This window comes from Schistocerca gregaria, chromosome 8, assembly GCF_023897955.1.
Source record: "Schistocerca gregaria isolate iqSchGreg1 chromosome 8, iqSchGreg1.2, whole genome shotgun sequence".
NCBI lineage: Eukaryota > Metazoa > Arthropoda > Insecta > Orthoptera > Acrididae > Schistocerca > Schistocerca gregaria.
Genome location: NC_064927.1, coordinates 202222171 through 202283118, shown reverse-complemented (window position 1 = coordinate 202283118; position 60948 = coordinate 202222171). Strand labels below are relative to the sequence as shown.

Below are 60948 nucleotides of genomic sequence, written 5' to 3'. Positions count from 1 at the left end.
CCATCATCACTAACATTGGACTGTTGATGACTGGAAGCATATTGCCTGGTCATATGAGTCTCGTTTTCAAATTGTATCAAGCAGATGGATGTGTACGGATATGGAGACAACCTCCTGTATCCGTGGACGCTGCATGTCAGCAGGGGACTGTTCAAGCTGGTGGAGGTTCTGTAACGACGTGGGGTGCGATTTGGAGTGATATGACTCTTGACAGGTGACACATACATAAGCATCCTGTCTGATCACCTGCCTCCATTCATGCCCATTGGGCATTCCTACAGACTTGAGCAATTCCATCAGGACAATGCAACACCCCACACATCCAGAATTGCTGCAGTGTGGCTCCAGGGACTCTCTTCAGAGTTCAAACACTTCTGCTGGCCACCAGCCTCCTCAGACATGAACATTATTGTGCATATGGATGCCTTGCAACATGTTCAGAAGAGATCTCCACCACCTCGTACTGTTATGGATTTATGGACAGCCCTGCAAGATACATGGTGTCAATTCCTTCCAGAAACATTAGTAGAGTCCATGCCACATCATGTTGCAGTACTTCTGCATGCTCGAGCGGCCCTATGCAATATTAGGAAGGTGTAGCAGTTTCTTTGGCTCCTCAGTGTAACTTGGCAGCACTTTTTGTGTAGGTAGCTGGAAGCACTATGGTTGCTGCGAATGGAATGAAACTGTGGGGCAAATAAGCTCCACCTCCTCCATGGGGGAGGGGAAACAACAAACCGAAATCAACATTGCATTTGCAATACCTATTACAGCGCTGCACTGCTATGGAATGTTTTATTGTTTCCTAACCAAGGTTGGCAGCAGGCGAAAACAATACATAACAGCACTGAGTAATGAAAGTTCCATAGATTCCTTCTCTTCCCATTAGGTACCATGTTATGTTGTGCATATAATCAGGACTGAAACTTTTTAAATTACTTTCTCATATTTCTGATGAATTCCACATTCCCAAAGGTTATACTGAAAATGATGATTCATTTATTTCTGCCTCTCTGCTCCTCTTGTCCTTCACACATGTGCATTTGTATTTCCTGATGATTATATGAGCACAGCTTATACAAATTATAGAATAAATACTTGAAAAAAATGCAAAATGAACAGGATATACATCTTGCATAAAATTGCTTAAAATCTTTCTGAAATTAAATTTATTTATTTGGTTTTTTTTTAACCAGTGACTGGGAGATATTATCTATTAGTTTTCATAAAAATACTTTATCCCATCACTGAAACATACATACAGTCATCTTAGTGACTAATAAACATCTGGTTCATACATGACAAATGTGTTTCTAAATATTAAAAAATAGTGAGTAATATAGTTTACGGACACACTTTCAAATGCTTCATACATTTGTTCTGCTTATCTCCAATAACTCACATTTTTTTCACATTTTCTGTTGATAATTATAAAATGTACAATGTTTTAAAAGAATATGACATGGCACATGGCAATTTAACTGAATATACTGCTATAGCTACATAAAAAAAAACCAACATATTATACAAAATATTGTGCATATAGTTTGCAAATGCAGTCTGGGAGTATGAAAGTTTAACTAGTTCAAAAACAGCAGAGGCAATAGAAAATAAATAACCACATTAAAGTGACTGTTCTGCAGATGAACATATCAGACACATTAAAAGTTAAATAGTTGTATTTTTTAGGCACAATGTTTATTAAAAAAGGGATTTCTTCTTGTTTAAATACCTTCTCACATGGTAATTTATTTCTGCTTTATATCAGTACCACAATATTTACACATACTGCTTAGAGAATCAGAACAAAAAATAATAAAATCTTCAGATTTATAAAACTGATACACTCACACATTTTCTAATTTATAATATTAAAGCAATTACAACTAACTCCTATCACAAAAATGTGAAGTTATCCATGTCAAAACTATTAACAGTCATTAGTCATCAGGAACAAAATATCTAAGTACAAATGTTATGATTGTGAAAAATGAGAAGGAAAACCAGTCTCATTCCACTAACCATTTATTATGCTTCCTCACTAATATGCACTGAAACATAACGAGTAATAATAAGTTCTTTTTGTTCATAGACTAGGGGAAAAAACTGGACTTTAATGAACATGAAATATGACATTGTAATGTCACATAAATAATGCGAGGACAAAGAATCAGATCATTGGCTGGCCTTAATATCAATTAGCACAAGAGTAATGTAAACCTTTCAGCATGAAGAAACAATCAGCTTAGGACAAAGAGTACTTCATCTTATTTGAAAAAAGAATTCAGAAGAGGACATATATTTCAAACTACAAAATTCTGATTACAGTATACTGAATAGACATTTAACACACCAGGGAGGAGCTACTAATAAAGTACAGCACATTTTAGATGAGGTAACAAATCTGTATGACTGCTCTGTACAAAACAATATCCATTATGTTACGGAATGTGCCACATTATAGTTAAAAAAAAAAATTATACTGACTGACAGAAGAGCAAGCAGATATACCTCATCTAACTGCCATTATACTGTTTTGTATATAAGAGAAAAATAAAGTATTATTTCAAAGATAGAACTGTGCCAGGAACATTTACTAGAATTTTGTTTTAAATTCTAATGCATGCACAGTTAAGTTGTTCTTGTTAATAATAAATTATTTTCTTTCGCATTTTGTCTAACTGTTGTGGGTGTTCTCCTACACATATTTGCACTATAAAATGTTTGGAAACAGTGCATTTATCAGACATGTAATAATGTTAGTGATTAAACCTTATTATGCTGCATTGAGTGCAAATTATTGTAAGGATCATAGTGACACTTTTGTTCACTATACTGTGTACGTTGTATATTTCTGTTCGTTGCCTTTGCGGGAAAGAGTAGAGTAATCAGATAGACTGGTGTGTCTTATATTCAACAGAAATCACTTGCACAGTCAAGGGAAAATAATACTGATAGACAATAGAGGCATTTATCCACAATTACTATGTTTCCTGTATAAGCAATATCAGCATGGAACATAATTTACTAGCAACATTCAAACAGTACATATTCATTCCTAAAATTACAGGCCAATCTGTGACATTCCTAACTGAAGTAAGTACATTCACAGCAAAGGCGTTTCTTTCCTGTACCTACTGAAGGTACTGGCTATGGATGCAGCCACCAATCCAACAAAAAGAATGTTTCCAACAATTTGTATGCAGATGTTCCTACATCAACAATGGTTATCCTTTATATTCTTATGCAACATAATTTCATAATAATTTTGAAAAATTAAATCAATGTAATGAAACTGACTTAATAACTCTTCTCATTACTGATTAAAAAAAATGGGAAAAAACACCACACATGACATTACTAAGGCTGTTGCTGCTGCATTTGTGCTTGCATTTTGGCTAACATCTCTTGCATTCGTCGAAGTTCTGCTTCTTTCTCTTGCAGGATACGATCCTTCTCACCTGCACCAACTTTCTCCTCTGGCAACACCCTACCCAGAAAAAAGACACACATAGTAATGTAGAATTCAACAATGCGAGTCCAATAACCAACTCACTGTATAGTGGAGACATTGGGCAATACACACAAAGATAAATGCGAACTGGGCACGAGAGTAATTAAATGCAGATTCTAAATATTCTAAACAGAAAAAAACAAATGAAAAGCTCTCTAATTATAATGTTCCTTTCTTCTTTGGTAAAAGAAGATAATACAATATGCAGAGAGTATGCAGGTGTTCTGAAGAAAAAGATAAATCAATATGAAGTAGTAGCAGTACTGGTAGTTGTGTGTGTGTGTGTGTGTGTGTGTGTGTGTGTGTGTGTGTGTGTGTGTGTGTGAGAGAGAGAGAGAGAGAGAGAGGGGGGAGGGAGAGAGAGGGGGAGGAGGGAGAGAGAGGGGTGGGGGGGGGGGGGGAGTGTTTAAAGCAAAGGTGGTCAGAAATTAAAAGTTCTGAAACATCTCTGGGGTATTATGACAAGTTTCACTGCATGTGCAAAATAGTGATTTATTGGTGGTCAGTTTTGTGCAGGAAAGGATGTCTATGTGTGATACTTAGAACGAAACAACTTTGAGAGTTCCCTTGTTATGAAATATCAGCTCACTTGTATCTGCAGTCTTGTGCACATTGTCACCCACAGAGCTCATCCTGAGTGATAGCTCAGTATCATTTCAGCAAGAGATCTTTATAGGGCTGTTTTTAACACTCCCATTTGGATAAATACTGAACAATATGCCTCTTTTGGCAAAACACAGGAAAATGATGTAACTGTAAAGAGGAATGTCATCCTCATTCTCTCTCTTAACCAATATGGAGCCCAATGTTTTAATAGGTATCCATTTATGTACAAGTAAAACCATAAAAAGGGTCCCAATAAAGCTTTAAATAACACACAACACATGTGTGCAAAACTTAATGACGTACTGTCACATGGCGAGAGGTGGGAACACATAATGCACCCAATAACATTGTCAAACATAACTGTCTGGTGGTGCAGGTACTAAGGTGTGAGCAGACATAATTGGGCATGGGTGCATTAACATCCAAATCTCTGAACACAGTACACTCACTGATCAATGTTATTGTGACACTGTACTCCTTCCCCATGTGTGTCATTTCAGTAGTCCATTTTCATGGATTACATTGTTCAGTTGCATCAAACTGTGCAGGTAGGTAGAGGGGCTCTTGGAACAAGAGTATATTGAATGATTGGACTAGCCGCCTGCCCATTCCCTTGAATTAAATGCCACTGAGAAGCTGTGGAATGTGTTGGGGAGATGTACTGCAGCACACAAGTACCAACGACCATCCAGTGCTGGTGAAAGGATTGCTGCTCCAGACAACCATCATAAATTGCAGTGGCCCAGTGTAATTACTGTCTTTAAATAAGGGTGCAATTTCTGTTCATCTTATTTCGCAATTCTTTCAGTCACCTTCTGTACTACACTGTAGCAGTTTTTTCTATGTATGGTCCACGTTTCATTGAGCTGTCATACATGGCATTGACACATTATGCGAAAGTTACTTTCCTCCTTTAGTTTTGTACACAAATGTGCTATTATATTGGTACCGGAAGATTGTATTTTGTTTGTGGATAATTGAAAATGCAAGTGCTTATTCACTTTACATTTATTAGGTGTAAGCAACAAAATATTTTTGTATTTGCATTTAAATGTTGTAGCATTAACTATTGTCTTTGCATAATAACTGATTCATAAGTCTGTTTAATTTACTGCAGGAGCTTTAACTAATTTCTCTACTTTTTTGTTTATTTATTTACTTATTTTTAAGTTTGTGCAGAGACAAACTGACCACGAGTGATGGTTGTAGGAACTAATGGAGGTCCATTAGCAGAGGGGTATGATACGAGTTTTTATTTATTGTTGCACAAAAATAATGAAGAAACCAAACCCTTCTCTTGAAATGCAGAGTGGGTAATCTGAGTAAACTGTTAGGGGAATAAAAGAGAATCACTATTCTTCACACACATTTAGAAGCAGCAAAACATGAACTTTCCAGGTTGTGGATAATGGACCATTCAGTGGGTAATCTGAGTAAACTGTTAGGGAAATAAAAGAGAATCAGTATTCTTCACACACATTTAGAAGCAACAAAACATGAACTTCCCAGGTTGTGTGGATAATGGACCATTCAGAGAATGCTTTCTGAGATTATAATCTCATTAATATTTAAGCTAGATGTAAAAACAGTGCAACGAACTAATTGTTTTAGGGCTGTGTAGGATTATTTCAATTTTTAAGCAAAGTACTTTTAATTATGGTCTTCTACAGATCTCCCATTTTATACTACAGGGTGTTACTCTCGAGACTTGAAAGTGTGCTAAAGATCAGCATTAATATTTGAACTACATTGTTTCCAGTTTTATTTATAGGTTATTTCAGGAAGAATAGTAAATATTTTAGGTGGTGTTAATACAGACCAATTTGAACAAATCGTTCCATACGAAATGTGTCTAGTTTTTATTGCTTATCAAGATACAGATTTTAGACTGCAACCCATACAAATATTCACAGGTGGTGCTACATAAAGGCAAATAATTAACACAGTAATACTTGTTCTGGACTCACTGTGTCCCAGAATTTTTAAATGACTTATGTTGACCGTCCATTTATTAATAATATCGACTATAGCAATTTAGATATTTTGGTCATATTCAAGTGGTTACTGGTGCTCAGAACAATACAGTAGCCAGTGTTAATATGGCTTGTGTCAGCCTCTGTCACATGGATGATGATAATAATAATCTGATGCATAGGCTGCTGTGTTTTCCGCACCTGTGCTCTTGAAAGATTGAATTTTCAATGGTGGATGTTGTTAATAAATGTACAACCAATGCCCAACATTATCTCATTAAAAAGTAAGAATGATTAAGTTTGAACTGTTTTCCATAAATCACACCTCCAACTTCAATACACTTTCAAACTCTCGAGAGTAGTTTTTCTGAGGTCATCTTGGCATTCTTTTATGAGAAAAGCATTATTCAAATGATCAATTCCTGTACTTTGCTTACTTTTAATTTGTAGACTTCACCTTTCAAACCATGCCCCCAGGTAAAAATTTGAAGAGGTAATGTCCTGAGACCTATGCAGGAAAGAAATATAATGATTTTTGTTGATCCATCTACCTGGGGAGATACGATGCTACCTGATGACTAGAATGTGCAGGAGTCCATCATGCTGGGAGAATGTACCTATCCTTGTAGCCCAAGAAACCTCTTTGAATAATTTTGGAAGCTCATTCTCAGGGGGCTAGATAACTGGGCCCTGTAAGACAATGCAGTAACACAACAGGCCAAATCCAGTGACTGTCTATCATACCAGATTGTACATAGGCATGTGGATTTTCATTGGATCATTGATTTGGGTTATGAGTGTTATTCATACTATCAGGAGAGAAATGGTGTCAACAGTAAACAGTATTAATGGGGGTTACTTGGTAATTTTCTTTTAATTTAGACCTAAAAATCTGAAGTTTATCACTCAATGATCTTCATTTCTAGTTACATGACCAACACTTCAACAGATACGTAAATTATGCCACAAAAGCCTACTTACAAAGTTTGAAGAACCAGCTTTAACTGAGGAATCTAGAAATATACTATGGCTACCTATATATTGCTCCCATGGAGACTGCAAAAACAATTAAGAGATTAGACTAATTACAGTGAACAAAGAAGCATTTAATCAAACAATCGTCCCATACTCTATACAGGAAAGACATGTGATACAATGCATTCTTCCACACACTTCACACTGGTTAGCAGACTATAGGCAGACTATAGATGTACACATAGATTGGTTTGGAGAGCAGGCTAGCATTTAATATCAGGTTTAAGCAACACTAGTCCAGAGCAAGACCCTTCTTTGTGCTAATGTCTTCTAAATGTGGAACACACAGTCCTAGAATGACGGTAGGAGATAATTGCAAGTCTCATCTTATCAGCTTCCTCTTATGTTCTCTATGCTATTCAAGATGAGATGCTTTGCAGGCTAACAGAGGAGTCTGATTTTACAGCTCCCAGTAAACCTATCCATTACACCTTTACTGGCAATGATGATCTTGGAATCATACCTGTTGGACATCGTACCATCACAAAAGGTAACACTGGAGATTAGCTGCTACAAAAGATCCTGAATGGCAGTAAGTGCACAATCAAATCAATGAAGTATTCCAAACCCTCATGACAATCTCCATAACAACCTGAAACAAATGTATACATACTGAATAAAGGTGAAACTAACCCCCTCTAAGTTTGTATGCATACAACTTGTCATGACTTCTTTTTCTATTCAAAACGTGTATTCATCACTGAATATTATTTGTCTCCACTTCTCATTAAAGACAAAAGCATGTGGCGGTATATTTTGAAGTCCTGTCTTTTGAAGATGCTTTTCAACACGACAATGTAGCTTCCTTCAGTCATTACCAAATGCTCTTGGAACTCCAGAGAAATAAAATAAGGACACTCCTGTAAGGTTTCAGTCAACAACACATCTTCCTTCTTTGCTGAAGTGGGTTGCAAACCACCACTTGGAATCATCTCCAGTTACTCTATCCCCTCATCCAACTCAGTACTGTTTGAGATGGTGTTCAGTACAGTAGAAACACGGTCCTTGCAAGTCCTATAAAACTGTCTTCAGTACTATATCATAATTACCTGCCAAGTGTGGCAGACTTTGAATGCAGAATGGTAGTTAGGGCTATATGCATGGGACATTCCATTTCAAAAAACGCTAAAGAATTCAATATTCTGCGCTCCAGTGTCAAGAGGACCAAATTTCAGGTGTTACATTTCACCTCAGACAACGCAGTGGCCAACAGACTTTACTTAATGACTGAGAGCAGTGGTATTTTCACTGAGTTGTCAGTGCTAACAGACAAGCAACTGTGTGTAAAATAACTGGAGAAATCAATGTGGGATATATGCCAAACATAACCACCAGGAAAGAGCGGGTAAATTTGGGGCAGCAGATGACAGAAATGAGTGCCTTTGCTAATAGCATGACATCACCTGCAGTACTTGTCCTGAGCTCATGACCATTCTGACTGGAAAACCATGGCCTAGTCAGATGAGTCCTAATTCCAGTTGGTAAAAACTGATAGTAGGGTCAGAGTGTGGCACAGACCCCACGAAGCCATGGGCTCAAACAGTCAAGAAGACACTGTGCAAGCTAGTAGTAACTTCACAATGGCTATGTTTACTGGGTCCTCTGGTCCAACTGAAGCAATCACTGACTGGAAATGGTTATGTTCAGCTCCTTGGAGACTACTTGCAGCCATTTGTAAACTTCTTGTTCCCAAACAATGGTGGAATTTTTATGGATAACGATGTGCCATGTTACTGGGGCACTATTGTTCACAACTGGTCTGAAGAACATTCTGGACAATTCAAATGAATGATTTGGTGACCTGGCTCACCCGACATAAACCTCATCAAATATTCATGGAACGTAATCGAAAGATCAGTTCATGCACAAAATCCTGCGCCAACAATTTCACAATTATGGCAGTATGGCTCAATATTTATGCAGGAAACTTCATAGAGCTGTTGAGTCCATGCCGCAATAGTTGCTGCACTACACCAGGCAAAAGGAAGGAGACACAATATTAAGAGGTCTCCCATGCCTTATCACGGCAGTATATTGTTCAAATACAATATCCATATGTAATTTTATTACTCTGGTTTCAAAGTGTTAATTTTTTGTGCTTCACCAAACTGATTAATAGAAAACACATTTTTGTTTATCCAGACAATTGATGGCCTGCTAACCAGACTCAAAACCAAGAAATTTATTTTTTATCAATAAAACTTCTTGTGCCTTAGATATCACTTATTGAATACTTCCAGTTTCAACATAACAGAAAATATAAAACACTTACGTTTGCCTTTTCGGCACCGAAGCTCCTTTAGCAAGTCGCTCAGATCTGTAATTTTCGTAGTGTACTTCCTGTGTCACTTCCTGCAAGTCCTGCATGTGGGTTCTGCAAACAAATGAGATTGTAAATATTCCACAAGTAATCCCTCCATTTTTCCTTCAGATCTCTAAACTGCCAATGCCCCCAAAAGCTTTAGAAGCTCAGAACTTACATCAATTACCAGATTTTCTCAGTTGCCAATTTTTAGCACAATACAAATTGAAACCCTGCAAAACTAACTGCAGATCAGAGACAGACAGACTGAATGGTCATGGTCCTCCTCCTCCTCCTCCTCCTCCTCCTCCTTGGTTGGATATTTTATTTTTAATTTTAGCTTTGAATAAGAAAATTTCATTTTCATGAAAGATGCACACAACTAACTCCAAAAATTTGACACCTAACTGTTTACAACCAATTAAACGGCACTGGTAAAGCTAAAATTTAAATGACACTCATAAGAACAGAGTCAAAAGGTACCACAGATGCTGATGAACCGACACCAACAGAAAAACAATAAGAGAGAAATAATGGTGAAAAGGTGAAAAATAAGATTTATGATGTGGTAAATATAAAGGAGGAACAATGAAAGAAGAAGGTTCAGATTACATATCACAGCGGAGCAGCACTTGTTTATGAATGGCTAAAAGATTTTCAAGCTCTGGTCTAAAGTACCAAAAATGCTTCTTTGTCTGGTAAGTGTTATATTATCCAACAAAATTTGTCGGTTTTGTTACACTACACATGTCTACATTTTTCATTCTCTTTTCACATGATCCTCTTTGATGAAAATCTTCCTAATGCACAGGTCCCTCAATTGGTATCAGATATTTTAATCTTGTGGATTAACGAATACTTAAAATGAAGGGAAGCATGCAACTCTGACATCTGCAAGAGTTACGTCAATAATTTTGATGTGACTAGTAAGTGGTTTCTATGGTTTCTAAAGCCTTGCCTGCTTACACTACTGAAAATCACTAGATTAGCATATTCAAAAAAATATGATGGTCGCAATAAGTTTTTAAATCAGCATTACATATTTGTTCCCTCCAAACAAATCCAAACTAGTATGATACGATGAAAATTAAATGAGATTAAACTTGGGAAGGAAATTCTTTTAGGCCTCACAGTATTGCTGTTGGTGGCCATGACAAATCCTGGACTGAGCTGTCTAGCAACACTTTACCTTCCAACTGTGTTGGTTGGTTTGTTTGTTTAAAAGAGAGGGTGAGGGACCAAACTGCTAGGTCATCGGTCCCTCATTCCGATTAAAATAATTCCACAAGGGTAGGAGTAAAATAATCGAGACATGCAAAACATAGCTGGAAGAAAGGAGAAAACCACAAGAATGACAGAAGGGCAACAAACATTAAAATGGACAAAATCAGACAAGAAACACACAGAGAGATGTAAGAAACATGCACAAGAGATCAAAGCAAGAGAGCAGATTACCATGTCTGCCTGACCATGAGAATAATTAAGAGAAGCCAGCCACTCTGCAATACATTAAAACCTCCACCCTAAAAGCACTGGGGTGGAGGACACAGATGAACAAAGGACATGTGCTAAAACTTAGATCAAATGATAAAGCCCATCCTAATGCATAAAATGTAAGGCTAAACCTTCTGTTGAGGCATTGTCACCCAACACCGAAGGTAGGGTGCTGGGAAAGTTAGAAGTCCACCGCAGAGCGTCTAAACGTGGGCAGTCCAGCAAGAGGTGGACAACAGTCATTTGTGAGCCACAGCAACACCGAGGTGGGTTATCGTGACAGATGAGGTAACCATGCATTAGCCACATATGGCCAATGTGGAGCCAGCAGAGGGCAACTGATTCCCTGTGAGAGGACCGCATGGAAAACTGCCACACATTCGTAGTCTCCTTAATGACACACAGTTTGATGTACATTCTGTTATGCCATTCCATCTCCCAAAGCCAAAAAGCCCTGTGACATAAGACAGAACACCGGTCAGTTTCAGAGATGCCCATCTCCAGAATCAGTTTTCACATAGCCTATTTGGTCAGCCTGTTGGCAACTTCATTACCTGGGATTCCAATGTATCCTGGGGTCCACACAAACACCACTGAATGACGGGACCATTCCAAGGCATGATGGACTCCTGAATGGACGCTACCAAATGATGGTGAGGGTAGCATTGGTTGATAGCTTGTAGGCTGCTCAAGAAGTCAGTACACAGGATAAATGAGTCACCAGGGCACAAGCCAATGTGCTCAAGAGCACAACATATGGCCGCCAGCTCTGCAGTGAGAACATTGCAGCCATCTGTCAAAGAGTTCTGTTCAATATGTCCTCCATGAACATACGCAAAGCCTATGTGGCCATCAGCCATTGAGCTGTCCATGTAAACCACTTCATGGCTCTGGTACATGTCGAGAATTGAGAGGAAGGGATAGCAGAGAGCCGCAGGGTTAACGAAGACCTTAGGGCCATGCGAAAAGTCCAGAAGAATCTGCGGCCTAGGTGTACACCGTGGACGCATAAGTGTATGGCCCTCGAGGAGAGGTGGTAACGGGAAGGCTCCAGTTCAGACAGAAGGGACTGGACAACAGTACGCCCTGACCTGGGCTGCGGTTGGGAAAGGAGACAGTAATTCGGACACAAAAGAGAACTACTAATGTGTGCAACGTAACTCGCGAGCAGTTGTGCACGCCTAACCTTCAATGGAAGGACTCTGGCCTCCACCACGATGCTTCTCAACGGACTCATCCTAAAAGCTCCTGAATACGAAGGGAACTATGGGAGGCACTGGCTTGGACATGGAAAGTACAGAGAAAGAGGAAGTTTTGGATGAAAATCGGGAGTGGGCCCCAGAGACCCCACTCACACAATGTGACAAGGATATGATGTCGCCAGGTCATGTCATATGCTTTACGTAAGACAAAAAAGACAGCAACCAGATGTTGGTATCTGGAAAAGGCTGATTGGATGGCAGACTCAAGGGACACAAGATTATCAGTGGTAGAGCGATCCTGGCGGAAGCCGACCTGACATGGAGCCAGTAGGCCATGTGACTCCAGGATTCAACCCAACTGATGATACACCATACATTCCAGCAGATTACAACGCTACAAGGCTGATGGGCTGGTAGCTGTCCACATTAAGTGGGTTTTGACTGGGTCTGAGCACCAGAATGATGGTGCTCTTCCGCCATTGCAATGGAAAGATGCCATCGCACCAGATCCCATTGAAGACCACGAGGAGATGTCGCTTATAATCACACAAGAGATTTTTAATCATCCAGCTGTGAATCTGATCCAGCCCGGGTGCTGCGTCGGGGCAATGTTAGCACCAGGAACACCTGCTGGAGTCTGGAACCCGAAAACTCGTTCGATCTTTGCCCAGACTTGGGAAGGTGACGTATGCCACACAATAGTCGAGACATATCTCTCCCAACACTCATGTTTTCGGCTTTTGATAAGCTGGTGAATGCAGACTTGGAGCCGCTTAAAGGCTATTGGGTGCCGCTTATGTCGCTGTGGAACTTGCCGACACTTCTAATTGCCTCAGCGACCTCTGGTGGGGGGGCACCCTAAAGAACGAAGGATCGCATTTTCCACCACAGAAATGATCATTATAGGTACTTGTTCAACCACATCTATGTTACCATGTGGGGGAGATTCAACAGTGACAGCACAGGTGAAGGCTTCCCAGTCCGTCTTGTTTAAAGCCCATCTGGCAGGCATCCATGGGCCTGACACCAAAGCAGTGACAGGAAGATGGGGAAGTGGTCAATACCACACAGGTCGTCATGTGCTCTCCAGTGGATAGATGGGAGGCCAGGACTGCAAACCGAGAGATCAATGGCCAAATATGTGCCATGTGCCATGCTGAAATGTGTGGGGCCACCTGTGTTTGAGGAGCAGAGGTCAAGTTGAGGCAGTAAATTTTCAACATCTCTGCCGTGGCCAGTAAGAACTGTGCCACCCTACAAGGGTTTATGCATGTTAAAATCTGCCAAAAGGTTTAGGGAGTTGCTCAATCAGTGCAACCAATGTGTTCAGGGATACTGCACCATCTGGAGGAAGATGTAGATTGTAGACAGTTATTTCCTGCATTGTCTTTGTCCTGACAGCCACAGTTTCAAGAGGGGTTTGAATGGGCACAGGTTCACTGCATACTGAGTTCAGGACGTAGATGCAAACTCCACCTCACACTCTATTATAGTCACTACGGTTCTTGTAATATCCCTTATAGCCGCGGAGGGCAGGGGTCCACATTGTCGGGAACCAGGTTTCCTGGAGGTCAATGCAGAAAGCAGGTATAAAGCTTAACAATTGCCGTAGCTCAGCCAGGTGGTGGAAAAACAGCCGCAATTCCACTGGAGGATGACGTTATCATGTGGCTAGGAAGGAATTAAGCATGCAAAAAGGCAGCTTATGCCTCAGGTTTAGCAAGTGGTGGGTGTCTGCAGAGGGATTAGTGGAGACCTTGGGAAAGAGGGTCCCACGAGACCCCTTCTGCACGAGAGGAGGCTGTTGCTTCTCCAGCAGGGGAGATGGGACCAATGTCACTTGCGTTTGGGGGCGGTGGGAGGGGGGGGGGGGGCATTGCTCCTGAAGTAGGTGCTTTGGGAGCAACGGAGGAAGATTTGCCCCCTACCACCAAGGGGGTGGATGTATTCTGGTGGCCCAGAGGGCCCACTGTTCTTGGCACAGAGTGAGTAACCACTGGGACTTGGGACGCCGATAGTGATGTAGCTGCAGCATATATCGACAACAACCGAATAGGGTGTAATCTTTTGAAAGTATGTTTATCTTCTGTGTAAGTCAACCGGTCCAGGGTCTTGTACTCCATGATTTTCTGCTCCTTTTGGAGTACCGGGCAGTCCGGCAAGCAGGGAGAGTGGTGCTCTCCACAGATGATGCAAGTGGGAGGTGGCGCACATAGAGTATCTGGGTGCAGTAGACGTCTGCAGTCTTGACATGTGGTGCCGGAAGTGCAGTGGGAAGACGTGGCCGAACTTCCAGCACTTAAAGCACCGCATAGAGGGAGGGACGTATGGTTTAACGTCACAGTGGTGAACTATCACCTTGACCTTTTCAGGCAACAAATCACCCTCAAAGGCCAAGATGAAGGGGCACTGGTAGCAACCCTGTTGTCTTTGGGTCCCCCGTAAATGTGCCGGATGAAATGAACACCCCACCGTTCTAAATTGGCACAGTGCTCGTCGTCAGACTGCAAGAGGAGATTCCAATGATAAATTATTTCCTGGACCATGTTGAGGCTTTATGGGGAGTGATGGAAATAGGAATATCACCCAACTTGTCACAGGTGAGTAACACTCAGGATTGGGCTGGGGATACTGTCTGAAACAAGACTGCACCATTTCTTATCTTGGACAATGCTGTCACTTCTCCAAACTTATCCTCAAGGTGCTCAACAAAAAATTGAGGCTTTGTAGGTAGAAAAAGAGTCCCCATCAGTTCTTCTACAGATTAAAAACCAAGGCGAATATGGCTCTCACCATTCTGTAGTCCTACTTTCCTCCCATGGTGTAACAAGGGAGGGAAACGATTTAGGGTCATACCTGTTGGTATTGTATTCTATCTTGCCCTTCTTAGAGATTACTTGTGCCGTATAGTCACCAGCAAGAGATGCCATAGTCTGCTTCATTGTGGGTCATCTGCGCTGATGCCACCCACTCCGATCAGGGGCTCTCCCCACGGGTGCCGCCCAGCCACAGCAAAGGCCAACTGGCATGATGTCTGTTGCCAGGAGTCCCAACACCCCAGGAAGACAGGCATCTCCTTGGCATACATGGGGAGTTTACAGCTCAGGCATCAGCAGTGCGACCCCTGTGTTGTCAGCGGGCTACCACCAAATGGATACATGATGGCCCCACCACAACGGACAATACTGGATTATACTGTGGCATATACTGCGCCTTCCAGTGTAGGTATCAGTTATTTTATGTTATGATCATGTTATTTTTACTTAGTGTTATTTGTGTTACCTCAGTAAAGTTGTAACAACATTGTGGAGATGCTGAGTTGCAGGTAGGCACAACAAAAAGAATCTTACAGCTTTTGGCTGTTATAGCCTTTGTCAACAACAACAACAACAACAACAAACACACACACACAGTGAGGTTTCAGTTGCCTGAACCGCATTAGTGTGTGTGTGAGTTGTGTTTGTGTGAGTGTGTATGTCTGTCTATTGTTGACGAAGACCTTAACAGCCAAAAGCTATAATTGAGAGTCTTTTTGTTGTGCCTATCTGCGACCCAGCATCTGCCCTGTATGGTGAGCAGCAACTTTCCTTCTCACAATATTGTTACATTCCATCCTGGATTTTCCTCCGTAAAATTGTTTTTGACAGCTTTGACAACTCCAGAAATGCTATATGTTTACTATGGAAATTATATTTTGTGGAAAGTCAGTACGTTTATTTTGAGAGATAGATTATTTGGGTTTTAAGCAAAAAAAAAAAAAAATTCTATTGTTTTGTGTCATGATAATTTACTCTCTTTTTTTATAATGACAATTAAATTTTCCACTTATTCTTTGTGTTTAAAATCTGTTTTTGATTAAGTTGTCTTCTGAATATTTTGAGGAAATGGAAATTTATGATCATACAGAAAAAATATGAGCAAGCAGATTTTAAATATCAAAACTACCAGGAAAATTTTATTAATATCATAAAAAAATGTAATTTAGCACAACGAACACAAATCAATAGAATATTATTTACATAAAACCAAAAAATACCTTCTCTGATAAATGTACTCACCAAATTTCCACAAAACACTATTTCACTGTAAACATATAGCATCACTGGACCTTTTGCAGTCAAAACGCTGTCAAAATTAATTATACTAAAATTATACAAAAGTATATAAAAATAACATCATCAAACATAAAAGAAAGGTAACCGATACTTATCCTCCAAGATGCAAGATTGATCATGACATACCAGCCAAGGTGTAAGCATAATGTACCATACACGGACAAAGAATCTAACACAGACATTGTTAAAAAAAAAATAGGAACAATATTATATGCATTGTACTATCTTACAAGTACACCTGATAATATAAAACACCGAAACAAGTTCACCATCGAAATTTGTAATACCTAAAAGTAAATAAATCAATAGAGCAGCAGAAACCTGCAACAAAAATAAAATATTTTAGTTAAAGAAATACTTAAAATTTAGAATTCGTGGAGACCACATGCACTGCTAAAATTCGACCTTACTAATCATCATGTTTTTGGACTGACATAACTTACTTAAAAGACCCCATTCCCATCTTTGTAAAGACCATGTTATCTTTTCTGGAGACTATACATTTCAAAAGTTATCCCAATTAAAACTTTTATCATCATAAGTATTCCAGAGTTTTTCAATTTGACAGGGTAATCCTTTCAAAAATTCATTGTCATAGTATTGTAGCCCAAATTTTGCTCATTCAAAAAACGAGGAAGTCTTCAAATAACATGTTAAGTTTATAAAATATTCCAATTAGAGAATTTTGAGTTTCTTGGTAAGCTTTGGTAAATTTTCGTATGCGCCAATACTTCCAAACTATAAAATAACACCACTATTTGTACCATTTTAAGAACATTGAGCCAATGGTTCATTAAAATAATGTCTCTGCCTACAGCACATGTATGTCTTAAGTTACTATCTAAAATGGAAGGACATTGCATTTTACCATTTTATGATAACTATGCTACATGCATCTAAATAGGTCTCGCTGCATAAAGCCACATCTGGTTGGTGTCTGTTGTAACCAAAACCAACTGCGGGAACATCTTGTGCTGCGGATTGGAGCCGCCAGGCGGGGAAGCCGCAGGCGGTGGAGCACGACCATCAGGTAAACACAGGAAGAGTCGGACGACAGACCAACGACAACTGACAACAACCGACCACGACCGACGCAACAAGAAAGAGATCAACAACAGAGGCTTGTGGAAACCACAACAACAAACACCAACAGTAAATCCACTCAGAACCAGAGCCAGGCAAATGTCAACAACGAGCAACGACCAGAACGCAGTACCGCCAAGATAGAAACAAAATCCAGAGCGAGTACCAGTCTGACAGGACTAGGGCACAGCGGGTCCCTATATACGAAACCGGAGGGAGCGGCTATTGGCCGCTGTCTGCACATGGAGTAGCGGTGGTGCCCTTGCCGCGCGAGAGCCGCTGCGCGGAATAGCGGCCGCGGAGGCGGAGCCCTCTATGGGCTGACCACGTCCATTTGTTCTGGCGCGTGTTCGACTTCCGCGGTGGAAGGTACTATAGTATCCAACATTCACATTATCGTAAATGGAAATCGGTTGGAAGTAATGTAATAATTCAACGAAAATTATTAATTGTTCCTTTCAACAGTCTCACTGTAATTTTGTTTGTAAAAACAGGGAGAGTAATATATCACTGATTGTAATTGTGATGGACAACACTAATGCACATGTATAAACGTGAAAAATCTATTCCAACAACATTGTCTGCAAAGAGTATTACAATCACCATATAGAGTTTTAAGAAGAAGGAGGCTATCGATGAACACGATTGGTAGGTCAGTAAAATTACTATCCCACTTTTACAAATTGGGGAGGCAGGAACACATACAACATGCATTATGCGGCAGAAGAAAACAGTTGTGACAGGTAGCTGTTGCCTAGTTGTTTGGTGTGATACTTGGAAAAATAAAATTACTAGACTATATTTCACTGATGGAAGCCTCAGCTGCACACTACTAGAATTGCAGGAACATATTCCACTGCATTGTTGACAAAGTATTCAGTATCAAAATGATGGCTGTCCATCACATCTTACACATCCAACAGTGCTGTCCAGAAAAGAAAGTATCCAAACAAATGGATTTATCAAGCAGAGCTCTTTGACTGAATGATTTCTACTTAAGTACATTGTCTACTGCCATCCACCAATAACCCGAGAAAGTATTCTTAAAGTATGTGACATAATCATGGAATGTTATGATAAAATGATTTCAAAATTGTATCAAATCAGATAACTTCACTTTGAGCAGCTAATAAAATAAACAAAAAAGTAGCTCACTATTCTTAATTTACACAGGAAAACTCTTTCTGTGCTGAGAAATATCACTTAAGTTGTAAAAAGACTAGAAACTACATTTAATCACACTTAAAGGTAATTACATTATACATGTCTGGAATTGGCTGAAATCACCTGTCACTCAGTGAATACGAGGTGTGATCTAAAAGTAATTAGAATTTCTGTTTTTCTTAACGAATCTTTCCTTATTTATCAACATCAAATTTGTCCCCTTCAAAGTAATCCCACTCTTTTTCCAATCTTGAAAGCACTTCTGGAACTTACTTTGCATTACAGTGTTGAGCTTCTTCAGTTATTCTGTTTGTATCCCATCAATTGTGACAAAACTATTCCTTTTATGGTCCTCTTTAGCCTTGGGAATAGAAAGAAGTCAAAACGGGGATATGCCTGGCAAATACGGTGGTTGAGGCAACATAACAGTTTTGATTTATGCCAAAAAATTGTGACCAAGCATTGAGGTGTGAGCAGGAACATTATCATGATACAATTTCCACAAGTGGTTTTACCATATTTCTGCTCGTTTTCTTCACTCGCTCCCAGGTAGAATTCCTTATTGCTCATATGACCATAAGGCAGGAACTTGTGATGCACTACCCCGCTGTAACCAAAGGAACCAGTCAGAAGAACTTTCAACAGATCAAATTTGTCAAGTTTTTTTGTCGTCAGTCAAGTTTTCATTGGCATGACTAGGCCTTGGTTTTGATGTCATCCCAGTATACCCATGCTTCATTACCTGCTATAACTTTCTTTAGAAGTTCTGGATCATTTTTGACTTTATTCAAATATTCCTGAGCAATTATCTATGTGACATCATTTTGGTCGAAATTTTACAATTTTGGAACAAACGCTACTGCTACACGTTTCATGCCCAAAATGTCTGAAAAATTTGCACAGCATGAGAGAAAGGATACGCCAACATTGTCAGCAACCTTTCTGATGCTGATTCAGTGACTTTCCAGAACAACTCTCACTACTTCTTCCATACAGTCATCAATAATTGATGTGCTAAGGTGTTCAGAGCAGTCATCAAATTCACTGTCTTCTCGATCCTCTTTGAAACATTTACACCACTCAAACTCTTTTCTTACTCAGTGGATTCTCCAAAAGTCACAGACAATTTTTAGAACACACTGCTGGATTTAATGCAAATTCTATGATCCATCTTTTTTGAAAGCAAAAATTAGCCGTGCACTTGAAGACACATAAATCTTTTCGAATGTCAATAATGAACTAAATATTCAGAACAGCCAAAATGCAAACATACATCAGGAAAGTGTGAACCAAAAGCATAAAATACTGAAAATCTAATTTATAAACCCCATGAAATTAAAAAAAATGCCATTACTTTTTAATCACATCTTGTATTTTAAAATGACACTGATTTTTTTTTTTTAGAATATGTCATTCAAGCAATGTTCATTAGCATGACCAGTTAGGGCTTTTACAGCCAAATAATGTTTATTTGACCCATTCCTTGTCAAATAAAACTTACCATGGTTTTTGCAAATGCACGAGTTAGGTTGGACACCCTGCAAATGGCATTTATCCACTAATCTGAGAGTTATGCAAAGAATTTTGTGTTGCTACACTCTGATTAAAATTATTTTGTGACTGAAGTTTCATTGAGTTGAGTGGAAGGTGCCAGCCACCATCCAATTGTAGTTTTTGCTTGAGTGCCATATGCTCACTGTGTTGCCTGTTTTGCATATTACAAGCAGTGCCCTGTGAGGCATGGCTGGCTGCATGCCAGCAACACTGCACCTCTCCACTGCAAACTGTCAGTCACAAAGTAAATTTAATTGGAGTAAATGAACACAACTAATCTCATACATCAACTACCTCTTACAGCAGCACTGAACATTCTATTCCCAAATACACTTGAAACATTACAGTACAAACTTCTTCCTTCCCTTTTACTACCGCATTTAGCTTTTACCATACAGCTGGCTATCCATCACATTAGTATTTTTTATATATGATCTCAATCCTCATGAACAGATTTTTCCTTTTCTTTATAATTTGCTTTCCCTTTCAGTCTGTCTCCTCCAGTCTCCTTTTCCAATAAATTCCTAGATATGCAGTGTTTGTGTTTGTGTCTGTGTGTGTGTGTGTGTGTGTGTGTGTGTGTGTGTGTGTGTGTGTGTGTGTAAGAGATATCAGTTCTTAGCCTCATTACAGCAAATAGTGTGTCTGTTGTTAATACACAAACTAGCCACACAGTTCACATCTCCTTATTCTTAATAATAATACAATATTCATAACTCACACAATCAAATGAAGTGTGAGATTATAAGAGAAATTAAATAGAAAGACATACATAAGCATCGTGCGCAGCTTGATAAAGTCACAATGGTCTGGATTCTCCACTTCCACCACCCCCCAAGGATAGAGACGGCCTCGCACCTTTCGTCCTCTAACCTCCAGAAGTGTATTTGCACCACATACAGCAAAAGGAACTGCTTCTTTCAACTGCCGGACCTGATGGAAAATAATATATATTAGTTATCATTATAAAATATTTGTCAATGTTAGCACTGATAGAGGACAAGCATTCAAATAAAAAAATTCTAACTGTCAAAAGATGAGTTCTGTAGGTCAGCATACACACGTGACATTTCCATAAACATAATTTAATAGCTCTGGCACTGTTTTGGAAATTGCAGCTAGTGAATGAAAAAAAAATCAAAATTTACAGCAATATCAAAAAAAGTGAATAAGTGTTACACATGCTTGGCAAGGGCAATAGACTATCTAAGAAATGGCCCAAGACTTGTATTAACAGTAAGCATTTCCTGAGAAAGAAATGTGTAAAATCCTGGAAGATTGTTGTCAATCCATGTGGTGAGTCTCTTAAGTTAATCTACTAACTCAACTCAAATTAGGATGTTTATCAAGAGAAAGTCTGGACCAACTGCACTTTTGAAAAGACACATGTGGTTGCAGTAACCCATACCTGTACTTATGATCATTAACAATACTCCTCCAGTTATTAATTGCTATATGGTATCCACCACAATGTCTTTTCTTTACAAATTCATGTGTGACTAGAATCCTACAACAACCAGAACCAGAATTCATCAGTAAAAAGCACTATGCATTCTAGATGACATAATAAACAGGTGGTTTGTGTCAGCACCACCATCCCTCTCCCCCTCCCCTCCCTCCCCCCCCCCTCCCCACACACACATACACTGAACAGACGTGCCTCTCCTTCCCAGCACATGGGTGGAGGGTGGAGGGTGAGGGTGAGGGTGAGGGTGAGGGTGAGGGTGAGGGGGAGAGGGAGGGGGAGAGGGAGGGGGAGAGGGAGGGGGAGAGGGAGGGGGAGAGGGAGAGATGTCTGACATACAAACAAACTGATCTTGGCCTCAAACACTTAATTTGTCAGAAACTGTGACTGAAAACTTTGAACACAGAAGTCTTCAATCATCAATGTATTCTGCCATGCATTAAACCAGTTACTGTCCTTTATAGTGACAACTTTACACTAGTAGTCAGAAAACTGTGGCTCATAAATCACATATGCGTCTTTCTCCAGTCGAACGTGATTGCTACAAAATATCAAATGCTACAATGCACACTCAGTGGTAAAGCTCTTAATGAGTGCCAAATTACAGAATTTTTTTGTTGAAATGGAGAGTGAGTACACAAGAACAGAAATTGAAGCATTTCTTCTTGAGAAGGATGATCACTATACAGAACTACTGAAACCATCAGTGCATCCAAAAGTTTTATTTCGTGGTAGATATGTCTTATTTAAATTAGCAGGGAAAAGGTGATAATTGGCTGATGTTAGATGAAGTTGTTTCATTGAGAACTAATTATATCATTTTGGTCTTTATTCTGAAGAAAAATTTTGATTCACTTTCAAAAATATTGTAATACCAACATTTGCCATTCCAAAACAACACTTTTAAATATGACAATCTTTTCCCAACAGATTCCAGGAATTCAGAAATGGCAAAGTGACATCAGAAATTGCAAAAATTATTGTAATAACAAGTCAATGAATACAGAAATGGGATTTATAAATAATATTTGTTAAATAAAAAAAAATACATGCATCAACCTCTTACTGCTACTAATACTACTACTACTACTACTACTGTAACATAGTTAAATTATTCTCTCTAGCATTGACACTGCAACTCCGAAAAGCAACAGCTAGATTCAAAAAGCAGAGAATTGTGGAGCATGAAATCTGAATTCCTTCTTGTGATATAGAAATACTGAAGAGAAACAAATGTGAACTTAGTTCAGAGCACAAGTGGGCTGCTTTGAAAGACCTGTAGTAGTAGGAAATTCTGATTCTTCACACCTGGAATCGTATTCTTGATTCATATAATCAGTTGGAAAAAAGAAAATAAAGAACAACAAAACCAAACTAAACATTGAAAAAATACACTACATGCAGTTTATAACTTTTCAGAGGTTTCCCACCTGTATACGTCTAAAATATGATGACAAACAGATAAAATAAGTTGACAGTGTTAAGTGCTTGCGATTACAGCTCGATAATAAATTCAACAGGGAGGTGTGTACCACAGAAATGCTGCAGTGCCTAAAAAATCTATATTTGCAATCTGAATGTTGCCAGGCATAGGTGATAAAAACAGATAGCATACAATGCTTACTTTCATTCTAAAATGTCATATGGGGCCATTTTTTGGGGGTAATTAATCAACCAAGGTAAAGTTTTCTGGGCCCAAATATGTGTAGAAAGAATTATTATCTGCTGTGTGAAATCAAGAACATTCTGCAGAGACCTGCTTATGAAACTAAAATAACTAACTACTGCTTTCCAATATATTTATTCTTTAATGAAATTTTTATTAAAATATATCTCTTTTTCAAGTCAACAGCAGCTCAGTTCATGGAATCAATGCCAGAAATAAGAATAATTTACATCTACGTCCATGAGCTGCAAACCACTGTGAAATGAATGGCACATCACACTGTATCAGTTATTACAGTTTTTCCCGTCACATCAAAATATGGATTTTGAGAAGAATGTCTGTATGTGCTGCAATTAATCTAATCTTGAGGTGCTGGCAGAAGTGAAGCTGTGAGAGCGAGTTGTGAGTCTTTCTTGGGTAGATCAGTCAGTAGAGCAATTACCCGTGAAAGGTAAGGCTCAGTGTTACACAACAAATCATGAGCCACAACTCACAGAAATATCCAGAGGTGCCTCACACAGAGAACATCCCAGAGTTCCCCCGAGAGCTGCAACACCGAGAACAATCATTTCTTGGCTTTTACAAGATCAATGTGTAGTATCTTTTTTCTAAATTAGGGCAAGGCTCTTTATCTCAATTTTTATAATACATTGTTAAATAAGCCACAATTTTTACATTTGGACATACACCAGTACCTTTAAACCATACAAATAAAGACTGTCTCATTAGCCTTACACACCTCCCAAATCCTTATAACTGCAATGCATTGGACGAATCACACAAGGCTGTGTTATTATAGGAGGAGAAGGTATTTCTGTGGTATGATTACAAGTCTGTTCAAAATATATCAATTACTACACAGAGCCAATTAGGTGCTCAACCTGTTCTTCGCAGGCCGTCTGTTTTTGTTGGAGGACTTTTGAACCTTACGTTTACAAAGAAGAATACTGCCTATCATGGTTGGGATGAACAATAGCCACAATTGTATGTTATGGTAGTGTTAAAAACAATCTTGGCCTTGAATCTTTCAATGCCCATGACATTATTGCTTATCAGACATCAGAAGTTTTTAATAGGGACATCAAAACATCACATCTCAGTGTAAGTATGCCTTTAGTTACAAGGACTTGGAATGTACTTAAGGCTATTGATACCGAGTCTGTTTTTGTATTGTTTAAAGACTCTGTTGTACAGAGTGCCAATTACTGAATTATACGGGGGGGAAAAAAAAAGTCATAACTTCTGAATGGTTTGCGTTAGGAAGTTCAAATTACACGGTTGACTATGCATGATGGGAATTAGTATGTGCTGCGCTGTATGGTTTAGTGGCAAAGCCCACTTTCATTTGGATGCATCGATCGATAAGCAAAATTGGTGCACTTGGGGAACTGAGCATTTGCATTTCATGATCGAGAAGTTTATTCACCCTCAACAGGTGACTGTATGGTGTGCAATGTCCAGTCACAGAATAATCGGTGCGATATTCCTCAATAGCATGATGACTACCGAACGGTACATGGAAGTTTTGGAAGATGATTTCATCCCAATTACCCAAAGTGACCCTGATTTTGACAAGATGTGGTGCATTCAAGACAGAGCTCGACCTCACCAAAGCAGGAAAGGAGCACTTTGGGGACCACATTCTGGCTCACCCAGAGGCCACTGGCATGGCCCTCAATTGGCAGCCATATTCTCCATATCTGAACACATGTGATTCCTTTTTGTGGGGCTATATTAAAGACAAGGTCTACAGCAAATAACCTCAAAACCATTGCTGACCCATTCAGGATATCATCAACAGCACTGATGTTCCAAAACTTTAACGGGTCATGCACAATTGTGCTATTTGTCTGCACCATATCATCATCGATGATAGCAAGCATATCAAAAATGTCATAACTAAGATCCGAATATCTGTAGTAACATTTACACGTTGAATCAAGTATGTGCACACCATAGTCTGTAACTAATTTACTTTTTTTTCTTATAGTTCAGTAATTGTCATCCTTATGTGCAAATGAAAAGATTGTAGCTGATTTTACAATGTATTATAAGGAACTTCCAGTCGGTCAGCAATAGTGTGCGCAGTGCCTAGTAAAACCAGGGGCACCGCAGACACACAAGGGTTACTACATCCAGTATGGCTCAGAGTTGCGCAACAAATAATAAGCCAAGACTTGCAGAGACGATTTACTGCACAACGTTGAGCCATCTGCATGCAGGGCTAGTTGTCGTAACATTAACAATAAGCTTGGTCTTGAATCTTTGAATGCTCATGACATTAGTGCTTATTGGACATTTCAGGAATCAGAAGATTTTTAATACGGACATTGGAACACTGTATTTCGGTTCAAGTATGCCTTTAGTTATAAGGATATGGAATGTATCTAAGACTAATGAGACTGAGTCTATTTTTGTATGGTTTAAAAGTGCTGGTCCAGCACACAGTTTTAATCTGGTAGGATGTTTCAAATACTGCATCAAACTGACTCCCATGATTCATAGCTTTCTGTATGTCATGTGAGAAAAGAGCAAGTGGGGTTTCACATATTCAATGGTTACAAATCCATGCTGGATGGCATGGAGGATGTCATTCTCTAAAAGATATTTCCTTATGTTTGAGCTCTAAATACATTCTAATATTCTACAACAAATTAATGTTAGGGGTACTGGACGGTAGTTCTGTGGATCACTTCTGTAATCCTTCTTGTAGACAGGTGTTATCTATGCTTTCTTCCAACTACTGGACATTGTTTTTTATTCAAGGGATCTACAACAGATTATAGTTAACAGATGATGATGATTGGTTTTTGAGGCACTCAAGTGTGCGGTTATCAGCACCCGTACAAGTTTCCAATCTTTGCTCAGTCCAATCTCGCCACTTTCATGAATGATGATGAAATGATGAGGGCTGATGAGTACAAAGCAAACACCCAGTCTCCAAGTGGAGAAAACGCCAACCCGGCTAGGAATCAAACCCGGGACCCCGCGATCCAGAGGCAGAAATGCTGGCCACTAGACCATGAGCTGTGGACTATAGTTAACAGACGGGTTAGCGTAGGCACAAACTGGGTATAGAATCTGATCAGGGCTCCACTGGATCCTGGGGCTTAGGTCAATTTTAATAATTTCAGCTGTTTCTCAACACCACTGGCACTAATATCCATTTCATTCATCTTTTCAGTAACATGAGAATTAAATTGGGGCAATACCCATGGATTTTCATTGGTAAATGAACATTTGAAAACAACGAGTTAAGCATTTTGCTTCTGCTTTGTCATCCTCAATTTCAGTTTATGTCTCATCTATGAATGATTTGACTGACTTTGGTGCTACTAACAGCCTTTACCCAAACGCGTTTAACTCAGCATCTCTCTACCTATAGTACTATGTTTTGTTTTACATCCGTATTATGAATGGACTATTTTCAGGGTGTGAAGCAAAAACTATGTTCTCTGCATCACCACATGACAATGGTGGTTGATTCATGCCAGAAATGTGGTTAATGACGGTGAAAATAAAAATCGGTGTGGATGTAGAATGTAGATCATCCACACTGCAGATGCTTTCATCAGTTCTAATAACAACTCAAAAATTAAACAGAGCATTTTTTCAGACAGTTGCAAATGTCACAACATATTTTACAGTTTATTTTAAATATTATTGTACCAGAATTGTTTAAGATATGATGGTCTGATCCAAAATTATTAATGTAATTTCTGCTAAAAACAATTTGTAGGGCTACTCACTCTGAGGCAATATTTTGTCAGTTTTTATCCACATTTATTTCATGTACTGCATGTGCCACTTGCACATTTCCATGTAGATATTCTGATGAAAAAATTATAAATTAGTTGAAACAGAGGGACTAATTACCAAACACTGTTACACCTAATATTATCCATCACAAAGAAGAAGCGGTTATCTATATGCCTTTGGTCCTAGGTAGCTTTGCATCCAATAATGGCTGAGGTAAGTGCACATTTAAAATCATGACTTGTTCTCACATGAGTACTGTCTACATATTGTGGCTTCATTGATAAGATACTGGGAAAATACAATCAGCACAAAGGAGATTGTTTACAAAATATTTGCTCACACCTACTAGAACAGTGCTCAAGTGTGTGTGATCCATTCCAAATAAGACTAGCTGCAGACAATGGAAGTATATAACAGGGGGGCAGCTTCACTGGTCACATATTTGATTGATCCACAAGAGGCACTAACAGAAATGCAGAAGAACTAGAGTTTGCAGGTTTCAAGTATTAGTGTTAAGTGAGGAATCTAGGATTGTATGACAGCTACCTACGTATCACACTTGCAGTGATTGTGAAGAGAAGAAGAATCTAAATACAGCATGCACAGAGGCATCTGAGAAGTCATTTCTCCCGCACTCCATATGTGAATGGAACGGGAAGAAACTTAAAGAATAAATGGTACAATGGAAAAGCACCCTCTACCTTGAACTTCACAGAAGTTTGGAGAGTATGGATGCAGATGGAGCTGTAGTAGTAGTATGATTTGTGGGAAACCACAAAACAAGGAGCTTGCTAGGGTGAATTTGAAGCAGTCAACCATGGCTCAATATTCAGGATGGATGGTAATGGTTATTGCTCAAAACACAAAACAGGTCAATACCCTTACCAGGCAATGATCGTAGCGAGCAGCGATGGTGCAAGTTAAATGCAGAGGTAAGACTCTGTGTACTTGTTTCATTATCAGCAGGACATGCCGGCCAGGGGCAAATATTGAGGGGGCAGCATAATGCAACCTTAAAATGATCTACCATTTTCCTCCTTTACTGATATGATAACTTTTGGATAATAGGGTGCATATGGTGGTAAAGTGTGTACATACATTGATTATGTGAATCCAAAAAAAACTGCTTATGGCTTCAGTAATACCTGCTCTTTGTAATCTTCATCTTCATCACTATCACAATCAGGCAGTGGATAAATTTTGATGCCGTTGCTTTCAATTTCTTCCAGTACCTGCAAAAATGAAAGGTATTAGCACTGGACAATTTGCTACAAGATCATGCACACAAAACTTTGATAAAATACTGAGGAAAGTTTATGAATCTATTAATATACACTGATGTCACGGAAGTCATAGGATAGTGATAATCATGTGCAAATGGTGGTAGTATCATGTACACAAGGTATAGAAGAGGAGTGTATCAGTGGAGCTGATATTTGCACCTTGGTGATCCATGTGACATGGTTTCTGACATGACTACGGCCGCACGACTGGAATTAAGACTCTGAACATGGAATGGTAGATGGAGCTAGGTGCATGGAACATTCCATTTAGGAAATCGTTAGGGAAATCCATGTTCTGAGATCCACAGTGTCAAGAGTGTGCCGAGTACCGAATTCCAGGCATTGCCTCTCACCACAGACAATGCAGTGGCCAACGGTCTTCACTTAATGACCGAGATCAGCAGCATTTTCACAGAGTTGTCAGTGCTAACAGGAAAGCAACATTATGTGAAATAAGCAGAGAAATCAACATGAGATATATGACACATGTATGCATTAGGACAGTGCAGAAAAATTTGGTGTTATGGGCTAAGATAGCAGACAACCGACACTAGTGCCTTCGCCAACAGCACGCCATTACCTATAGCACCTCTCCTGGAGTTGTGAGCATATCGGTTGCACCTAGATGACTGGAAAACCATGGTCTTATCAGATGAGCCCCTATCTCAGTTGATAAGAGCTGATGGTAGGGTTCAAGTGTGACACAGATCCCATGAAGCCACGAACCCAAGTTGTCAACAAGGCACTGCGAAAGCCGGTGGTGGCTCCATAATGGAATGGGCTGTTTACATGGAATAGACTAGGTCCTCTGATCCAAATGAATTAATCACTGACTGGAAATACTTACGTTCAGCTCTTTGGAGACCATCTGCGGCCATTCATGGACTTTATGTTCCCAAACAATGAAGTAATGTCACTGAGCCACAATTTTAGGGAATAGTTTGGCCACCCAAACTAGCCAACCTGTAGCCCATCTAACATTTATGGGACATAATGAAAAGGTCAGTTTGTGAATAAATCCTGCACCAGTAATAATTTTTAATTGTGGATGGCTATGGTGGCAGTATGGCTCAATATTTCTCGAGGGGACTTCCAACGACTTGGTGATTCCATGCCATGTCGAGCTGCTGCACTACACAGGTAAAAAGGAGGTCTGACAATATTAGGAGGTATCCCATGACTTTTAATACCTCAGTGTACTCCATATAATGTAGGAAAAGATATACTGCTACTTACTGTAAAGAAGACACGTTAAGCTGCAGACAGGCACAATTAAAAGACATGTACATAAAGCTTGTGACCACAGCTTTCACCACTAAAATACACACACACACAATTCACACACATGTGCAGGCACAGAAGACACACATGACCACCAGGAAAGCTTATGGCAGCAAAGGAAAGAGAGGATAAGGGCAGAAGAACAAATTAGTGTAGTTTTAGGGTGACAGCACTGTGACATGGAGATATAATTGAAGGGATGGTTTCCACCTGTAATTTAGCGAAATAGTGCTGAATACAAGAGAGGTGTGGAACCCAAAATGGCACAGCAAATGAATTTGTTGGTTGTGAGACGTTCAGTAGTATCTGAAACTGGTGTGAGGGAATCAATTCTTCAAAAATTTTCCTGTATTACTATGAACTTTCAATTTACTATTCTCTTCTTTTGTGATTATTTTCGTAACTTTTACATACAATCTTCACATTCCACATTGAATTTAATATTCCTCAACACACAAGTACCTTTTCTTTTTTAACTATGCAAGTCTAAACATGACAGTTTGGTGCCATAAAAGGAATACTTGACACAATACAATGGCAGAGCATTAAAATGTGGCACCCACTGAGTGCCACTGCCCACCTATCAGTCTGTGCCCGTCTAGTTACTGAAATCCAGAACACTTTGCCACTTGACATACACAACATCTGCAGCAGCAACACCACAACAAACCTGCTTTGACATGCGTAAACTTTGGCCATCTAGGCATGCAGGCCACTGAATAGTCAAGTCATCACGTTGGCATCCATCACAGTGTCCGGTTTTGAGATGTCGCTACTGTGCTACAATTTCACTGGCATCCTGGCATGACCACCTGCCACTAGGTCCAACCACAGCGCTGAGACACAGGGTGTCTGTTAACATCAGATGCCACCAACCTGTACCGCATTTGGCCTGACCGTATCAGTCTGCCGTATCAGCTCCTGATGTTGTTCAGCCACCAGCCGAGATTGCTTATCACGCAAAGCCATGGTCGGTGCTAGTGTAGGTGCTGCAAGCACCTTCACAATAACGCTTCAACAACTAGGTCTATGATTCGATGGCTGCTTTGCAGTTGCCATCAGATGTGGGCTTGAGCTACTAATATAAACTGTTTGAAAGTAATAAAGGGCTTCTACTGTCATTAAGTGGCTTTTTACTCACCCTCACCCCGTCCCACCATTCTCCACCAGAGCACCCCCCACTCTTACATTTAACAGTCACTAACAATAATACTTCCGCTCAAACATTTGTTTAACCTCTTCAATTAAATTATTTATTAACAAAGTATACTGTAGATGTGCTCATTCTGAGTCTTCTTCAATGACTGACAAATTTTTATCACAAGAACACATAACATTCATTAAGAACAATGCTTCAGGACATCTTTTAAAGAAACTTTTACGTTTTGTATGTTACTTGATTATTTCAGAGGCTCCCATCTAGTTCACGTACAATGACTATCACACACACCACATCAGTTTCTGTTCATGATACTTGTGCGTTTACCATGCACAATACACAATTGCACCACACTGGTAGGTGAGTGTGGCGGGCAGGGTCTGAAAATTATGAATAGATCAGTATCAACTGATTGAGTTGATGCTGAATGTTTACACTCTTAGATTGGGTGCTCTTTTCTATAGTTAGCCTGGTGGCATTACATTCAACCAAACCACTGCAGAACAGCTATAAATACTGTGATTGCTTTCACATGTCTCTACATTTAATTGGACAAGAAATGTATGTGGCTGGACTGCAGTACGAGATACCAGGCTGGTGTACATTAGATGTCTTACACTTTGGTCATTCGCAGGGCAAACATTTTTAAACTACCTAGGAATTTCTCACTTCCCACCAGGCTTCACCTTCTATCCCAAAATTCCTATCCATAGAAACTAAAATCCTATCTATGGAATGAGTAGCTATTCATGATCTTAAAACCAATCCTGACCTCATTACTCTTCTTCCAGATAAGGACTGTACCATCATGGTCATTATGTAAGGTGACATGTGGCTGAAAGTGTCTACCAGTCATTCGACACTCGCACTTACAAACCACACTATCAAAAACATGTTGCTGAAGTCCATTACCTCCAGTGTCTCCAAAAAACTATACATCCATCTGAAAAATGTGACACAAATTGAATGGCGATACTGACAATACCCACCTATCCAAAACACTCAGCTTTTCAGGAGATACAAAAAGGATTTCAAGTCTTAAAATTATGCTGCAATTCTGGTTTTCTTCTCCTTTTTTGTTAAAATGAACGTAGAGGGAAGAGCCTCAATGCACGCTGGACGTTCACGATATGTTTTCTTGACATTATGTTAAATTGTATGTAGTGAACATATGGACTTTCTCAATATTATGTAATTCCACATAAGTTTCATTCTTTGACCATGTTTACCAACTGAATGTGACTGTGTAACAGTGCTGGATGACCTCTTCTCTTGGTAGGAATGGTAAAGTCGCCTTAGGCCATGCATTTTCTTGCCATTTATATACACACATTGATTATTCTCTCTGTTTTAAAATCAGTACTGACAACATAAAAGTTTGAGAAATCCCATATCTTTTGTGCCTTCAGGGATTTCTCTTTGATTTAGATGATACAGTGGTTGCATAACAGCACAGAAAATATTAGAACATAAGGATTTTCCCTATATCCTTATTAAAAACTCCTTTTGTCTTTTCTCAAGCTGTCTCTACAAAATCAGCTCCAGTGGCTTCCTTACAGGCAGTCCCAACGTGGCTGGTTGCGATACTCTCATTAAAGGGCAATCTATCTTCACTGACCTGCACCTACGAACAACTGTTTGCAGTTTTCCTTTCACGGAGTGTTTCTTCCTCTCTCTTCCCTATCCATCTGTGCTATATATTACTCCACCCTTTTCCACCCATACTCCCAATACTGCCCCATAGGGAAACCTACAGTTCACAAAACTTCATGCAAATTTGATGTCATTTTGACATCACATGCTGAATCGAAGACAAAAGGAGCTGTCTATCGACTTACGATCATTTCGTTCACATTTCACAACATGCGAGAATATATCACATTTAAAACAATAACATTCACCGCAAGTAGCGAGAACCGGAGGTTAAGCTCTTTCTTTACTACAGGATAGCTAACCTCAAAGTTACATTGTTTATAAATGTGTAAAGTTCTGCATTCATGTGGACTTGGTTCTGAATAAGGGAGATAAAGAGTTGACAAGAATTAACTATTAAACTTACTGAGAAAGATGTACAAACTATTTTTCCTAATACGAAGCAGCTGAAGCCATACAGCATTTAATCCAATAACATATTTATTCAACAATTTTCAATAATGTGTCTCGACAAAATAATTTTACTTTTTATAAACTACAAACACTTGTTTCTGGAGTTGATCTGTAATCAGAAATGATGGGCAGCCATTCTACCAGATGAATTGAAGCAGCAGCTTATTTATCTTATGTCCTATGTATAAATGCTGTTTCAAAACACCATCACACTAAGTTGGGTTGATTTGCGGGAGGAGACCAAAGTACAATGTCATTGGTCTCATCATATTTGGGAAGGATGGGGAAGTTGACCATGCCCTTTCAAAGGAATCATCACGGCATTTGCTTGAAGCGATTTACGGAAATCACGGAAAACCTAAATGAGGAGGGCCAGACGCGGGATCAAACCATCGTTCTCCTGAATGCAAGTCCAGTGTGCTAACCGCTGTGCCACCTCACTCAGTACTATCACACTGAGGATCTCTTCAAAACCCATCAGTATTGGTAATATTTGTTGAAATAAAATGACAAAAAATGTAATATTTGTGGTTAAAGATGTGCTTTAATTAAAGACACTTGTTTGGCAAAGAAGTGTCCTAAAAGAATTAGCTCGCAAATTATCTTTTATACTTTATAGATGGCTGGGACTTACCTTTTAATTCTTTTGCAAATCTGTCATTTTTTCTACGCTTTTTATTGTGAGTACTAGTTTGTTTTACCACATGATCAATGTGTTATGAATACTTATTCACATTTGCATGTTTCATGCTCAATTTGTAAATTATTGACAATGGCAACTCGCTTCTGAGCACTCTTACATGTACATAAAATCAAATATTACGTAACATGCTTTTATGAAATTAATAAATCCCAGAAAAAGAAATTGGATCTGGCAGGAAGTGAATCCGCTACATGTCTCCATAACAGTTCACAAATCCACGCACATAACTACTTCTCCACAATGAACTAGAGAACATTCAGCCTTTTTACAGTAATTTAAAGGTCATGGTGGCATTAACTGCTGATACATCATTACATAATGTTTAATTATAACAAAATCACACTAAGAAGAACATATGTTAATCAATATGTAGAGTCGACAAACTGCCTAGTGGCTTTTGTCTCAGGTTCTTCGGCCAACATTCATTTGATGATTTTACTGAAGTTCTGCCAGAACGAGTGGCTGACATTGTCAAAGCTTCACGCTACATTGCTGGTGGTGAATTGGAGCTGAGCTCACAGCTGCAGACTATATGTACCTGGTGTGCCAATGTCCAAGGGCTTTTCTGCGGCCATTTTCCAGTTCGGTTCTCCTCTTGCTACCTGCGACAGTCATTCACTGCAGCATGGGAAGCCAGAATCCCTTTACCTTATGCTTTCTTCTTTCTTGTTGAAGCTTTTCCCGTGTTTTTGTATTTCTATAGCCTCTCTGAACAAGCAGGCGTGACAGTGCTTCTCTACAGCCAGAACTTCCATGTTGGCGAATTTTACTACGTGATTGGTCTCACACAGTGCGTGCTCTGCCACTATTGATTTCTCCACCTGCCCCACATAATGTCAACAGAAGAACCAGAGACAGAAGCCAATAGGCAGTTTGTCAACTAGTGGTCACAAAAGCTTTAACAATTTTGTAATATGTAAGGTGCCATTATCTTGAAATGGCACATTTTAATGATACAAGTTATGATATGCATTTATGGAAACCAATATGGTGTCTCCCGTGAACCTGCACAGAACATTAATAAAAGTTGACAGCAGTTCCTGTTGTCTTTGATAACTGTGTGGGACATCAAAATGACGTCACGTTTGCATGAAATCTTGTGAATGTACATTGCCCTGTCACCTAGTTATCTTCCTGTTAACGATGAAAGTTTAAGACCTGTCCTATACACCCACCAACCTCTTACAACTGCAGTCCAGTAACAGGCATTTCCCGCCTTCTCACAATTAGCCCCAGGCGCGAAAGCAGCCATGCTATGTATGAGCTTTTCTGTAACAATCGTGCAACATTTCAATATTATTGTGACAATATGTTGTCAACTGGCATGAATGGGCACGGCCACACAATGGCCAACAACGCAGTCAGCCTCCAAGTTACTGAACTTGGCTGCACATCAGTGACTTTAACAGAATATTCAGAACCTATACCATTGGGATACACTCTCTGCCCCCCCCCCCCCCCAAAGCTTAATTTCTGAACTATGTAGATGATAACTGTGCCTCTACCATTATTCAGTTGCCAGAATACCTCTGGTCTAAACCCCTGTTAGTCTCCTTTCTCTTCTTATTCCATCATCCACCTGCTTTTTGCTCCTGTTAATTTCCACTTTCCATCCATTCCCTCTTGCCACATCTACACACTGTAGTCCTCTCTCTCTCTCTATCTCTCTCTCTCTCTCTCTCTCTCTCTCTCTCTCTCTCTCTCAGCCCCCCACCCCATTCCAAAATCATACTGTTACCAACACTAAGAGCTACACATCATCTCTCCCCTCTCTCTTGCCCTCCATTCCCACTGTGGCCACAGTTGCCATAATCCCTCCGGCATTTCCACTCCACATCCCCTCTTTCCAAGGTGAGTCCACTTGGGTGCACAGTAATTAAATTGTAAAAAATTGATGTCTTGTAACCTAGTTTCACTGAAGTTCAAAATATAGTGCATTCTTCAATGCGAAATGCTTTTAATGATTTCCACAATGAATTCTGTCTTGAAATCTGGCGGAAAACCCAAAGAGATTCTGGTTAACATAAAGCACACCAGTGCCAATATACAACCAATATCTTCACTGTGTGATAACAACAGTGAAGTAAATCATGACAGTTATTAAACACGGTTTGCCAAAAACTCTTCACAAAAGAAGATGAAGTAAATATTCCTGAATTCCAATCAAGAACAACTGGCAAGATGAGAAACACAGAAGTAGATACCCTCGGTGCAGAAAAGCAGCTTAAGTCACTGAATAGAGGCAAGGCCTCCGGTCCAGATTGTATACCAGTCAGGTTCCTCTCGAATATGTGATACAATAGCACTATATTTAACAATTATATACAACTGTCTGCTCACAGAAAGATCCATACCGAAAGGCTGGAAAATTGTTCAGGTCACACCAGTACACAAAAAGGGGAGTAGAAGTAATCCGCTGAATTACAGGCCTATACCACTAATGTCAATTTGCAGTAGGGTTTTGGAACATATGCTGTATTCAAACATTATGAAGTACCTCGAAGAAAACGATTTATTGACACATAGTTAGCATGGATTCAGAAAATGTTGTTCTTGCAAAATACAACTAGCTCTTTATACTCATAAAGTAATGCTATCAATAGGGGATGTCAAATTGATTCCATATTTTTAGATTTCCAGAAGGCTTTCGACACCGTTCCTCACAAGCGTCTTCTAACCAAACTGTGTGCCTATGGAATATCACCCCAGTTGTGTGATTGGATTCATGATTTCCTGTCAGAAAGGTCACAGTTCATAGTAAATACATGGAAAGTCATCGAGTAAAACAGAAGAAATATCCGGTATTCCCAAAGGTAGGTTATAGGCCCTCTATTGTTCCTGATCTATATTAACGACATAGGAAACATACTGAGTAGCCGTCTTAGACTGTTTGCAGATGATGCTGTCATTAACTGACCTGTAAAGTCATCAGATTACCAAAGTGAATTGCAAAATGATTTAGATGGGATGTCTGTATGGTGCAAAAAGTGGCAATTGACCCTGAATAAAGAAAAGTGGGAAGTTATTCACATGAGTACTAAAAGAAATATGCTAAATTTTGATTACACAATAAGTCACACTAATCTGAAGGCTGTAAATTAAACTAAATACCTAGGGATTACAATTGACAAATAATCTAAATTGGAACAATCACATAGATAATGCTGTGGGTAGAGAAAACCAAAGACTGTGATTCACTGGCAGAATACTTAGAAGGTGCAGCAGGTCTCCTACAGAGACTGCTTACACCACGCTTGTCTGCCCTATTCTGGAGTATTGCTGTGCAGTGTGGCATCCGCAATGGGTGGGACTGATAGATGACATCAAAAAACTACAAAGACAGGCAACTTGTTTTGTACTATTGTGAAATAGGAGGGATAGTTTCACAGACATGATACGTGAATTGGAGTGGCGATCATTAAAACAAAGGCATTTTTCATTGCGATGGGATCTTCGCATGAAATTTCAATCACCAGTTTCTTCCTCTGATTGCGAAAACATTCTGTTGGCATCCACATAAATAGCGAGAAATGATCATCACTATGAAATACGAGAAATATGAGCTCACACAGAAAAATTTAAGCGCTTGCTTTTCCCCTACACAGTTCGAGAGTGCATTGGTAGAAAGACAGCTTGAAGGTGGTTCACTGAACCCTCCACCAGGCATTTTATTGTGAATAGCAAAGTAATCAAGTAGATGTAGATGTAGTGTATTGTTATGTGAACCTAAGAACCATGCATCGATCACACAACATTGAAGCAGATTGAAAAATTCAGACATGTTCTGAAAGAAAATACTAATTCACACTTACCCTCTTTTTCAAACGTGAAACTTCCTTCTTTGTCAATACATCAGCTTTCGCAATAACAGGCACTATATTGACTTTATTGTGTAGTTGTTTCATAAATTCTATATCTAGAGGCTTCAATCTGTAACAGACGAAATCGTTGCAATAAACATAACAGTACACAACATTCTTCCAATGCAACTCTAATTACAATAAATCAAAACTGATGTTCATCATTGTGAAAATGACACACACTTTCGTAATTGCAAATAGTCACCACTGCCACACTTAAATAAGCAAGAGAATAACCTACCCAAGCATTATCTAAGTTGCTAAAGTAAGTGGACTATTGCATAAAATATGGAGACTACATTTGTGATATGTGAAGAAAATTTCCAGAATAAACCTCACAAAAGGAAACAAACTACATATGATTTTTGCAGTATAAGAATGCATATCTGTAGCCAAAAAAATATAATAAAAACACACAAGCTTACAATAAAAGTTTTATCATCACAGTTACTTTTTATTTTGCTTACCCATGGCCAAATGGAGATATGAAATAAAAACAACAATGTATCCTGTTGTCCACTATATTTCTGCGATTCAAGCCACTTTCATCTCTAAGAAATCTCTCAAACTGGTCATCAATATACTTGATTATTTCATGGAAACTGAAAAATAAAAAATAAATATATTTCCAATGGTAGAGGTAGAATATCTCTTCAGCTAATGAGGAAGCATCAAAACTAAAACCTTCTGTAATGCAGTACTATGTAATTAATGATCTGACATTTCTCTGCTACTATTAAAACAGACTACAGAAGGAAAAAAAAAGTTCAAGCAAAAATATTGTCATTAGCAAGAAAGTTGAAATTAATTTTTAATTATATGAAATGATCACTGTTTTTAAGAAATTTATTGAAGAGTGTCCTGCAAATTCCCAATTAGTACTTTTCATGTTAAACAGAACTTGTTTAGAAAAATACAACTGTAAAAAAAAGAAACAGCTGAGAAAATAAAATGCATGAAGTAATACAATATTGATACAAATGGCAAGAAGAAAGAGCTAACATAAATTTTAGTATTACCAATCTGTATTATCAATTGCATCTCCGTATCCTGGTGTATCAACAACAGTAAGCCGGAGCTTCACACCTCTCTCTTCTATTTCCACTGTTGATGCATCTAGCTTCACAGTCTGGTGCGTTTTTTCTGAAATATTGAACAGTTTTCATCAAATTGCATTTGACAAAGCTGTTTTAATATTGTATTAAGTGTAATGAGGAAGGAAAAAAGATTATGGTTTAACATCCTAATCACAAGGAGGTCATTACAGATGGTGCACAAGCTCTTACTGTAGAAGGAATTTGGCAGAATCTTTCCAAAAGAATTATTACAGCACTTGCTTTACACAGTTTCAGGAAACCAAAGAAATCCTAAATCAGGATGGCTGGATGGGGATCTGAGGACTCCTACACCCAAGATTAAGTGCAATGTCGTAAATGATGCATCACCTGGCTTGGTAAATATTTTAATGAGATTCATTGCCTTCAAAACTCGGGCAAAGATTAAAACACACACATATTAGTTAAACATTAAGGTCAGGTTTGAAACACTATTTGTTACAATAACTTTGTCTTTAATCTGCATGTGATGTCATTCACACACTGATAATGTACTCTCTAAAACTACAACAGAACAGAATACTTTCAACTTCGAAACACCTTCACATGCAGCCATTATTGTCAGATAATACTAATATACCAGGAGAAATAAAATATTACATGACTTTAGCAGGAGCCACAACTTTATGTATTGCAGTCTTTACAATCTTGTCACTATTCTAATGTAGGATGCCATGCCTAATGACTGCAACAAAGTATTGACTTACATTTCCGGTATAATACTTTAATTTGTGCTACAGGGTGATTATAATTAAAGTTAAACTTTGTAAACACTGTAGAAATAATACCAATGGTCAGAATGACGCAAAATTGTGACAGAATATTATCGGAGAAGGGGGAAAAACACATGGCAGAAGAAAAAAAGTTATGTGAAAATTGATCAATAGATGGCACTGTATGTGTTGGAATATATAAATAAAAACACCTGTCATGCACACTACCCAAGAAGTTGGTATAAACATGCTGGGTACACGGCTTTTCCTCCTTTTGCCTCTATGACATTGCCCACAACTGTCTCAATGCAGGATCACACTCTGCTTGTAAAGCTGTATTACAAGAATGAAGACTGTGCACACGCCGCTCTGCAGAAGTTCGGGGCACTGAAGGGTTTGAAAAAAGGCGTTGGTCTGATGACTGCCATGAGTCTGGAGAAAATGATTCAATGATCCGAAAAGACAGGTTCTTTTGGTGCGCAACCTGTTATAGGGAGGAAACGAATTGATTCAACGTCAGTGGAAGCAGTGGCCACAGCAATGCAAGAGGAGACGAGTGGTGGTGTGCAAACGTGTAGGGCACGGAGAATTGCCCGAACATTGGACATAACCGTGAGGACAATGCATAAAATCCTACACAGCATCCTCCTTTGCTATCCATTCAAAATTACCCATGTGCATGAGTTGCTTCCTGTTGACATGCCAGCAAAAGAGACCTTTGCTTTACAATTTCTTGCTCGCATGGAAGTGGACAGTGATTGGCCGTGGAAGATTTTGAGGATAGATGACGCCCACTTCCGTATGACAGGGTATGTCAATATACAGAACTGTTGAATATGGGCAATGGAAAATCCACATGCAAATCAACCAGTACCACTCCATCCTGGAAAGGTCACTCTGTAGTGTGGATTTATGGCGTCATTTATTGTAGAGCCATATTTATCCGAAGAGACAGGTGCTTCCGGTCCATCACTAGTAAGCGCTATGAGTGTCTTTTGCACAACCACATCACTCCAGCTCTCCAACAGCGTGTATATGTGAATGGGATCATTTTTATGCAAGATGGTGCACCTCCGCACATTGCAAATCCAGTTAAACAAGCTGCTGAAGCGCCATTTCAGAAATGCTAGAATTATCAGCTGCCATTTCCCTACAGCCTGGCCGAACCGATCACTTTATCTTAATCCCTGTAACTTCTGGCTGTGGGTCTATCTGAAAGACGTTCTATTCAGTGTTCTGATTGCAAACTTAGCTGCATTAAAGGCATGCATTGCGCAACACATTCTGAATGTGAGCTCAGAAACACTTCGGTCAGTTGTGGATCGTGTTGTTTCTCGATTTCAACTTGTTGCAGAAATGGTGGACAGCATATTGAACACGTTTGCGCCAGTCTCACAGAAATTAATAATCCGATTTGATTTTGATTGATGCTTTTTATGCAGTTTTTGGGCTCAGGACAGTTAAAAATCGACGTGATTGAAGATTTTTGTGGTTTTTTGCCTCAGGACAATTAAAAACCAATGTGGGTGATGCTTCTAATTCGGTTTTTGGCCTCAGGACAATTAAAAACCGATTTTTCCTATTCAATGCGATGTGGCCTTGCCATGGCGGATAGGCTTAATGCAACTAACAGTATCATGCCTGTATATCCACGCACACTGTCTGGTACAGTTTGTTTAACATCAAATGTACACCTTAGGCAATGTAGTATCTTTCATTTTCCATTTGTACTAGACCATTATCAAATTATAATGCTCACAGTGCCATCCATTGCTACATTTTGTAACTATTTATTTTTCTTCTGACGTGTTTTCTCCACTCTCCGTTAATATTCCGTTGCAATTTGACATTATTCTGACCAGCTGTGTTATTTCTACAGCGGTTTGAAAGTTTAACTTTAATCACAATCACCATGTATATTTCTAAGAGCATACTGTATTGAATAATCATAAGTTTTAAAATCTTGCACATGGATGGACGCAACAGCAATGTACTCATCATAAAGAAAAGATGAAAAAATAGCAAAACCAGTTGCACTAGTACAAGGTTTATTGAAAAGCACCTGACCCAGGTTCCGATGTCTTTAAAAATGTCTTCTTTCGAAGGCTCAATGATTAACACCTACCATGGTTAGCATTATATACATATTAAAATATATCTATAAAGCAAAGGTAAAAATAAATCACTGACTTAACAGAGAATTTTTATCCTTATCGGTTACATGAAGTTTTGAGGCACATATTAAATATGTAGCCATAAGGCGCAATTGTAGATTAAATTCACCTCCCCAATAATAAAACCACAAAATATTGTACAGCTTTTTATTAATTCTCCCAGTGATATACAGGGTGTTACAAAAAGGTACGGCCAAACTTTCAGGAAACATTCCTCACACACAAATAAAGAAAAGATGTTATGTGAACATGTGTCCGGAAACACTTAATTTCCTTGTTAGAGCTCACTTAATTTTCTTCCACCTATGCTCAATGGAGCACATTATCACGATTTTATACGGAATACTCTACCTGTGCTGCTAGAACACGTGCCTTTACAAGTACGACACAACATGTGGTTCATGCACGATGGAGCTCCTGCACATTTCAGTCGAAGTGTTCGTACGCTTCTCAACAACAGATTCGGTGACAGATGGATTGCCAGAGGTGGACCAATTCCATTGCCTCCACGCTTTCCTGACCTCAAGCCTCTTGACTTTCATTTATGGAGGCATTTGAAAGCTCTTGTCTACGCAACCCCAGTACCAAATGTAGAGACTCTTCGTGTTTGTATTGTGGACGGCTGTGATACAATACGCCATTCTCCAGGGTTGCATCAGCGCATCAGGGATTTCACGCGATGGAGGGTGGATGAATGTATCCTCGCTAACGGAGGATATTTTGAACATTTCCTGTTCAAAGTGTTTGAAGTCACACTGGTACGTTCTGTTGCTGCGTGTTTCCATTCAATGATTGATGTGATTTGAAGAGAAGTAATAAAATGAGCTCTAACATGGAAAGTAAGCATATCCGGACACATGTCCAAATAACATATTTTCTTTCTTTGTGTCTGAGGAATGTTTCCTGAAAGTTTGGCTGAACCTTTTTGTAACACCCTGTATACAGACTGTACCTACCATTCCCAGCATGTTACTCTCATTTATCCCTTCCCCCAACCCCCACCCTTCTGTGGTTTTGTATTTATATACAGGATGTCTCAGAAATGTTTTGACAGGCTTCTAGGGGGTGTAGAGGGTTTCTTGAAGAACAAGTCAAGGATATGTGTAGAAACATCATCCAACAATGCTACAGAACGCTGAAGTTACAGGTGTTGGCACATGCTATTAGGCCATCCCTTCAGCAGAAAATATGACTTTGTACACTGACAGATCATAGGCTGAACATTTCACAGTGTTGTTAATTTTTCAGTGATCATGAATGCGATGCTTTGTTAGCTCGGTGGATGCCCGTTTCAGACACAGGTTTCCATCCACATTTTGTTTTTCTCCTCGAACCCTCTAAAAGCTCCAATGTCTCTTTTTATACAGGATAAAAATGAACTGCAGATGTAAACTCGTGTTTCCATCATCACCCACCAAGACAACAGAACACTGTAGTCGTAAGAGACAAGGCGTATCTATGCAGCAGCTAGCTCCATCTTCTCCGCTGTAGATCATGGCAATCAGCTGCACATCACCAAATAAGAAATAACATTGCAAAACATTCTGTTTACGGCTTGTCAACATACAATATCATGTTTGCTTCCATGGGAGTGGTCTAATGGCAGGCACCGGTGTCTATAACTTCAACGTTATGCACCATTGTTGGATGTTGCTTCAAGAGACAGGTTCATACCCCCGATTTGTTCCTCATGAGATCCTCCACAATCCCTTGGAGTTCATAACAACTTTTCTGGGTAACACTGTATTTCACAACGCCAACTGAGAAGTTCTCCTTCACTACTGTGTAGGCAGTTTTAGATCGTATCCTACTTTGTTTATGTTTTAGTTATGTATGTATCATTTCTGTAATGTACCTGACATGTCTGATACTGTTGAACCAAATAGTCTAAGGATGAACAAATAAATAAACTAGGTAAATTACTGTAGTGGACATTGCCAAAAATACAGTTCACATGAACTTAGCAATACTAGATGTCAGCTTCGTTGCTGACGTAATAACACTGTGGCATGTGATGATGTACATGCACAAACAGAAAGAGAAGACTGTCAATACTTCTTTTGCGTTATGTTAGTTTTTGGAATGTAGGATGTGGTGATAGTTTGATCTGCAACACATCCCAAAGTGTAGGTTTTGCTGAAAGGTAACGGTTTGGTTGAGAGTTGGTGAAGCGGTTTTGAACACTTCAGTTAATAGGGAAGTACTTTTTAACTACCATGAATGCTCACCAAACTATGAGTATTGGCTGTATGTTTCATGTGTTGTACTCATGAACACTGCACATTAGGTACATATAAGGCACCGTTATTCTCAAGACACTGACCTCACATTTGGAAGCATAGAGTTTGCTCTGTTTAGCCATTTTTATTTGTTTTCCCAAATCATTTCAGGCAAATGCTATGATGGTTCCTCCAGAAAGGCCATGGCCAACCACCTAACCTATTCTCATAAAAATCTACTAAGCATATTTTATGCTATTTATTTTCACTTTGTAATGAGAACAAATCTTACATCACCGTAAGATGATTCCTATGTGAATAAATAAATAAATAACATGCATTTACCTCTCAACAAAATACTAACGCAGATGCCAAAGACACGACATTTATGATACTAAGTTTTTTCAAATAATCACTACATGATTCACACAGATATAGTTAATTACCTCTTTCTGCACTGAAAAGGAACAAAAGCACTTCCTGAGAAATGTTTCTACAATGCAAGAAAATACATTAACTTCCAGAAACATCAAGCCTTCATTTATTATTCTGTATATTTTTAACCCATTAACAGGTTACCAACTTTACTGTGTATGTCTTTGCACATGAACATTTCTGCTGTTGGTTTCCTGTTTCCTCTGTTTCAGATGCAGTGCAGTAAATGACCTCAGTGAAGGAAATCTGTTGCAAGAATAATAGTGGAGGAAGTAGAACTGGCAAGTGTTCCTGTGTACTTTTCAGAAGTGTAATACAACAAGGTTTCTTGTTCTAATATTGTTATTGTTTATCTATTTATTTACACGTCTAGTTCTGGAGGAGCAAACTGAGTAGCAAATCTTGAAAGACATGGAACAGGTCTGTACATGAAATTACAGCACAGAAGTAATAACAGATGAAATAAAATGTTGATCAATCCAAAAAATGTCAAACCATAAGCTTAAGTAAACGCAATCTACAATATAACACAGCAATCGGCTTGATTTTTCTTCTTCAGTTTCAACTTGAGAGGATTACTGCTGCAATTTTTTAATTCTTGTGGCAGCTTATTGCAAATGGATGCAGTCTTATACTGCACACCTTTCTGCACAAGAGTTAAGGAAGTGCAATCCAAATGCACATTGGATTTCTGCCTAGTATTACCCGAGTGGAAGTTGCTAATTCTTGGGAATAAACTGATACTGTCAAAAAAAAAAATGACAGTAAAGAATATATATGTGTGATCTGAGGTTTTCCAGGCATACAGAAATCTTGAAAATTTCTCAGGTATTCAGCTGGGTAGCGTCATCTAAAAGGCACGATATTTCAACAAGCTGACTTCTTGCCATCTTCAGGTGTTCTTGGAGTCTGATTGATCTCTGATGGATGCCGACTTTAATCTCCACCCCTCTCCCACAGCCTCCGTCTGGGTGCTTCCAAACAGTCCGCGGCCAATGGTGGGGGAAGGGCAGGGCTGGGTGGAGGGGGAAGCGCGGCGCCCCGCGATAGATCATGGGCCGCAGTCCTTCCGCGGCCATGGCCGCTTGCGGAACTCTGCTGTCATGGTGACAATGCTTCTTCTTCTTCTTCAGGTGTCCTGACAGGAGTGGATTTCCATGTAGACTGTTGTTGTGTTTTAATCATTCTCAAAGCTGGATTCCAGGCCTTGCTTAACTGGAAACCACTGCCTTTATTTATAAAGTTTGTCATCCAGCCACATCTCCACTGACTCTTTGAGGATACAGTCTCAGAAGGTGTTCGATTGCTGTATCACCTTTGTGCTATCGTAGTTCATGTCATTTCCATGTGAGATGCAGTGCTTTACCATGGCGGTCTTGTTCAGCTGTGCGCTGTCTGTGTGGCACTTATGTTTAAGAATATGTATACTGAGAGGCCAATGTCAGAATATCCAGACTAGTGAACAGGGGTTGACAAGAGGTTTGGGAACTTAGACCACTTACTGCCCGTTTCTGAGCCAAAAATATCCTATGAGAATGAGAAGAGTTACCCCAAAATATAATACCATATGACATAAGCGAATGAATATATGCAAAGTAGACTAATTTTCGTGTTGTAAGATCATTTACTTCAGATACCATTTGAATAGTAAAAATGGCAGCATTTAGTCTTTTCAGGTCTAATACTGTCTACATTATCCCTTTTTATAAAGTGGGTTTACTAGTGGGTACTTAAATCGCCCAGGAAACTGAACATTTTTAAAGGAAAAGTTACAAATATGGCTAAGTACAGCACTAACATGTGCAGCACAGTACTTTAATATTCTGCTAGGCAGTCCATCGTGTCCATGAGAGTCCTTAGTCTTCAGTGATTTAATTATTGACTCAGTCCCCCCCTTGTCTGTATCACATACGAGCATTTCCGACATCAATCTCGAAAAGCCATTTTTCAACAGAGTTATGTGATTCACTGTAGAAACAAAATTTTTATTTAATTCACCAGTAATGTTCAGAAAATGATTCTTACATACTGTACATATATTTGACTTATCAGAAACAGAAATATTTTTACTACAAACTGACTTTATATCAACAACCTTGTGCTGCTGACCAGACACTCCCTTCACTATTGACCATATGGTTTTAAATTTATCCTGTGAATTAGCTATTCTATTTGTGTACAACATACTCTTTGTCTTCCTAATAACATTTTTAAGCACCTTACAACACTGTTTGCAATGGGCTACAGTAGCTTGATTGTGACTATTTCTAACATTTTGATATAATTCCCGTTTTGTTCTACATGATATCCTTATCCCAGTAGTCAGCAACCCAGGCTGCATTTTACTGTTAGTACCCCCATTTAGCACATTCTAATGGAAAACAACTCTCAAAGAGAACGAGAAATGTGTTAAGGAAAGCATTATATTTGTCATCTATGTTATCAGCACTATAAACATCCTGCCACTCTCATTCCTTGACAAGGTTTAAAAAACTCTCTATTGCTGTTGGATTAACTTTCCTACATAGTTTGTAATTATGCGGGACATTTGTTTGAGTACAAAAGCTTTTTAGTATTAAAATTTGTGCATCAAGGTCTGAAAGGTCATTCACACTTTTACTAACAGAATACCCAGCTAGTAATGAAGAAAGAATAAAAATATTGTCTATGGCTGTGCTACTGTTCCCCTGCCTCTTGGTTGAAAAAAATACAGTCTGTATCAGGTCATATGAGCTTAGGAGATCAACCAACATCCTTTTTCTTGCATACATACAAAATTAATATTGAAGTCACCACATGTAAATAATTTTTGGTACTTCCTGTAAAGTGAAACAAACCCTCTATAGCTTGAGCAGAAATGCTCTTAAGTCAAAGCTAAAGGACCTATAAACTACAACAATTAGAAGTTTAGTTTCACTAAATTCAACTGCCCCTGCGCAACATTCAAATACCTGCTCAGTGCAGTGCCGTGCTACATCTACGAACTCAAATGGAATACTGTTTTTTTATGTACATGGTTTTTCCCTACCCACTCCACAAAGAAATACTTGAAATACAACCAACTAATCTGTATCCTGGTAAAGGAAGCATCTGAATTGTCAAATTATTTAAGTGGTGCTCCAATACAACAATAATGTCAGACTCAATATCTATAAGCAGCTCACTAACTTTATCTCTAACACCTCTTATATTTTTTGATGAAATATGTTAATTCCTTCTCTATTATATACTTCTTGTGCTTGATGTAAGCTAATTGTCAAGTAAATACATGTGATTCCACATCTTCATTGTATGCCGCAAGCCACCCAATGATATGTGGCGGAAGGTAAAACTGGTATCACTAACTGATCCCCCTAACCTCCTACATCACGATGGCACAGGGAACAGTGACTGTCAGTAAGCCTCTGTATTGGTTCTAATTTCTCGAATTTTCTTACTGGGGTCATTACACAAAAAGTATCTAGGGAGAATATGGTAATATGTCGTCCAATTCTTCCCGGGCAGTGCACTCTTGAAATTTTAATAGCAAACCTCTCCATGATGCATAACGCCTCTCACGTAATGTCTGCCAAAGGAATTTGTTGATTACCTCAGAAACGCTCATGCACTAAGTGACCCCATGATGAAACACATTGCTCTTCTTCATTGCTCTCTCTCTCTCTCTCTCTCTCTCTCTCTCTCTCTCTCTCATCAGTCCTCCCTGGTAAGGATCCCATACTGATCAATAGTACTTAAGAACTAGTTGAATAATCACCTTGTAACCCTCTTCCTCTGTGGATGAGTTTCATTTCCTTAAGATTCTTTCTATGAATCTCAGTCGGGCACCTGCTTTTTTTACTATTTGCTTTAGATGGTCATTACACTTAAGGTCACTCTAGATAGTTATTCCAAGATAGTAGTGGCTTCTTTTCCTATGTAGGCACAATATTCCATTTATTTATGTTCAGGGTCAAATGCCAGAGCCTGCATCATTCATCAATTGTCTGCAGGTCATTTTGCAAATTGATACTGTCTTCTGGTGTTGCTACTTTGTTACAGACAACTGCAAAGTCTATAAACAGTCCTAAAGAGCATCTGACACTTTCTGCTATATCATTTATATATAAAAATGGTGGTTTATATGTAAAAGTGGTGGTTTATGTGTAAAAATGGTGGTCCTATCACACTTCCTTGCCAGTACTCTGGTCCTATTTATGTTTTCTCACCAAACTGTATACCAAGCGAGATGGCACAGTGTTAATCTACTGGACCAAAGTTTGGGAGTTTGGGGCTCGAGCTCTTATCTGACCGTCCTTACCTAAGTTTTCCATAGTTCCCCAAATTGCTAAGATGAATACTGGGATGATTCCAGAGCAAAGGCCATGGCCAATTTCCTACTCCGTCCCTGCCTTATCCAATGCAAGGTAGCATATGTTTTATATATTTACCTGAATATATTACATCTGTAATGTATCTTGTATGTCCTATACTGCTGTGCAGGGTGGTCAAAGGAGGAATATGTAAATAAGAAGGAACGTATACACTAACAGGTTTTACTAGCACAACTTCTCATCTTAATATAGTAGTGTATCACATATGCCAGTCCAGTACACAATCTTTCTGTGTGAATATGTTAACTGAGATGATGATCTGTGAATGAATGGTTTTAAGGTGATATATACTGATAAAATTGTACTGAGATTCCAGCTTTGTTAAGTTGTTTAAGATCTATGAGCTTTCAGTTGAGTAATCCTCAGCCATTCTCAAGTGGTGACTGTCTTCTGCTTGCTGCCTGCTGCTGTCCGTACACAGCTGCACTGCCTCCTTTGATGCCATTGGTGCTCACTCAGGCACCATATGTTGCACCATTTCTGTTGCACTCCTACTTTAACCTTCCAACGGCAGAGTTCCAAGCTATGCTTAACTGCAGGCCACTGTCTTTATGACACTATTCAGAAACTATTAGTCTGCAAAGTAACAGACGTCTCATTGAGTGCAATGCAATGTTTGTTTTCTAGAGCATGCTCTACTATCGATTTCTCAGGGTACCAAAGGCAAAAAAAGTCTCTCGTAATCAACGAAGTGCTGTTCAATAGTAAACACAGCCTGTCTGACCTACAAATGTCCAAATGCACACACAGTATTTTACATACTCCTGACATTCTGAGGCCTACATTCTCATTTACAGGCCTTGCTAGTTGTCAAATTGTTGCTGGAGTCTTGAACATCGAGTCCATACATGACCCAGCTAATCTTTCCTGTTACTGAGCCACAAAGGGGGGGGGGGGGGGGGGGGAAGGGGGGCGGGCTGCTTCGTGCCTCCTCGGGTGCATTGTGCTTATGTGTCTTCAGGAATCGCTTTCGAAACCAGTAGTTGCTGTAGCTGTTTACTTTGAATACTTACAGTATGTGGCTCCGTTCCTTTGACATGTTTTCAGCATCTGAGACTGCTTCCATTTGATGTATCCTGGTGCTCAGAACAGAACATTTCTGTGATGGATGGTCATGGCTGTTAGCATGCTGATATCATTCCATGTGGGTGGGTCTTTGATAAACACTGTGGCTGAGATTTCCATTTGCTTTTTTGGTGGGCAACGATGTCAAGGAATGGTAAGGCACCATCAGAAGTGGTCCAAAAACTCTCCTGAATTTTCAAGTCCATGAGACCAGAAAACAAATGGTCTAAAGTCTAGACCAGGGCCAGCAGTAGCCATGATGGTGCTTACCTACATAAGTTGACAATGTGTCAGTTTTCCATATTGAATGGGTCAATTCTTTGACAAACAATGAGAGGTGAGAACAGAGGCGACGTATTTCTAGTGCCAAAATTGAAACCATTGGCTTGTTTGCTGTATCAGTAAGTTTCAAGAGAAATATTTTGTGATTATGGCAGCAAATGCTATGAAGTGGACTGATTTAAGTGATTTAGTTCGGCACGGTGATGTCGTCCACTGGTGCATCTCTCATGGATTAATTGCAGAGACATGAAGTACCAAATGTGGTGGTGAGATGACTCTTAAAGGGTCAAGGGTTTGTAGGGATGGAATAACTGTCGCTTTGAGTAAGTGGACCAACATTTTAACTCAGTCATGGAGAAAGGTAGGTGGATTAATGTTTATCAATAGCAGAGTCACATGTTTGGTACATTAATAAACAATGATCCACTTATTCAGTGTGCTCATGCAGATCGACTGTGTAGCAACACACAGCACAGAAATATTTCACTGTTTCCAGAATGAGATTTTCACTGTGCAGTGGAGTGTGTGCTGATATGAAACTTCCTGGCAGATTAAAACTGTGTGCCAGACTGAGACTCGAACTCAGGTTCAGATTTTCTCCACCATACAAAAATATAGGGTGCTGTTGTCAGAGTGTGCTTACATAAATCCTCAACCATCTTGTCAAGTAACTGAGAGAGCAGATCTATACAATCTTAGATGGGAACCTGCATGAATAATGATGCCACATCAAAGCTACCATCATATCTCCATGTCCAAGACACAAGCTTTTAATTCAACTGATGAAATCTGTCGTATTCTTGATGTGGTGCACACAGAGACAAATTTCTGGCGTAAGGAGGCTGGCCCCATGTTTCATGACTTTGTAAGTTGGTGGTACAATGGTGCTTACGATGGGAATAGGGTTGTGTTCACCTTGTGAACTTTTGGGAGGCTATACAGTGTATAAGGTCAGGATGCCCAAAAGAGAACATTTTTAATGGCATTCTCTTCCAGTGAATGCTGGTCAGGAAACTCAAACAACTTACTCAGTGTTCTAGATGGTGGGTCGATCAATAATTTTGTTATGTCTCGTCCTCCGTCACCATTCCAATCTTCACATAGTAGTCAGATCATTCCATGATGTCGGTGCATTGCCCTTGTCATCTAGTAGGACTATGATGAGAGAATCATGGAATCTGCGAAGACCATTGCGCTCAGCTCTAGTCACATTCAAGGCTGGCAGCTTGGATTTTGAGAGAAAGCAGCTTGTTTCTTGATAAATTTTCTCTCAGTTTCACAGGGTATGTTCCACACCGTGTCAGCGAAAGGGCTACTCCATAGTTAGGGTGCAAAATTAGCGAGTCCCTTCTTAAGAGCTGACATGGCACCCATGTTGATATTTCTCACCGCTATGTTGATAATGATACGCTCTGTTGTTTTACATGCTGTCGTTGCAAAAGCTGGCCCAATTTCCCTTTCTGACTCTGTGGTTTTACACTGTAATAACTGTTGTACTACTGTGACTGCATCAATCTATTCCCAATCCAAAGCTGAGAGTGACTCCATCAGCCACAGGTGGGAGGCCATTAGTTTCCACCATGGCGATGAAATGTGGTGCAGCATTAAATATTTAGGAAAGCTGCATGTTAAGAAGGCAAATTTATTAATCTCCTTAGCCCCCATTTTACACTGTATGAAGAGATGATGATTCCACCTTTTGCTGTCACGAGCCACCAACAATGCTGGTGACAGGAGAATTTTTTGTGGTGGCAGCTTTGCCCTGCTGTGAGAGAGGATTCATCACACCAGAAAATAGATGGAAACAAAGAGCCGCAGGCTGATGGCTGTCCACCCGCAGCGGACAGAGTCGCTTTGTATTCAGACTGTAGTGATGCAGGCACAGTGCCACAAAAAGAGGTCATTACAGAGCAAAACCGTGGAGAGACAGAAAGGGAAATTCAGCCAATTTTTGCAGTGACAGCATGGGGCAGAATGTAGAACAGGACGCATCATTATCAAAGAGACGACGAGAAACACTGAAACAGATGTCATGTCAGCTCTTAGAAATTGACTCAGTTTTGCACCATAACTATGGAGTATCCCTTTTGTTGACACAATAAGTTGTGTGGAACATGAAGTTTGTTGAGAAACATGCCGTTTTCTCTCAAAATCCCAGCTGCCAACTTAAAATGTGACAAGAGCTGGGCTTAATGGGCTTCGCAAACTTTGCAATGATCCTCTCGTCATAGTCCTGCCAGCTGACATGGGGAATGTAGTCATCATTATGGAACAAGCCAACTATGATGCAAAGATTCAGTTGGTGCTGGAGGAAGAGACATATAAAAATTATTGAGAGACCCAACATCCAGAATGTTGAGAAAGATGTTGGAACTTCTCAAGCAGTTTTCACTGGAAGAGACTCTCACTAAAAAATTTCTCTCTTGGGAACCACAATCACCTACATTTTGTGGTCTTCCAAAAGTTCACAAAAAAAGAACACCCCTACAGCCCATCGAAAGAAAAATTGGGCAACTGACTTACAGACTTGCGAAACATGTGGCCAACCTCCTTATTCTGAACATTGGTCACTATGTGCACCACATAATGAATACAACCAACCAACTTCATCATCCGCCGAATTAAATGCTTGCATCTTGGAGAAGGAGATATGATCATCAGCTTTGATGTAGTGCTATTATTTATGTGAATTCCCAGCAAATATTCTATAGATCTGCTCTCCCAGTTGTTTGATGACACCTCTGTGGATATATTTAAGCAAGTTCTGACAATGTCATCATATTTTTTTGTGGGATGGAGAATTTCTTAATCAGATGGGAAGTCCATTAGTTATTGATAAAGGGGTTGACCAAAGCATCCGATCCCACCCATCGGCGTTGACCCGTGAGGTAAGGTGGCTGTTGTGTGTGACGTCATGACAGCGTGGAGTTTGGTTGTGAGTACGGCATGTTTGTAGGTCGTGTTGCTGTTTGTGGTGCCCTCTGGTGGCGTGTTTAGGGGTTTCGTGTTGTGTGGTGTATTGGGTTCAGTTTGGTGTTACTGCTTCTTCTGGCTGGTTCTCGTTTTGGCTGTGTATGGAGCGGAATTGGTTTCAGTGAGTTAACGATTTAGTGATTTTGTGTGAAAGTTATTGTAGTGCTGTTCACTGTAGGTTGTGTGTTAATTTGAGCAAATTAATTTGTTGCTGCTCTTGTTACGTATGGATATGTCGGATAAAATTAATAGTGTGCGCTTGCATGCTATGAAGGGTGCGACTCCATTGGAGTTGATAAAGTTTCTGAAGCTGTTTGGGTTGACTGCGGAGGTGGTGAGGTGCGCTGATTTTGGGACATAAAATGACATTGCCAAAAGTTCCACCATCTTGGACCAGTGCCAGTTATATGTGGCAGTGCCGTAGGGATAACCTATGGCACTCCATATGTTGCGGTTCCTGGTTCGGGAAGTCTAGGTTGGGCATGCGCGAGATTGTGTTGTCGACATATTACTTTTGTTATAAATCCTCTCACAGTTTTTGCGCGCATGAGACTGGCGTGAGTGAGAGGAATGTGCTTGACTGGTTTTTGTTTTGTCGTGAAGTATGTTCTGAGTTGATTAGGTACAGGGGTAAGTTGGGTGGGCCTGGGGTTGTGGTGGAGGTGGATGAGTCACAGTTTGGGGAAAGGAAGTATGGGAGGGGTAAGTCTGTGGTTGGTCTCTGGGCGTGGGAGGCTGTTGTACCAGGGGGTTGTTGTTCGGAATGTGTTTTTAGGGTTATGAAGGGGCTGACTAAAAGGGAATTAGTGAGGCTAATTGAGAAGTTTATAGAACCAAGTTCTACTGTAGTTTCTGATGCTTTTTCTTCATATAGGTGGTTGGGTGTGAGGGGGGTACAATCACTTACTTGTGAACCATAGTTTAGAATTTAAAAATTATGAGATGAGGGCTTGTATGAATACTATAGAGGAGATGTGGGCGGCCATTAAGTCAGTTCTTGAGAGGGGAAAGAGGTGCTCTTATAACCCTCAGCCTCATTTAAATGAGTGCTGTTCATGGAAGAGCATCCCTGACCTTTTATTTATTTATTTTTTTTTTTTTTTTACAGGTGGTTAGTTAGGGTGGTTTAGGTGGGTGGGTGGCTTCGGCTCAGGGAGGAGCGTTATTTGTTGGTAGTGTTTGCGAGGGGGAGTGTGTTGGTTTGTGATTTGGTTGTGGAGGATCTATTTTGCTGCAATTTTTGTTGAACTGTAGTGTGGGATTTTTTATTTTGCATTTGTTTTTTGTTTATGGGTATTTTATTTTGGGGTGAGGGGGGAGGCTGGGTTGGGGTGTGGGTGGGTTGGGTCTTTCTTTTGGTTGTGTATTTTTTCACTGGTGTGTGTGTGTGTGTTTTATTTTTCTTGTTTTTAGTGTATTTGTTGTGTGGTGTTGTGGCTGGTGGGACGATTCTGAGTTGTGTGGTTTGTTGTATTGGTGATTTGGCATTGTATATTGGTTTGTAGGTATGTAGTTGATGGGAAGTTTTAGTTTCCAAGTTGTGGTCGTATCTGTGGGGTTTTTGGTATTGGGAGTTGCTGTTACCTATGTGGAAGACGGGAACTCTTTGATCCCAATGGGTGATTGTGGCTGTGGGTGTTCTGGTATCGGTAGTAGTTGTTGAGCTATACAGGTCAAGAGAAGTGTTCGATTCCAACGTGTGGTTGTGGCTGTCGTAGTTCTTGTATCAGGAGTTGCCGTTGAGCTATACAGATCAAGGAAAGTGCTCGATTGCAATGTGTGGTTGTGGGTGTTCTGGTATCGGGAGTAGCTGTTGAGCTATACAGGTCAAGGGAAGTGTCCGATTCCAGAGGATATTGTGTTTATGGGGAGTTTTGTGTTGCCATTTTTTTTCCTCATGTTGTGTAGTTTGGTATGATGGTGTGTGTCTACATTTGTTTATATTTACTTTGTCCCGAAGCAAAAAACCCCAAATTTCCAACGCTTGTCCTATTAGTTTCATTAGGGTTTTTGTGGAACGTGTGTGTGTTGGTTTTTCAATGTATTTTCATGTTTGTTGTCATGTTTATGTAATGACGTCATAGGCGCCATATTGGAGTCGTAGAGTATGGTTGTTTCCACCATATTTGTGATATCATGGGTCAAAGCAGACAAGTGGAATCGGACACTTCTGTATTTCCTGTTAAAGCCACCCTATTTTGAGGACATTGCCCTACACAAGGCTCCTACAAAGCCTAGTCAATTTTATTGTTATGCTGATGACACATTCACTGTCTGATCTTATGGACTTGAAAAGTTGGGAGAATTCTTGGATCATACCAGCAATATCAATGACAACTTCAAGGTCACAATGGAGAGAGAGAGAGAGAGAGAGAGAGAGAGAGAGAGAGAGAGAGAGAGAGAGAGAGAGAGGAGAGAGAGATGGTCCTTACTGATCCTTGACATCCTTGTCTGCTGTAAAACAAATGGGTATCTCAACCACAGTGTTTACCAAAATCCCATCCACATCTACACTGGCAGCTACCACCATCCACTGCAGAAATGTTCTGTTCTGAGGACCCAGGCGCATTGAGTGAAGCTGTCTCATATGCTGCAACCTGCCAAAGTAACTTAGCCGTGTATGGGGAGAATTCAAGGAAAACAGCATGAACAACAGCCATATTTTGCAACTCATCGTTATGAAGATACATAAGTAGAATGCCCCCACATTTTTGCTGTTCTGTGGCTCAGTAACAGTAGAGATTAACCAGTTCATAAAGAGGCACAATATTGACTCAGACTTCAGGGCTCCAGCATCTATTCGACAACTTTTGAGGCCTATGAATGGCCATGTAGGCCTCAGAATGCCAGGAGTATATAAAATACTGTGTGGATGTGGACATCTTAAGTTGGACAGACTGTATGCACTATAGAACATCACTGTTTAGAGAATGAGAGATGTTCTCACTCTCAGTAGCCAGAGAAATTAGCAACAGCAGAGCACGCTCCAGTAAACAGACACAATATTGCAGTCGATGTGACACATGTAATTTCTAAATTACCTATTCTAAAACATCATAAAAGAAGCAATCAAAATAAAAATGAGTGACAAAACATTTGATAAAGACTGTGGCCTACAGCTAAGCACTACTTGAGACCCGGAAATCAGAAGGTGGAAGTGTGCACGCAACAAAGACATTGCCGTACATGACAGGAAAAAGTCTTTTAGCACACACTACGGCACTTGCATCCAGTCTTTTAACACCAAAACTGGCAGAAACAGCTACAAAATTTGACCTTGAAACTTCGAACTATCACTACTGAAATAAGCAGACCAGTATTTGCACCTCTAATATCTTTATGACAGTTATCACCATGAATGGATTGATGATATACCAACATACCTATATAGTTCAATATCTTACGAAAGCTGTAACTACAGTCTTAATACATTCCTAAATATTGAACCCTCTGCTTATATAGTTTCATATTTTTGGTTCAATACTCGATTGACATTGGTGGATACATCATCCTTTTGATTTGTTTTGCTGCATCATTTTAGTTCAAAACAAAATCCTCTAATACATCACAGCTAAGCCTGGAGCAATTCACTAAAGACCAAAGCAATTTAGGGGATCCAATCGGCACTCATGTTCATTATCTAACATTTGTGATGATACTGGTAGATTAAAATACACGACAGCCCACTGCACACCCCCATCAGGGAATTACCACAACTTTATTTTATTTCAGTGGTGCACACTATTTTTCTTTTTGTAGGGCACTGTCAGATAGCAACTAACCACACCAAAGAAACCACTGAATCACCATTTTCTTCTATGGACTTATAAAATTGTAGTACTTCATGGCAGATTTCTTGAATGAATAGAGATACTGTCTGTTACAATTGCTTTTATAAATCCCCCTAAGCAAAGTGTTTCATGCTCTCAAATGTGGTCTCAACCTGATGACAGTGCAGTCATTTGATGTTGCCCCCACTGCAATGAAGACAGTGTTAATCAGTTAAAAAAAGAACAATTCGGTTTTTCCGGTTGCTACGGTTAATAATCCTCCCATACTTCAAAACTTCTGGTGGAAGATATATGTTCTTCGTGGTATTGAAAACGCAAATAAGATGTTATCAAGTTAAGATGTATGTATTACACTTACATTAAAGGAGTCATCTATCTCCCTTATTCAATGCTTATGATGGAAAATTACTCACCAACAGCATCTGGTACAATTCGTTCTGGATACAAATCTGTCAAAAACAGACTGTTAACGAGAGTTGACTTGCCCAAACCAGATTCACCTACCACCATCAACGTAAATTCAAATCCTTTCTTCACTGACTTACGATGAACTTGATTTGGCAAATTTGCGAATCCTACATATCCCGGCGTTTCGATACTTGCGAACTATAAAACGGAAATACAATCATTAGTGTACAGAAATCCACTGAAAAATGAATTTATCACCATGCAAGCACTATAACTGATTGACTTACTGTTTTCACTGATTCGTTCGACATAATATACTACTTTGTATCAACCAACACTACTATCACAACACGTACACACACTCACTCTTGTTACAACCTAAACAAATACAGGGCGTTGACAGTCTTTGGTTTAGCGCGCTCTATCATTGCCAACATGTCATATCCTATGCGCAGAGTATTTCCTGGTGGAAACATTTCAGAGTACTGCGTAAACATTGTGGATCGACCAGTGTTCTCTGGGATCTATCGATATGGTCCTAGAAAACTTTTTGTTACTTGATAGTGCATGAAATGTCATGCAAGTGGTATACACATCTGAGGACATTCGCCCAAATCCTGATAATATGTAAGTAGATCGAAGATAAAACTATTCTCTTTCGCAACAACAATTTTGCAATTATGGCTGCTAAATAGTTATAACATGAACACTACACTTTCAGGGCCAGTACATCAATGAGGTGGAGCTGTAAGAAAGATACAGTGTAGCAAAAATTTTAGTATACGTTTTTATAATAAGAAACATCCATTAACATCGAAACATAAAAACTTTGACATTAACTCATCAAAGATATTGGTGGTTGAACTACGTGGATTAAATTACGTGTAGAAATATAGCAACCAGACACTTTTTATACATCTTTATTTATGGCTGTTGTAATAACAAGAAAAATGTTTCTGGATTTGCAGTAAACTGCTGTCCCATGATATTCCAAAATATCCTTGATTTTTATATAAAACCCTCTTTGTGATTCGTTTAGTTACTGAATAATCCATACCCTGTAAATAAATAGTTTGCAAGTGGAACTCTGTTGGTGAAACTTAATACGTCTCCTATAGGTTATGGGCCAAGCCATAAGAAATTGGAAAATACATGATTAAAGAAGACTGAAAAATTCAAAGTCATACAGTAGCGGCAAACTTTCCATAATAACATGATATGGCGATTATAAAGTGATTATTAATAAACTTGAAGGACATAATAATTGTGTAGAATGATACATCCCTACAGTGCTTTTTTCATAAGAACTTGAAGATATTATGTGCGAACGTGTGGCAGTGCCACAGGCAAAACCGCGTGAACAAAAGGCATCGTACGCAGAATCAGGCTAAAGCAGCAAGTCTGATAGCAAATTTGTGAACTGGTGACGTGCACTAAGTTAAGGAAATGTGAAATAATTACGTGCGTGATTTTCGACTCAAGTGCGATGAAAACAAATGATTTTAGCGCACATCTAGCTAAACTGCGTAAGCTATTTGTAGTTCCATTCGATAAGTTAAAGAAACGTGGAAAGAATATGTAGACTAGATTCTAGAACAATGTTAAATGGTCAGATTTTATCCACATTAGAAAAGGAATATTATAATTTTGAAGATCATTGTGACGAAAGACCATTGGAAAATGGGCTAGAATTTACACATGGCATACTTACTGAATGCCTTGGATCAAGGTTGTCAAGTAGCTGCAATTTTTCTCGATTTCCGAAAAACATTTGACATGGTACCACAACTACACTTATTATAAAAAGTACAATCATGTGGGGTATCAAGCGAAACTTGTGACTGTGTTTAGGATTTTTGTGTAGGGCATATGCTACAAGTTACATTGGATGGAGAGTAATCGACAGTTGTAGAAGCGACTTTGGGTGTACTCCAGTGACGTGTCTTGGGACACTTGCTGTTCATGTTGTAGACAATATTAAGGTTCCAGAATGAGATTTTCACTCTGCAGCGGAGTTTGCGCTGATATGAAACTCCCTGGCAGATTAAAACTGTTTGTCCGACCAAGACTCGAGCTATGGGACCTTTGCCTTTCGCGGGCAAGTGCTCTACCATCTGAGCTACCGAAGCATGACTCACGACTGGTACTCACAGCTTTACTTCTGCCAGTTTTAATCTGCCAGGAAGTTTAATATTAAGATTAACTTCAGATTTTTCCCAGATGGTGCAGTTACTACAATGAAGTACAGTGTGAATGAAGCTGCTGCCATACCTTCATAAGATCTCAAAATGATGCTGAAATTGTCAACCTGCTGTAAATATTCAATAATGTCAAATTCTGCACTTCACAAAAAGAATAAATGTAGTATCCTATGACTATAATATCAGTGATTCACAATGGAATCAGTGAACATATACAAACACCTGAGTGTAATGCTTAATAAGGAGATGAAATAGAACAATTACTTAGGCACAGTCATGTGGAGAGCAGGTAGCAAACTTAAGTTTATTGGTGGAATACTAGGGAAATATAATCAATCTACAAGGGAAATTTCTTACAAACCACTCATATGACCCATCTTAAAAAATTGCTCAAGTGTATGGGACCGATATCAAATAGAACTAACAGGGTTATTGAACATATACAGAGAAGGGCAGTATGCATGGTCACAGGTTTCTCTTATTTGTGGGAAGGAATGTTGAAAGAACTGAACTGGCTTATTCTTGACGATAAATGGAAATCATCCCAAAAAGTATACTTACAAAGTTTCAAGAATCAGATATACCGAATATCTGTAGGAATATACTACAACCACCTACATTTGACTGCAGGAATATAATATAAGACCCTACATATTTCTCACATAGGAATCATGAGGACAAGATTAGATTAATTACAGCACATACAGAGCTGTTTAACACTAGAATAATATCCTCATATCTCGAGATACACAATAATGCAAGTGTGGCTGTAGAACAGTTGTAGTCTTCCCCAACCTATCTTCCTAATCCATGTGCCACCAGACAACAGTATAGTGCCAATCATTGCTAAGTGAAGCTTCTTGCTCTCAGTGGCTTTTGTATCTTTGAGACGTAACAACAGAAAATGTTTGACCAGTCTATATTTGTGTTCTTAACTGTATTATTGTGGTATGATAATAATTATTTTAGTAGCATGCGAACTTACTGTTATTTTTCTTCCTTTTGAACTGAAGATTGTCTTAATCAGCCTGTGCCTCTCTCGAATACAATAACAGCGAATTTGTAAGAATATTTGCTGAATCTATAATTTTGTTCTTGTTTCTATTTATGTGTGTTTACTCTAATTATTTTACCAAAACACGAGTTATCTATTAGTATTTTTTCATTACAGAATTAGAATGGCATTTCAAGAACATTTTTTGACTTAAATAGCTCAGTTGACGTAGAAGGAGTCCACCAAATATTGTCTGATGGTACGGATGAGGATAAAGTGTTTGCACACCATACTGATCAGAATTAAATACATGCCTTCATAGGCCTTTTATACATGGCAAGACATGTGAAGGTGAAGGAATCGATCTTGAAGATTTGTGGGATAAAAATTTCTATGTCAACTCCATCTCTATCTCACAAATGTTCAAGACTGATTCTTCCATCTTTATGAAGTCCTGCCGTGTGTAAAGGGTCTATGAAGGCATGTATTTCAGTTCAATCAGTATGGTGTGCAAACTTAGGCTGTGAATAATTTGAATGTCAATGTATGATTGGAATATCTAACAATCATATTATCTACCATATCATCATCAATGAGACACTTCCAAATGTCCACAATTTTATCAATAATTCAGCCCTTTCAATTTATTGTCTGAATGCTGCTTGGTTAGATTGCACTGTTGATGGTAAGGAGTGTTTCTCCAAGTAAATGTTTTTGTTATCATCTTCCCCTGATTCTGGCGTCAAACAGAAATTCTGCTGTTCTTCTTCTCCTGCAAGTCTCACATCTGTGCAGCTCTGCTCTATTACTGTCTTCCTCCCACTCTTCAATGTTCCCTGATGCATCAGTGTCACACCTTTCTGTTTGGTATCTACTTTGCTCCA

The 60948-nt window shown here is 39.3% G+C and overlaps 1 protein-coding gene across 1 annotated transcript; it reads right to left on the bottom strand.

Moving 5' to 3' along the window:
* Positions 1-1152: 1152 nt before the first annotated feature.
* LOC126284991 (septin-1) lies at positions 1153-57675 on the bottom strand. Its single transcript, XM_049984280.1, has 9 exons — positions 57157-57675; positions 56875-57067; positions 38344-38467; positions 37792-37926; positions 37277-37394; positions 28078-28164; positions 20815-20975; positions 9401-9502; positions 1153-3490 (listed from the first exon to the last, which is right to left on the bottom strand). Exons 1-9 carry the CDS (start codon positions 57178-57180, stop codon positions 3361-3363), a joined length of 1074 nt encoding a protein of 357 aa, XP_049840237.1. The 5' UTR covers positions 57181-57675; the 3' UTR covers positions 1153-3360.
* Positions 57676-60948: the final 3273 nt, after the last annotated feature.

What these genes read in the sequence shown, in the direction of transcription:
- LOC126284991 (XM_049984280.1), bottom strand. Translation starts at nt 57,180, where the DNA reads ATGTCGAACGAATCAGTGAAAACA. An exon ending in ATGAAGATTACAAAGAGCAG is followed by an intron (nt 20,976 to 28,077) that starts GTATTACTGAAG and finishes ATTTTCCATCAG; the next exon opens with GTCCGGCAGTTGAAAGAAGC. An exon ending in AAGCTGCGCACGATGCTTAT is followed by an intron (nt 9,503 to 20,814) that starts GTATGTCTTTCT and finishes ATTTGTTTGCAG; the next exon opens with AACCCACATGCAGGACTTGC.